The sequence below is a fragment of the Mytilus galloprovincialis genome, chromosome 6, assembly GCF_965363235.1.
Source record: "Mytilus galloprovincialis chromosome 6, xbMytGall1.hap1.1, whole genome shotgun sequence".
Classification (NCBI taxonomy): domain Eukaryota; kingdom Metazoa; phylum Mollusca; class Bivalvia; order Mytilida; family Mytilidae; genus Mytilus; species Mytilus galloprovincialis.
The window spans coordinates 61,723,337-61,795,425 of NC_134843.1; the positions used below are offsets into that span (position 1 = coordinate 61,723,337).

At 32.6% G+C, this 72,089-nt stretch overlaps 1 protein-coding gene across 1 annotated transcript; it reads left to right on the plus strand.

Moving 5' to 3' along the window:
* Nucleotides 1–9,264: 9,264 nt before the first annotated feature.
* Nucleotides 9,265–16,862, plus strand: LOC143080049 (tyrosinase-like protein 1). Its single transcript, XM_076255706.1, has 4 exons — nt 9,265–9,380; nt 11,630–12,034; nt 12,906–13,015; nt 15,073–16,862. The coding sequence occupies exons 1-4, from the start codon at nt 9,375–9,377 to the stop codon at nt 16,583–16,585; spliced, it is 2,034 nt and encodes a 677-aa protein (XP_076111821.1). The 5' UTR covers nt 9,265–9,374; the 3' UTR covers nt 16,586–16,862.
* Nucleotides 16,863–72,089: the final 55,227 nt, after the last annotated feature.

Below are 72,089 nucleotides of genomic sequence, written 5' to 3' on the forward strand. Positions count from 1 at the left end.
AACATTTTGTTTATTAATTAAATATCCAATACATAACAGCTGATTGACATGAACATCAGTAGTGTTTCTGTTTTAAGGTAATAAAAAAAACTATTCAATCCGATCCCGACATCTGCTTTTGGTTAACGCTATTGATATTTGAATTAATTAGGTTGCGGTTTTTTACATGAATAATCAAATTAAAAGGTTAATTTGTATGTTTGTGATAAAGAAGTTATTTATAAAAAAAATTCATAACTTACGATTGCATATCTGTACCTGTCTTTTTTATTGAATCATTTGATTGAATAGCTAAATTGTGATTTTACAAATATATGTGCTATTTACAACATTTGATTTGAGCTATCTGATATATTATATTGAAACAACTATCATAAATAGTTATCAGTGTACAGTCACACGGTAAACGTAACCACTATAATATATTTTTTTTATTTTAACATATCATTTCCTTTCTATAATTTAAACGCGATTAAATGGGAGAAATGTTCTTAAAATTTACTAGCAAAACATGAAACGATTACCATGGAATTAAAAAAAAAAAAAAAAAAAAAGGGGGGGGGGACACAATGCTCGAATTCAATATTCGCATATGTCCAAACTTCACAAATACGAACAACATAAAGGAGCTGATGAAATCAAAGAGGTATAAAAAGTATAGCTTAATTAAGTTAGACAAGGAATCCACGTGTATGCATGTGGAAGCTATATTCTACCTTTTTTTTTTTTAAGAATAATTCAGATAACAAACATGCCATGACTTCATGGAAAAAATACTGCGTATTAACTTATTCCAAACTGTGTTGTTATAATTTAACACCTGTTTTGATCACTATGCCTGTCATACATGTATAACGAAATTTGTTTGACAAGTGAGGTGCGCATATATTTACATTCCGAATGTTTGGAGAACTTTTATTTTAAAGTGCAAAAATAATAAGTCTACAAATAATAATATAGTAAATGTACTTAAATGCCTTAAATATGAATGACATAACAAATAAATTGTATGTCCTCTACGCAAATAAAATTACACATTTAAATATTTAAGTTTTGTCAAAATATTTGTGAATGCATAACAATAGCTTATAAATACAAATATATAGGTATTTCCTTGTTGTGTCATATAAAAATATCGTTGCTGGTACTTATTTATCCAATGAACCGGGATTAAAGAGGTGTTGGTTTGTATCATAAATGTTAGACAAACCTTACATTTTTTCTCATATTTTGTAAATATACTTTAATACGAATATGGAAATGATGCTAAAATTAATAAAAGTGAACAGATAACGACTTATTGTGACACCTTCCCTAATATTTATCCTGCAATTAGCCAACTATCGTACAAAAAACAGGTACATGTATCCAAATAAATTTTTGCTTTATTTGTACTTCAAAGTTGTACAAATAAGGATTTGTACTTGTACAAATAATGTCTCGTCTTACCCCTCCTCCACATTGAGCAAGCGCTAATATGAATATTTTTGTTTCCTAACCAGTTCATTTTGGGGTCCTCTCCGATGTCCGCGTTTCAAGTATGTCGATTTCTTAAAGAAATTAAAGACAATGATTGTGATTTTGATAATAAAGTACGTTTAAAGTGTGGGGAGAATTTTCAGGATAAACACAATATACATAGTATGTACATTGTCAGAAAATATAAAATTTAGTTGTGCTCGCTTTTCTTCCTGTTTCTAAAGCTCATAAAATAAATTTTATATTTTCTGACAACATACATATATTGTATATTTATTGACCGTGATTGCATCACTAAACAGTATAATATTATCTTCAAAATTGTTTACACAATTGTTGATAAAGGAATAAGGGAAATACGACCCTTGTATATGTATGACCCGAATTTGATACAAATGAATTTAAAAGTTACCATACATTATCATAAATTTGCCTTCACCATATACACATAGAACATATAGAAAATAAAATTAAATCTTATTTGACAAGTTAACATGACAACAAGCAATTCTAACGAAATATGTAGCTTATTTTTCTTTTAGTACATCAACTTTTAAGTAAATGATTCTATAAAACCAAATCTGCAATTTTGATAGATTTTTGTCAATTTCAAGTAGTTTTTTTTTTCAAAAACAAAGAAATAAAAGCAATGCAAGTACATCTGATATATCAGTTGGTAGTTTATTTTGTGTAATGTTTTAACCACCTGTAGTAATCAATCAGTGTTTTTGAAATTGAATAAATCTATCAAAAATGGTTTCATAGAGAAAACATTTATTTGACGGATATCAGAATTTAGATTTTATTTCTATCAGATTTGATTTAGGCTTTCAAACATCTTCCAATACGATACAGTAGCAGGGGCAGATAATAACGTTTTCAAAACTTTTCGTGTTGTTTTCGCGACGTTTATAGTAACCAGAACGTTAAAATTTCACGATGTTTCTAATAAAACGTTAACATATATCTCGACGTCATATTTTTGCGGAATATTCACTCGCGTCATAAATCCGGTTGCGTGAATTTAAAAAAAAATACCTGCTGAAAAAGCATCCATGTCGTTTCTAAAAGAGGGAGAAATCCAGCGAAGAGCAGTGAGATCAAAGAAAATACTGGAACAAAAATAAATAAAATACAACTTTGCCTGACGAAATTGAAGAAATTGTAAATGACATAGAAAAGAGTACTGACTGTATAACATGGAAAGACGAAAGAATAGTGGAGCTTTTAAGTCTGACAAAAACACTCAATAATTGTTAAAACTGTACGGCCCAGCGGAATCTGCTTAACGTAGAGAAAGAAAACTGTAACATGCTGAATAACATTGTAACAAATAAAACACATGCATTAAGGAACAAAAGGACCTGCTATTTTTGTGTTACATCAAAACAAAAGGTGCCCCGTAGCTTATTATGAGTATTGATAGCTACTTAATGTCCAGCGGCAAATGTTTAAGAAACCCTCATTGGTGGACAAGGTCGTATAACACCCCTAATCGTAAATAAAATAATAAATAAGGAGAGTGTCTCATCCTGTTTTGGACTTGAAATTGGTACACACAAAAATATTGCCGAGTTAAATTGATATTTTAAAAATATATAATACTATATGTGCATGTAGAAAAGCTGTCAACAAAAGTCCGTTAAAAAGATTTAAAAAAATATATTGGTGTCGTTTTTGGTTTTGAATTTAAGCAAAACATTACCAATAGATGCAGAATTGTCACACGTTAGTTTGTTTAATTGGTTGTATTTTTTTTTGTGTATATCAATCTGGATGTAATAGACCAAAACAAGAAAATGTCCGTTCACATGCTGTTAAAAGGGCTTATAATTCAATGGTTGTCGTTTGTTATTAACATCATATTAGTATTTCGTTCATTGGTTTGTACTTAAATCAGGCCGTAAGTTTCCCATTTGAGTTGTTTTGCATTTGTCAGCCTTTCATTGCTAACTATGCGGTATGGGTTTTACTCATCGTTGAAGGCCGTCCGATGTCCTATAGTCTTTTACTTATATGTCATTTGGTCTCTGGTTGAGATTTGCCTCATTGGTAATCATACCACGTCTTTTTTTTTGTATAAGCATATCCCTATTGTACTTCAACATATTGAGAGATAACAATTGGAGTATCGGTAAATGTATACTAAGTGCAGACAGACAGATCAGAAAGTGTACACACTTTAAATTAAATCTCGTCGCTGTCAAGCTGAAGAGCAAATATGAAAGCATGCAGTAGGGTTGTTTCTGAGAAAAGTAACAAACGTACATTTAGACGATCGGACAGAAAAACAAAGAAGTGTTTTCTATATAGCTCTACTTCTAGACAAACAAATATGCCAATATTCATACATATACGCCGTATAAAAGGTAATGTAACTGATCTATCGATAAAGACCTTGTTCAAAATTATTCTCTAATACCCGCTGCTATACTTCCGATGAAATGTTAAACTACAACTTCATTTTCGGTCGATTGAGGCAATAATGACACGAAATTGCACGAAACAGCTCTACTTGTAACTATAAAACAAGAAGTACTCCTTATAATTTAAATTTGAAAGATGATTATCTTTTGAATGTAAAAAGAAAAAAAGCTGACGATTCGGTATCGGTTTTGTCATTGTTGAAGGTTCTACGGTTGTCAATTAATGGTATCACCTCACTTAGTTTATAGTTGGTTCCCGTTTTGCCAAATCAATCAGGGCCTTTAAAATAATGTCTATACTCTTTCAGTACAGGAAGCAATTCAGCAATGTCGGGTGGAGACGCACCTTTATGCTTCTGTCAGATTTTTCTTTTTTGCCGTACATCTAAAAAGTAATCTGCTAGAATCCTTTTTTTTAGGCCAATTAAAATAATTGATAGATTTTCATCCCCGCCCGTCCCTCTGAAATCTTCCCGCCCCGTTTTTTTTTTTTTATATTTTTGAAAAAAATACGATTTCCGGATTTTGTTCATTTCCGTTACCGGTAACCGTCGATAATTTCGTTTCATTTAAAATTTCCTGTTTCAAATTTCGGTTTTCGTATTCTTTCTTAATGATAAAGTCGATATATTCTGCTGATCTATGATGACAACATCATTTATTGAGAAAAGAGATTGATTACGAGAAGGGCGTGAAATATTCGGGTTACGAGTAAAACGCTGTGTACATGTACAAGAACGCAAATCGCCGTATGTCACAAATGTTTGTGAGTAAAACCCCTTGGATTTTTTTTTATTTATACAATGACTGTGAATGAAACCAAAAGCGTAAGAATCGTGGAACACATTGGTACAAAAATCATGACTGGAATAAAGAAAAGCATGAACTTGTGAGATTGGTGACCGTAAATTGAGTTCAGAAAGTCGACAAACATACGCATTTTTCATTTATTAATACCTTATTAATTTATAGCAAGCCCTTAGATTAAGCCATGATTTCGTTTTTTTGTAGACAAACAGCAAACATCCTCTGTCCCAATACCCACGATACAGTCATTAAACAATTTTATGTTCTACATTGTAATTATATTTGCATATTAAGGACCAACCCTATTATTTCAACACTGTTCATTTTATTTTGTACTTATCATACTTGTGTTGCATACCAATGCATTTGCCTCATTTTAATAGGACAACAAAACATTGCTTAGAAAGCAAAATAAATTTGGTGTAGGTAGTCCAACTGAAGAGAGCATTTCTCCACGTTTCTTCTGTTTACTATAAAATAGGTTTCTAAAGCGGTAATTACATGTAGAACAGTGGTTGCCAATCAGAGATATATATTAACGACACCAGCATATGGAGTATATGTGTCTCAATTGATCTACGTTGCTCTAGAGCTAGCTCAAAGTACGTTGATTTTGTTACACGAGGAATACTGCTTTCTTAAAAAAAATGCTAAGACAGGGCTATGAATCAATCACATTAAGGTCATCACTCAAGAAATGTTATGGTCGCCATCATGAGCTGATTGGCCATAATGACAAAAGTGTGTCAGAAATTATATCTGATATTCTTCCTCAGTCATAATAACCTTACATCATTACCGAACTGAACAAGGAAATAACACGACGGGCGCCGTATACGGTGCAGGAAATGCTTGCCATTCCGGAGCACCTGATTTCACTCCCGGTTTTGGTGGAGTTCGTGTTGTTTCTTATTTATTATTTGTTACTGTTGATGTAAATGTCTTTTGGTTTTATGAGTCTCTGTTTACTCCTTGCTTTTCATTGTTATTGTCTTATACATAATACCTTATGCATGTATATATTTACATGATATAAGCTTATTATTACACTTGTATATATTAATAACATGTGACAAGAAGATTTCATATGAAATAAGATTTAAAAAATAAAATCCTCCCACCCGCCCCATTTTTTTCAAAAATTTGGATGAAAATCTACTAATTAATTTTAGTTGGCCATAATTCCTTTTTTTTATTATAAAAAGGTTCGTGTCCAAATTTCCTTTCGTAAATGTTTAGCGCAAATGTTTTGCCATCTTGGAAGAAACCATCTTATGAATTTTTATGATATTAAAGTATCAACGCTTTGGAAAACACCTGCATAATTATTCTTGGCAGCGCAAACGTGTACGGCGGGAACGATTATACGACGTTGTTGCGATTAAAACTTGATATAACGTAATTTAGCGCCATACTGACAGACGTCGCAAAAAATTAAGGTATATGGCTTTTATTGAAAAAACAAGCACATGGACCTCTATTTTTTTTCTTTTGCAATCAAATCAAGTACTGTTTCAAGAACACTCCGCCAAAATTTGAAGAAAAAAATCAACATCAAGAAGACGCAAAAATATGTTAAATTTCTTATTTCGCATATAGCAATCTAAATCCGGAAAATAATAACTTAGCTGAACCTTAAACTTGTTTTAGTATGTTGATGAAATGGATCAAGGGAACAATTTACCTAAAACCAGGTTAAGTTTTTGTTCAAAAGTATTGTCACTTTCTTTAAAAGTCCGTATTTAAGAAATTTCAGGGATTTCTTCCATATATGCAAATTTCGAACCAAATTATCCCAAAAAGTAAATCATGAAGGTGTTTTTTCTTTTTATATTTGAAAAGTACACATTGAAATTGACCTATCAAAATTTCAAGAAAAAATCAACGAGGGATCTCTACTGTATCGTATGCTCTTACAAAGAGCAAAGCCCATACCGCATAGTCAGCTATAAAAGGCCCCGATAACATAATGTAAAACAATTCAAACGAGAAAACTAACGGCCTTATCTATGTAAAAATACAGGCTCCTGACTTAGGACAGGCACATACATAAATAATGTGGCGGGCTTAAACATGTTAGCGGGATCCCAACCCTCCCCCTAACCTGGGACAGTGGTATAACAGTACCAAATAAGAACGAACTATAAAAATGAGTTGAAAAAGGAACTCATCAGATGGACAAAAATACAAGTGGACGTGGAATCTGTCATTAAGTGTTTACAATAGATACACAAAAAGTTCATAGTACTAATTTCAACAGTGGTTTGAATTTTAAATCTTCTTAAAATTGGTATCCACCATCATTCCAATATATACTAGCAATTTATATATTAATAATTGAGAGTATTCTTTTGTTCTATGGTTAATTTAACAAAAATAATCGTACATTCGTTTTTCATGTGGAGCTCTGCTAAATGTTCCATTAAAGGTGACTGACGAGCTGTTTTATCGGAGGAACAATATTAAATCTTAATAGTTACATACATACAATGTATACCATTTTTTTGTGAATAATGGGGCTATTATAATAAACTTCAAATTGACGAACAACCTACAAGACGATAGGTAAACAGATGCATGGTTTGCTTTGATATAATATATGTCCATATACTGCCCTAAAAATATGTTAATAGTTATTAACCGTTGAGGTCCAGCAGTTTGAAATAAGAACACAAAAAAAACACAAAAAACCAAAACATCGTTATAACATAGATTTTTCATTTCCTATCGTTAATTATCCGTTTTTAGATGGTGACGTTCCCTTGTCACCATCTTACGGTGTTTATATATCTCAACTTGTACGATTCGCTCGTGTATGTAACAATGTTTTCGATTTTAACGAGAGAAATTTATGTATTACTGAAAAATTATTACACCAAGGTTTTCGATATCACAAACTAGTCAAAACATTTACTAAATTTTATCATCGGTATAAAGACATCATTCGTAAATATAGCTCAACATGCAGACTTCTAATACGTTCAGGTATTTCACATCCAATTTTTTATGGTAATATTCTTTATAAAGCACAAAGGTGTCAGTATTCACCTCAGAAACTTACAAAACCTTTGAATAGACTTATTAAGAAGGGATATAATTACAATACGGTTGTCAAGTCATTAAAGATTGCATATTTTGGCGTTAATATTGAATCACTGATAAGGTCTTTGCATCGGAACTAAACACATTTATTCTAAAAACAGTTGTTGGCATGACACGGGTTATGTTCTTCTCATATATGTTATGATGGTATGATACTAAACCCCTAACGGGAAGGATTGTGCCTGATGTTCATATGATGAAATCATAATCTTTCAGTCAGTTTAATTGAAGTCTGGAGCTGGCATGTCAGTTAACTGCTAGTAGTCTGTTGTTATTTATGTATTATTGTCATTTTGTTTATTTTCTTTGGTTACATCTTCTGACATCAGACTCGGATTTCTCTTGAACTGAATTTTAATGTGCGTATTGTTATGCGTTTACTTTACTACATTGGTTAGAGGTATAGGGGGAGGGTTGAGATCTCACAAACATGTTTAACCCCGCCGCATTTTTGCGCCTGTCCCAAGTCAGGAGCCTCTGGCCTTTGTTAGTCTTGTATTATTTTAATTTTAGTTTCTTGTGTACAATTTGGAAATTAGTATGGCGTTCATTATCACTGGACTAGTATATATTTGTTTAGGGGCCAGCTGAAGGACGCCTCCGGGTGCGGGAATTTCTCGCTACATTGAAGACCTGTTGGTGACCCTCTGCTGTTGTTTTTTATTTGGTCGGGTTGTTGTCTCTTTGGCACATTCCCCATTTCCATTCTCAAATTTACATTGTTTTATATAAACCTTGAGATTTCAGTATAATTTGTTTAATATTATACATTGTACAGACTCGTATTATTCAATCCTGCCAAGGATTTAAGTTCCAAAGCACAATTTCAGTTACAGAAGTGATGACAATTTTTTTATAAACTCAGAACCAAGGTAACCATCATTATCAAGGCTTTATAAAACATTAAAACATAATAAAAATAAAGAAAGCTAAAGATTACTATGGAAATTTACACACCATCGCCCCCCCCCCCCCCCCCCAAAAAAAAAAGCTTTTGAAAATACAAAACAGAAACAGGCTTATTCAACTGATTTTTCATGTTGTTCGTTTACACCACTCTTTCATATTTAGGTAAGTTGTTAGAAAAACATGGAAATCAGATTTTTTTTTAGAGTTAAACCTGATACCTTATAAACTGTACTTTTGATTGACGTGTGATCATCAATACTATTGACATACCTTTTTAAATATTTGCATTATTGAAACTGCATTGTGTACGTGATTAAAAAAGTATACAGTACTTATTCTATCCTGATTAAAAAACAACATCAGGTGAATAACCAATTAATATTCTCAATTTAATTTGTTATTCATATATATCAGACAAAATATGTAAAACTTCAAAATTGTGTAATTGACAAACGAGAAAAACATTATTGTTAGATTATTAATTAGCAAGTCATCAATAAAATGACTAAATCGTTTTTTCAATTTCCCTTTCCTATCAAAGATCTATGAAAGGCGGTCGAATCAGTTGGGAAAAACAGTCCTAACCGAAAGTGTGTGCTCTGGAAAACGAATGTTTGTTTCTAATGTTAAAGGACTTATACAACTTTAACAATGGAAGTGAGTATTTCATATCTAAGCCGATGAATTCAATCATAAACTTTAATAACAGATAATAATTTATGTGTTAGGTATATATTGATGTATAATTATTTTCAAACTTGACAGAACATATGGATTTTTTTTATTTCTTTATTTTTTGAAACATCATCTAGAAACTATAGTATTATAGACATTTTATTTAAAGCATAGAAAGACGAAAAGAATGAAAAAACAACAATAAGTAATACAATTTAACGTTTAGGGTTGGATATGTTATTTTGATATCTACATACAGTATAACAGAACTTAAAAGATATAACATTTCAAAACACTATTATACATAAAAACGGAATGAGCAACACGAAACTCTCGAAAATCCGGAGGTGATCTAAGTTCATCCCTCATATTACACATTACATAGGGCAAGAATAACATTTGTGATATAATATGCAGTATCGAGTTCCTGCTAGTGAAATTTATTAAAAAAAAAAAAAAAAAAACACGAGTGTTTAATTTGTATTTGTATCCCCTCGGCTGAGTAGGTTGTGCACAACATGATTTCGGCATATCCACAATGTAAGATGGGTCATATTATTAATTATTAATAAAATAGTTTTAGACTTCCGAAGGAAAATAACGGAATTGACAATTAAAAGCATTTTAAATTTACAAAAGCAATCCCAAACTTAGCAAAATTTAACATTCAACGATCCTTCATTAAATTTCAGACATCTCTGAATATTTTTTTATTTATTCAAAGCCAGCTTTTTTTCAAATGAAATAATTATTAGCAGTCTGTCTAAGATAACTTCGTTGCATAAAATCGTTCCTTAAAGTTTATTCCAAATTTACTATCGAACATTTGAGGAACTGTCAAGATAGGGATTTCCGAAATTTTGGACTATAAAGAATATATCATGAAACAAAAGTATGTCTTAAAGTTGTTTAAAAACGTAACAGATTATTGGTCTAACAAATTTACCAAAGAGTAGCCAAAGACTTAGCTGTGCGGATACACTGGACTGCTTCATATTCATACTCGATCAAAGGAATAACAACTATAAAGCACTTCGCGGTATTATAGATCTTTTACAACAGCTTTGAATGAAGAAAAATATATTTAAAAATTCATTAAATAACAGTATCTATATTTTGATATTTGCTTTGAAGGCTTTTTATTTCGTCCATTAGATGCACAACTCAATGTTTTAATTTCAATTTGAGAATCTGAAATTTAAGAATTGAGACATTTCCTTTCCCAAAACAGAAATTCAGCTTCTAAATGTTTTATACATATATATCAGGTCTGGAGGTACATGTATATACCCAATCACAAATTAAAAGTGACCGGATAATTCATTTAGAAACCAAGATTTAAAGGATTTCGTACATTGTACTTTTTTTCATCTGACCTTGACATTTGACCTAATGACCTTAAAATCGATAGGCTGACTCTGTAAATAATTAAAAACAAATTGTTTGCGTTTTCATTAGTAACAGTGGTCTTAAACATGGTGATTCCAAATCAATAGGTGTCTTTCCGTCCTTAAATATCTCATCTGTGTAAATTAAGTTCCTATTCCTATTAAGTCAAACTAAATTAGCATCCATAAAGTATTCCTATTAAGTCAAACTAAATTAGCATCCATAAAGTATTTGTTTGAACCAACGGACAGACGCACATAGCGACAGCTTATATACTCAGAAACTTATTTTCGGAGAGCATTTACATGACATTTCCGCACTGTAGTGTCTGAATAGTATATTATTTACCGATCGTTTAGTATAAAATAAAATGGAATGATACATGAACATGGACTGATCAGAACTCCTTTGTGTCACTGGTGAGTCTTTTGTACACGAAACGCGCGTCTAGCGTTAATATGAAATTTCTATCCTGGTATATATGATGAGTTTATTTATTGACATACAGAAATATATGATTGCATATTTTGTACATGGAGTTACTTTGTTTATTGCGATATGTACTTTCTGGTTTTTATTCCAAGATCCCGCATTTAACCTTTTGAAATACTTCTCTTTTGGATCCGATTGCTTGAAAATATAGGATTACAAATAAAGAAAGACATAATAACTAACAATAAGTCAGAAACCACAACTTACATGAAAAAGTAAAATCGGAATAAAACTAAAGAATAAGATTTGGCAAAAACATTATCAAACATTCAAAATAACATTTCACCATCTTATAAGATTGTTTTTTTAACGCGGAATTAATTGAACTTCTTAATTAATTTTATTTTCAGATGAAGACAGCTGTCCTGAACATCCTTATATTGGTATTGTTCTCAATTCAAGTTTACTGTAAAATATATGAAATAAACACTCCTGATGCATTGAAAAATTGCTTTGATCAGAAAAGGTTAAATGGCAATTCGTCAGATCCCCATTGGGATAGTGCGCATGCTTACTGTATTCAGAAAAATAACTGGAATTTACTAAAAACAGCATGGGGAAACATTTCTATAGAAACAGAAAATTGGGTAGATGAATTATTACGTATGTCAGAATATGAAATGGAGGGTACAAGAACCAAACGACAAGCAAGTCGAAGACGTAGAAGGTTACGAATAAGGAAAGAATACAGAATATTATCAGACACAGAACGAAACAATTTCCACAGAGCTATAAACATGTTAAAACGAGATACGGTATGTATGACTACTAGTTAAAGGTTAAAAACAAATTCAGGTCCCAAAAGCCAAATTCTTAATAGCAAAATTGCAATCACTGCTTTCTTAAACTGGCCTCTTGCTCAACCTTGACCACAGTTCATTTGACATCCAATAGCCATGAAAAAAACAACTTTCCATATATAACAGTCTTATAAATGTATGTCAGACGTAAGTTCTTCTACATAAGACTCGTCAGTGACACTCGAATCAAAAACTTAAAATTCCACATAAAGAACGAAGATGAAGAGCCCTTAAGACAAAACTCTAAATTAGAAGAATGAAGTAATGTCTAATGATTCTTTTTTTATTTATTATGGTGAAGTGACAACTACTTCATGCATATTCCGAATATAAACAATAGCAATAAACCCAATACAGAAAAGGTACTTTCTGCAAATTCGGTCGGTCCGAATAAAGAGCAGGAGTTCACACTGCAACTGTCAAAACAGGGTACACGTATGCTGTATAAATACCGAGCGATAGTAGAAATATACAAAAATAAATTATATAAATAAGTTGTTCATAAGATTCAAGACTAAATATCCAGTTATTGAGTCACATGGATGTATCGTTCCAATGCTACATTTTGATTTTTTCTAGATAGGCAGAAATATACGAAAGAATGTGTCCATAAAACCCGGAAAAATAGTTATAGTATCGATCGCCTATTTATCTTTCATCCGAAAATCGTATATTGTACAAATTCTGGTGGTAAATTTTTAGGAAACATTTCTCGAGAAGCAAAACTTATCAACAAACAGAAAAAAATATATATAAAAATATAACGTTATATGGGTGACGTTCATGAGAGTACACATAGTAAAACTTTTCTGTACTTTCGTTTCAGTCTGTTAGACCAAATCGATATGATGCTCTTGGACTTCTTCATCAGCGACTGGTAGACGATATACACCACGGGGCAGCTTTTTTACCTTTTCATAGAGTTTTGCTTGTAGTGTAAGTATACGTTTATTAAAGGATTGCGTTACATGATTAATTAAAAAAAAAACTAGTAGGTTACTATGCGGTATGTAATTTTTTCATTGTTGAAGGTCGTATGATGACCTATTATTGATAATTTCTACGTCATTTAGTCCCTAGTTGAGAGTTATCACATTGGTAATTTTACCATATTTTCAACCGGAAAATGATTATTTTCCCTGCTGTCAGAGTAGACATACTTATCGTGATTATAAAAAACTTTAAGAATTATGTTTAAATCTTGTATCGAAATGATATTTCACAATGTTTTTTCCCCTACAATTTGAATTATAATTTATCATGTGATAATTTTATAATAGACATAATAACTTATTTGTGTACAGTATTGCAAAAAATTAACAATAAGGCCACACCAATTTGATTCCTTGTTCGACGGACCCGCCCGCACCTATTTTTTTCAAAACAAATTTTTTTTATTTTTTTTATATTCCCGCTTCCCGCATCCGGAAATGTAATCATGTCCATTTCCCGCACCGTTTTTTTTGTAAATATTATAAAAAGATATCAGCATTTGTTTTTAAAATCACAGTCTAACCTGTATATAACGATTTTAAACATAAAAGCACCCAACCACACTTTGTAAATATCTGTGAGAATATTTGTTTCAGCATGAAACCTATTTATGTAAAGCGGGAGTGCTGCGATATAAATTTATATCAGCGGGAATACCTTTAAAGAACAAAAAATTGGTTACTTTCCCCCTTACTTATATTCCCTATCAAAACATGTTCGTTGTTGGAATAAAGTACAAAGAACTTCTGAAGGATTTGCCTTCAACTGCAATTATATTGTATGCTGGCGAAACAAAACTATCCATAGGCGGTGCATGTTTATGCACCTGTCCTGATTGATTGAGGGGCCTGTCGTTCAGCAGTTATCGTTTGTTGATGTTGTGGTATTTTCCCGTTTGGATATACATGATATATAAATTAGATCATTGTGTTTTCCTGTTCTAATTGTGTACGCTAATAATTTTGGGGTCCTTTATAGCCTGCTGTTTGGTCTGTATCAAAGCCCTGTGTAAAAGGCTGTACTTTGACCTGTGTTAGTTATTGTCAGGTTGAAAACAACCCTCCCTCAGACAAGGGGTCATTTTACTGATGTAGAAATGAAAATAGAAATACCATGGATTTGTATAGTCCTTCTATACAAAACCTTTGAAAACTTAGAATTTTGTACTCAAAAAGAGGAGTCTAGTTACATCATATTTTAAACAACTTTTTCTAAAAAAGGGGTCCACTTATTTTGAATAATATTAAACTGTTAAAGTAAATGTGTTAACATGGTTCAAGTCAAGGAATATTACAAAATTCTTGGACATGTTTTGACCATTTAATACCAGATAGATATATAGTTCTTTGAGAAAATATGAGCCCTTTTGTACAAACAAATATATTTTAACTTATATTGATCCCTCATAAAACATGTAAAAGGGATATTTATAACATTAAGGGGTTGTCCCCAAACTGATTATGACTTGGATGAAGAATTGTCTCATTGTCAGTCACACATACATAGACCAGATTTAATTATTTCTTGGTGAACAGGGAAAACACTTCAGGAATTAAAGAAAATGTCAAAGTACAAGTCAGAAATCAAGCTTTAAAATTGTCAAAACCTACTATTTTATGTTTACAAAAAAAAATTATAATCGCTCGCCTTTACTTTTCAAGCTTCGCCTCAAAAATTTGCAAATTAAATATTTTTTTATTAAAATTTTCAAATCGCTCGCTCGCCCCAAATTTTGGAGTCCAAAAATCCGTAGAACAAGAAATTAAATTGGTGTGGCCTAAAATCAATAAATTATATAAAAGCTCATTTAAAACATATTTGACGTACTTACTGTCAAATTACTTTGATTTTAATTGTTCATCGTACGACTTTAAGTTTGTGATATGAATAGAAAATCACGTCTCAATATAATAATTGTATAAAACATTCAACCACATTTGAAAATTGTAACGGAAGTATAACTAGTGCAAGTATTATTTTTTTTTTTATTATTTCTTCAGGTGTGAAAATGCATTAAGGCAAAAAATCCCAGGAGTGACTATCCCTTATTGGGATTCACGATTGGACAAACCACTGCGTGATGCTACTAGATCTATAATGTGGTCTAATTCATTTATGGGGTCAGTTAGAGGACGGGTTAGGAATGGTCCTTTCCGAAATTGGAATACACCGGCAGGTCCCTTAGTAAGAAATGGTGGACAAATAGGGGATTTGTTTGATCACAGCACAATCAGAGCTATACTAACAAGAAGCCGTTTACATGAAATAGCAGAGCCAAATGCAGTTCCACCGTACGATTATGAGATAAGACATGGTGATGTTCATCAATGGGTTGGAGGTCTCATGGAACCTGCTGAAACAGCCGGTTTTGATCCTATATTTTATTTGCATCATAGTTTTGTTGATTATGTTTGGGAATTGTTTCGGAGAAACCAACAAAGGCGTGGTGTCAATCCTACAACTGATTACCCATCGGAATACGGCCCCGCCTCCCAAGGCCCTAGACGACCAATGCGATTGGGAAGACTTAGAAACATTCACGGAATGAGTAGTATGTATACCTCCAGAATTTATTCGTATGAGCCGGCTCCAACTTGTTCGTACACAAACACTAATTGTGGCTCTAAATACCTGCGTTGTATAACAAGGAGTGGCACACCAAGATGTGTATCTGTCGAAATAATTAGTAGGCGTCAATCAAGAAGAACTCGTCGACGAAGAAGACGAACAAGGAGGACTAACAGATCGAGATCTAGACGTGGGCGTCGTGGCAAGCGACAAGCATTAAACGAAACAGCCGTTGCGGAAGTAGACACATTTTCGGACGGTTATGTTGGACCGATTTATACTGACCAAATGATTAGCCCAGTCAACGATATTTGCCCCTCGACCAATCCGTACAATGTTATACAGAATATGTATCTGATGAACGGTTTGTCCGATACACGTGTTTGGGTATATGTACCTGTTAAAATTGTGTATAAGCGACAACCAGAACAAATGCAGTTCGACTCCTTTCCTGTGAAACGAGGACAGTTAGACGCATTTCAAGATATTTACGATCCTACTGGCTACAGCAGCTTGATAGATCTATTTCCAGTCAAAGCACAACCTCGAACATGTGGAGAAATGGACAGCATATTTACCAAAGTTGCAGTACATAGTGATGGGCTAAACTACCATGGAAGCTACAGAGAGTTTGCTTTGTTAGACGCACGTCAGCCATTTGATTCATCCATAATGTATGTTGCTGTGAAAAGCCCTCAAATGGGTCCAACAGACGTGGTTTTAACAGCATATGGTCCATGTGGAAATGTGTGTAAACCACATTGTAGAGATTTAATGGGTGGATACAAGCATTGCGATGGTTCAATAAAATTAACTAACCGAGGTCCAAAAGGTTACGGTGAAGACTATGGCGATGCTGTTAGAATGTTATGGAATGCACCAGGGCCAGACCATTTACCTACAATGAATGAGTCCGATATATTTTTGCATTTTGTATGTGATTAAACAACGGCTACACAAAATTTATATTAATTTATTACATAAATCGGGAAATAAATGTGTTATCAATAATAATTTGTTGAAAACGTACTCTTAAATGTACATTGTGTGTAAAGAAAAGAAATATTTCGAGGCCCCAAGGGCACTTTATTACTTTTTTACCAGTCTCCAGCAAATTATTGCATTTACAGACTCTTACTATATATACATTATTAAAAGTGTAAAAATGTTTAACAACTTACCGACAATCTTGTAGATGTGGACAATAAATTTCAACATTTCACCTATTTCCTCTTTTATCAGCAATATTTTCTATGTACACCAAAGTTAACTAAAATTTGGATGTATTTTTTACGCAGATTCAATTGCTTTACAAATGCATAGTTATTGTCAGTTCAAAAACTCTGAGAAAAATTCCAGACGGAAAGTCCATAATCAAATGATAAAACACATCAAACGAATGGACAACTGTCGTATTCCTGATTTGGTACAGGCATTTTCAAATGTAGAATATGGTAGATTGAACCTGATTTTATAGCGCTAAACCTCTCACTACAGGCGCATCAAATTTCATTATATTTACAACGATGCGTTAACAAAACAGACATACTAAGTAAAATTGTCAAAAAGGGGTACAGCAGTCAGACGGATCAAGTAACCGCTCGATTCCGTCTATCTGTCTTGACTTCTATGAAAGGGAATGGTTTTTATATTTAATCTGCATATTGTTGTACTCAAAACATATCTTAGCATGTTTTTATTAGAAATTTACAATTTTAAAAAGTCAAACGCAAATCATTCAACACATTGACAACATTAAAGATAACGATTTTCAATTTTCAGAATTGATTAGATAATACAAAGTTCTTGTTCAAAGTTGTAAAACTGTCAACAAGTTTGCTTTTTCAGTAGTCACAACAGTTGCTGCAAAACCAAATATCGTCTTGCTATCTCTCTCTCCCTGGAATAAAAAAAATTCTCTGAAACTGACATTATCAAGATGCTTGATTGGCAAAAATATTTGTTACGTTTGGAGGACGTGATTTTCAACAGACTGCCGGAATTTCAATGGGAACCAATTGTGCCCCTCTTCATGTCGACTTGTTTCTTTATTATTATCAGGCTGACTTCATACAGGATCTTCTTAGGAAGAAAGTTAGAAGTTAGCAATATCCTTTAACTTTACGTATACGTTCCGCTATATAGATGATGTGCTCTCACTAAAGAATGCAAAATTTAGTGACTATTTTGAACGAATCTATCCCATCGAGAGATAAAGGATACTATAGATACAGTTGTCTGCCTGATATTTTGACCTTCATCTAGCAATTGACAATGAGGGTCTGTTGAAAACAAAACAAAACTATACGACAAAAGAGATGATTATGAACTTCCATTTCTATGTAGCAACATTCCAGTAGCGCCTGCATATGGAGTATATATCTCAAAATTGATACGATGTTCCCGGGCTTGTATTCCTTTCATGTTTTCCTTGATAGAGGGTTGCTGCTCACATGGAAGCTATTAAACCAAGAGTTCCAAATGGTGAAGTTGAAACCATCCTTTCGTGAATTTTACGGACGCCATCATGAGCTGTTTGACCGTTATGTAATAACCGTTTTACAGATGATATCGGATATGTCGTTACTACAAAACCCTTCCCTTTTCACGAGTGTGACCTACCAAATTATACTATCTACCGGATTTGTAATAACATAAGCAACACGACGGGTGCCACATGTGGAGCAGGATATGCTTACCCTTCCGGAGCACCTGTACTAGTATTTGTCAGTCTTTTTATTTTTTAGCCATGGCGTTGTCAGTTTATTTTCGATCTATGAGTTTTACTCTCCCTCTGGTATCGTTCCTCCCTCTTGTCTATTTGTTAAAATATCTTTGGATAATTGATCTAAGTAAACTCTTGCAACAGATGTAGTTTACACAAATGCAGGTTAAGAAAGAAACAGAGCGATGATACATTTTATAGATATTTTCGTCCAAATTTTGAAACCTGATTGCTTGAATAGTACTACAGGTAACATATGATATATTTATAGCATATCTTGGTAAAATCAAAAACGTTACTCAGCGCTGCGAAAAGCAGTTGAGAGCTATTTTGAACATCATGTATATTTTAAATGTAGTAAACAATTGCATTAACGTAAATCATTACGCAACATTAATTACTTAGTAAATGAAATTTTAACGTATGACTAGGACAGAGTGTAAAAAAAATTACAAGTAATCTACACCCATCAAAAATGTCACAACTTGAAATAGAACCCAATCTGCGTACTTGTACATTATGCACAGACGTTACGAGCGATGTTCGTACCTCATTGGAAATTCGGTGTAGTTGGCAACATGCAAGTCAAAAATATATAATTGTGTGATGCATGTATCATATTCATTGCTATTGTGCGTATTTTAAAAAAATAACGATTTTTAAAATAAAAACGAAAAAAATAATTGTTGAAACTATGTTTTATGCTGCGTGCGACAAGTTTCATTAAAAAAAAAAACGGCGATTTTTTGGTTGTCCCGCGTAACATATTTCATTTAATGTAACCACTAAACTATGATTTTCGTCAAAACTATTTAATATTTTGAAAAACGTTTATTTCCATTATTAAACAGAATGGTTCCTTCAGTCTTTTATGCATTTTTTATAACGGTATGATGACGTCATAGAAAAAAACGCGTTCCATACTACATGTACAAGGGCAAATCTGTCCCGCGGGAAAAAAAATGGGATTCCAGATTTGAGAATCAAAAAACATTTATCTAAAATGAAAAAAAGTTGAGTATTTGTATTTACTACACCAATGTTAATTTGATTAATTTTATGAATTTAAAGACAAATATCCTGAAAAATGATATATGGTAATTTATGAGCGATTTTTCAAAGGTTTACAAGTTTGTCGCACCGCCGTTTTTTGACGTAAAAACAAACTCAACTCAAATTTACATCAATTGTTTGCTTATCACTGCTCTTATAATGTTACAATTTTATGATTTAAAAAGCACCGTCGATTTTGCGGAGTCTTACAAGAATGTCGCACTTGCTGAAAAACAACGTTTCAGTCGAATTTTCGGTTTGAACGTTACGAAATATTCGCGACGTTATGTTACGCTTACATGTACGAACATCGCACGTAACGTCACAGCTAAACAAACGCGCAGCTTTGGCGAGGGTTTTACTGTCTGTTGGAGAATGACCAATGATGATCATATTTCTATTCCCCAGTCTACTTTGGGGTATCAAACTTCGTGTTAATTAAACCTGATGAAAAAATTTGCAATGCTTTTTGGTCATTTATTGTTAACTTTAGTTATATCTCGTTTCTCTATTTTTAAAGAACAATATATACACGTAGAGAAGAATAGAAACAAAAATGTACCTAGAATGTTAACTACTGAAGGCAGTTTGTTGTATGAAAAGAATCACTGCAGCCTCGGATTTAATTAATATGTTAAGTTGGCAACCTTTTGTTTATTCTTTACATGTATAATCTTCTGTTAATGCCCCCACTTCATTTATATAACTTTTTAAATATAATTAGAATAAATTTATTCACAGCTTTTCCCTTAAAGCTGTCCTCGAATATTTCTGATATTACTTATTTATGTAATGTTGTGGATCTTTTACATGCTATTGATGGTGTTCCGTTCAATGCATCATGTCTTTTCTGATAATACATGTACCTCCCTCCTAATACATATAACAACTATATTCCTTTTGTACCTTAGACTTAAAAATGGTCAAGAAATTTGGGGTCTCCTTCAAAAATCGGCTTTCCTCCAACATCTGTTGCTTAACATATCTGTGAACTTTTGATATTCTTCCTCATTCGTAATAATATTCCATCATCACCGAACTGAACAAAGAAATAAGACAAGGGGTGCCGTATACGATGCAGAAAATGCTGACCCTTCCGGAACACCTGATTTCACTCACGGCTTTTAGTGGAGTTCGTGTTGTTTCTTATTTATTATATACATTTGTATATATATAATTAGTTATCAAATGTACCAGGATTATAATTTAGTACGCCAGACGCGCGTTTCGTCTACATAAGACTCTTCCGTGACGCTCATATCAAAATATTTATAAAGCCAAACAATTACAAAGTTGTAGAGCATTGAGGATCCAAAATTCCAAAAAGTTGTGCCAAATACGGCTAAGAAAATCTATGCCTGGAATAAGAAAATCCTTAGTTGTTCGAAAAATTTAAACTATTGTTAACAGGAAATTTATAAAATAAAATGACCACATATAACTGTTGATGTAAATGTCCTTTGGTTTTGATTGTTATTGTCTTTGTCTGATGATATTGCGAGGGAAGGTATTATATATCGACTGCAAATAGTCGGGACAGTTGATAAAATCTTATCGTGCGTGTCCTTAATTTTAAACAAAATAGTGGTGGCCCAAGTACTGAACCTTGGTGTATCCCCATCTCAATATCAAAACTTTCACCATCCAAACTACTGCTAGAATCTGATAAGATAGAAAGCTAACGATCCACTAATTTGACATTTCCTTGGTTGCTATAGTGTTCTAGTTTAAGCACGATGAGACTGTGACACATCAAGATATAACAAAACACTTAATTGAAGGTAAATCTAGATTTAGAATAACCACATGCTCAATCAGATGTTTCTTGGTTAAACTTGGTAGTATCTGAATGTTTGTTGACAGTTATTTGGTTTATTAGCCTACTCAAAAGGGTCAAGTGAGCTTTTCTTACCACTTTCCGTCCGTCGTTGCCGTAACTTTAAAAACAAAATCTCCTCTGAGACTACTAGGCCAAATAAAACCAAACTTGGCCTAAACCATCCTTAGAGTATCCAGTTTAAAACATATATCTGATAACCTCGCTCATCAACCAAGATGGCTGTCGTGTCTAAAAATATAACACGGATTTTGGGGGGGGGGGGGGGGGGGGGGTGTCCAGAATTTTTCTAGAATTCTTAAGAGCAAATTTGACACGCGGTAAAAATTTGAAAAATTAATGTTCATCAGGTCAAGATCGATTTGTCCTGATATTTTCAGACGTATCATACAACCCGTTGCTGGGTTGCTGCCCCTTCATGGATTATTTTATGGAAATTTGGCATTTTTTTTTATTATCATTAACATTAAATAATAGATAGACGACAGGAAACAGCTAAATTGTTCAGCAATGTAAGCGGTTTACATAAGTTTACATAACCAAAATTGTTACATAACGAGTAGTTGCCCGGTAAAGTAAATGTTGCACAATTTTCGTAATGTTTTTTGTCTCTTAAAATACTTGGCCTAATTAAATAAAATTTGGTCTCCATGATCTAAGAATATCTAGTTTAAAAAACTGTATTAAATGACCCCGCCCATCAACCAAGCTGGCCGCCATGGCTAAAAATAGAACACGGGAACGGCTCATATCTCTGAAACTAAAAGCATATAGAGCAAATCTGACTCAAGGGAACAGTTTGTCATCACGTCAAGATCTAGTTGACCTGAAATTTTCAGACAAATCAGACACATTGTTTTTTGGGTTGCTTCCCCTGAATAAGTAAATTTTGCAGTTTTGGGTTATTATCTTGAATATTATAATAGATTGAGATAACCTGTATAATAAAAAAAAATGTTCACAATTTTTCACAATTTTTGTTAAATTTTTGTAATCTTTTACAAAAATCTTAACCAGTTGATCTACATGGCTAAATAGATTTAAACTTGGCCAAAATTGTTAATAGGTTATCTTGATTGAGAAATATATCTGATGACATCAAACCAACATGGCTAACATCGCTTAAAATAGAACATAGGGGTTACTATAGAAGTCTATGGGAAAATTGTAAAAAATCAATTTGAAATGGTCAAATTTAAAACTAATTAAAATAATTAGAAGGGGTCTTCATAAGGGATAACTATTTTAAAACTACGATTGGGTGACGTGCTTTTAATTTAACTACTTGTCCAAATTAAACCAAATTGGTCTCAATCCCAATTGGGGTATCTGATGTCTATTATTTTAAGATTATTTTACTTGATATCCAAAATCACAATAGATAAAGGGTAGCGATTAGGGCTCTTTGGGACTTCCAGTTGTGATTAAGATTATAACAACGATAACTGCTGTATCCAACTTATTTTACCTTTTATGTCTATATTTTGTTATCAAACTATGAAATTTTAGGTATCTGTCATACACGTGCGAGGTTAAGCTAGCTGTAACACCAGTTTTAATCGACCATTTTCTGCTAAGGAAATGCCTATACAAAATCGAGAATATAAAAATTGTGTCCTTTTTTTTTAAATGTGTTTGGAGTTTTGATTTTACATTGGATAAATGACTCTCAGTTTTGAAATTTCGTTCATGTTCCTTTGAACTCGGCATTTAATAACATTACCTTTTATCTATGATGAGTTTATTTACAGCATTACCAGTGCAAGTCCTAAGATAACCTTTATGATAAGATCTGCTTTGATTGTCAATTGGCAAACTTTCTACTAGAGACCAAGTGACATAGAAGTTAACATATAGAGGTCATCGTATGACCTTCAAATAATGAGACAAACACATACTGCATATAAAAACGCATTGAAATGACAATAGTGAAATTCAAAGGCCCCATTTATGTACAAGACAAGTTATTCAGTTGTGACAGAACGACATCAGAATCGACTCTAAAATTCAGTTGAAATAACATTTACGGTACCAATTTTTCTGCACCAGATGCGCATTTCGACAATATATTGAAAAGGTTTATCTCATCAAATCGACACAAAGTACAGTTCTGAGAGTACTCGTACTAACCCGTTATCTGCTTCAATAGTTGATGCTGCATTAACCTTTAAGGTGCTTATTATGATATATATATGTTGTCTGTTTAAAATGCCATAGTTTGACATAATCTTTGTTTGGTTTGTACTCGTCATAGAATTCATGGTGGTTCACTGTTGGGTTTAGTAAACGATAACAATGAGTTAAAAAAACTACTGTGGATTCATTTATTTTCGTGGGTACCAATTTTCGTGGTTTGAGGAAAACTTGCATATTCGTTGATGTTTAATTTCGTGGTTTTGACAAAGTATGCATATATTCCTTTAGAAAATTTACAATTCGTTGAATATTTAAATTCGTGATTCCCAGTACCCACGAAATCCACAAAAAATGGTATCCAACAAATAATAATGAATTCACAGTATTCAAATATAGACATCATTTACACGAAAATTTTAAGAGAAATACAATGCAAAAAGAATTAGCATAATATCTTCAATAATAAAAAAGTAATATTCAAAACATTTTCAGAATTTAAAGTGTTTTCTGTCGACTATGACAGAACACAATCAACATGGAGTATGACATAGTTTTGACATGACAATTAATTCCAAAGGTCCTTCTAGTTGATTGTTTTGATAGAATATCTTATTTCTATTCACAGTACTTAATTCACACCATTTCACAGTTTTAAACGATGATTTCAATGTCCCCGCGTCGATAGTCCTCTATAAGTGTGTATGTGTAAATGGCCTGGTCTCCTCAAAACTTGACATTGAACCACTGTGAATAACCTGGCACCTGACAAAACACAATTCAGCATTTAAAAAGGCTATACTTTCAATTTCTCAAATGGCGAATAAAAGTGAACGGCTTTGCTCATTGTTGAAGGCCGTACGGTGACCTATAGTTGTTAGTGTCTGTGTCATTTGGTCTTTTGTGGATAGTTGTCTCATTGGCAATCATACCACACCTTCTTTTTTATATATAGAGTCCAATATGATCTGGAAAATATTTTTTATTATATAACACATTATTTTCAATTTCCAACATTTCCTCTTTTTCTAAAGAATCATTTAAATGTTAGCCTAAAACAAGAACGACATTGACAGCACATTGTTTCTTTTCATCTAGAATATCTAAGCATTTATCATATTTCCTTTTGTTAGACTTTTAAAATTAGGAAAAGTGTAATGGGACGACAAAAAGCTATCATTTATTGTTTGAAAACCAGGTCTTGACTTAGATTTATATAAAAGTTTTTTTGTGCTTTTTTTTCAATTGCATTAACTTAATTAAGACCTAGCTGTACTTTATCCGAAATTGAAGATTGCAACTGGACACATACAGATTTCCCTTGTCTTTTCATAGTCGATTATATCCTGTATTGTTACAACACATGACATTGTTTCAGGGAATATTTATATATAGGTAATCAAAGTCTGAACACATTTACTGTTCCGATTTTCATCATTTGTACATACATATCCAGTATAAATATTATGAAGTCTAAATTGTAAAAGCATTGGGAATCTATTGACCTGCACGCCTTTATTAATCCTATAATTTCCAGGGTTATTTGTTTGAGTCAATCTATCTTGGGAAAAAGCCTCTTCAAGCGTATCCCAAGCTTATGTAGCTTCTTGTATGATAGAAGTGTTTTCTAAAAGATCTTCAGTATAGTTTGACTCATACATGTAGTAGACAGAAATATTGCGCGTGAGAATTGTTTGAGTGCTATAAGTATTGTTGATACAAGTATGGCTTTGATCACACAAAGTGGATATACCATCAAGCTGTTAATAAAACCAAGACAACATACAGTACAACTGCATAAGGTCATCCTTAAAAAAAGTTTGGTTTGCTATCTATGAACTTTTAATTTTGGCGGATCTATTGTCATCGCTATTCTAACATCGTCATCCAACGTACTATCCTCACATAAACCGTAGCGTTAGCTACTGTTAATCATAAATGTATGCTGTGACTGTCTTATATACCGAATAGTAAAATAAAAAAAAATATACAGATCAAAGGAAAATTCAAAACAGATAGTTCTTTGTTAAATGTCAAAAATAAAAGCACATCAAGCGAATAGAACACAACTGTAATATTTTTCACTTGGTAAAGGAATTTCCTTATGTAGAAAATGGCCAATTAAACGCATTTGTATAGTTAGCTTAACCTCTCACTGCTATGACAGCCTCATTGATATCATATTAACAAAAATGCGTGTTCAAATCGAACAGACATTAGTGATTCATAAGTGTTTCTCGTTTTTAGTTCATATTATAACGTTGGTTTTCCTGATTGAATGATTCACACTAGTCATTTATGGGCACTGTATAGCTTGTTCCTCGGTGTGATTCAAGGCTCCGTGTTGAAAGCCGTGCTTTGACCGTTATATAATTGTTGACTTTGATGAAAAGTTGTCTCATTGGCACTCATACCGCATCTTCTTCATTCTATAATGGGTAACAAAAGAGGATAAAGGAATCAACACGTTTTATAATCTATTCACTTTAAAACAAACACATATCAAACAAGAAAAACACAATAGGACATGGAAAATTTATAGAAAGAGTTTGTTTGGAAAAATACAAATATTACAAATGTGCTTTACGAATGTGCAGTAATACAATGACGGGATTGATTAATACCGAGCCACGTCAAAATAATAATACCTAAAATGGATAAAAATTAAAAGTTTAAATATGGAGACGTCAATTAAAAGAAGATTGTACACACGGAAAGAAGATGCATGGTAAATGATCCGATAGTTATATTTACTAAAGGGCAGCCACAGATATTATTTATTTTTCAGTTGGCAACCTTTAGTTTATTCTTATATGTACAATTTTCTGTTACTTGAAATTGATATAATATGTGAACCTTTGTCTTAAGGTATTTTATCGTGTGCAAATAGTCGGACAGTAGAGTTAATCTAATCGGGCATGTTGTAAATGTAGAACAGAATAGTGAAATTCAGTAGGTGGTAGTTATTTTCAATTCTCCAGAAAGTGACTTTCTTTTGTGTCCGATTTCCTCTTGTTCATTGTTAAAAACAACCCCAATATTTCCTGATCCTAGCATATCGCATTTCAGCATATTCATCCAATTTTCTACATTAGCAGGAAACACTGCTTATAATATGGACAGCTTATTTGGTTGAAGTCTTTATAATTTCTGAATTTTCTTTAATTGGTTCCAATATTTAGCCACTTCATACTGGTTGAAGTTTAAATGATGTTAGAAATTTTTAGAATAAACATCGTTTAATGCATAGGTATTTTCGAAGTCTGTCTGCAGGGTCTGTGTCTTTTTATATAATTAATAAATTATGATTATGAATAGAGATCGGAAGAGGGAGGGTTGTCTGATACCATTGACGTAACGGTCCTTTTGTTCCGTTTCATCACAAATACACTCATTATCATTATTGATTGTCTTGTGCTACCTGTAACAAGACTAGCTTCTAAATATTGTACAAAATACTCAATAATTCAAAAATAAAATTTTGAATCATCACCAAAAAGTATACAGATCTTTAGATTAATATAACAAAGACATGTGTAAAGTTTAAAACAATAATCATAAATCGTTTTTGAGATATGGCGCGACATGTAAAAAAAACCTCCCCCTTTTTTACAAAATACTCAATAACTCAAAAATGAAATTTTGAATCATCACCCAAAAGGCTTCAGATCTTTAGATTAATATACCAAAGACATGTGTAAAGTTTTAAGCAATAATCATAAATCGTTTCTGAGATATGGCTCGACACGTAAAAAAACCCTCCCCCTTTTTTACAAAATATTCAATAACTCAAAAATGAAATTTTGAATCATCACCAAAAAGTATACAGATATTAAGATTAATATAACTAAGAAGTGTTTAACGTTTTAAGCCATAATCAAGAATCGTTTTTGAGATACGGTGCGACATGTGAAAAAATAACACCCCCTGTTTTAGTTACAAAGTGCCGTAACTCAAAAAGTATTAATTTTATTTTCACCAAAAAGTATACAGATAATTTGACCATCATTCTTATTTTCACCAAAAAGTATACAGATAATTTGACCATCATAAGAAACAACTGTATTAAGTTTCATGAAATTTGCATAAGTCGTTCTCAAGTTACTGTGCGACATGTTTACGCCGTACAGACAGACAGACAGACAGACGGACGGACACTGGACATTTGTATACCATAATACGTCCCGTCAAAATTTTGACGGGCGTATTAAACGGCTGACGTTGTCGTTATCTATTTTGATTGATACAATTCAGTCTCTAAAAGCTTTCAGCACTTGCTTGCAACAGATGTGAACTACAATTTATTTTGTCTCTATTTATCCATGATATACCATATCAAAACACAACTAAAGGTTACCATAGGTGTAAATGTTTTTTATAAAACACTTATCAATGTCCAAAAGAATTCAACTGTTACCTTGCTAAGCATCAGTTTTCTGGCAATCTGTGAGCAATGGATGAAATTCATTAAAGCATATGTGAGTGTTGGTGTAATTAGTGTGTCGCTGGGCATTCAAAAATTGACAACGGTGGACATCGAATAGTATTACACCCGCAGATTCTCCACTCTTTCGACAACTGTACCTGTTGCATCAAAATAAACAGAAGAAGCATTTTCTGAGGGGTCATGTTAAAAAGACCATCAATTAACTATCTGTAAATAGTAAAGCTAGAATAGGGATGAAGCCAATATGCTAAATATATTGTTAGTCACGTCTTCATAGTTCCAAACCTCCAAGTCCTGCATGCTTGCATCTTTTTCATAAAAGACGTCGTTCACTCCTTTTGCTGCTCCCTAAATTCTGTTGAGCCTTAGTTCAGATCGTAGGATATGGGTTCTCCTTTTGCTTGTTTTCATCGTTGTTTTTTTTGGTTTTTTTCCCCGGCAATTACATATTCAAATATGCCACATTACGTCCTTTTAAATTCTGTAAAGTATAGTTTTTTTTCTCTTCAATTATGTCATTATGTGCTTAACGGTTGGTACTTAAATGATATTGAACAGGAAGGCATATTTGCTCTCAATTAAATATATATCTGTCCGTGCAGGTTGTACTTTTGTAAAGGTTTTGAAGATTTGATTTGTAGTTCTCTTTAGACATATCACTATACAGTCCGAGCCGATGTTTGCATTTGGTAGACAAAGCTCTGTGAAAACTTTCATTAGTTCCGTCACTGAATTGATTGTAAATATAACCTGTAACTATTTCCCTTTCTTTTTCAACCGATTTTAACTCTTTATCACGGTGTAGAATAGTAACGGACTTGTTTTTATGGGCGTTTCCGTACTAATCGTGTTCCGCAACGGACTTGTACCGTTTTGTTTGCAGACAGTGTGTCTCAAAATGAGCCAAATAGACGAAAAGGCACTGATGATCTAAGGTTGCAAAATTTTTTAGAACCACTCATGGCGTTTTCAAAAAGCTCCACACTAAACATCACAACCTTCTGAACTCCGCTACTTATGAGGTGGTTTCCGTTCAAATACACAGTATATTAGAATGTGGACGTTTTGTGCTCCTTTATCATTATTTCACGCAAAATACATACAAGAACTACTTGTGTGCATTTAATGTTTTATATAATTTTATTTATTGTCAATAAATATTTACAATGTTTGTGGTAAAACAAATTTAAACAAACAATAAACAACAAAATAAAAAAAGTAAAAAATAATATCCGAAAGTTAATCCTATTGACACAAAACCATAAGTGATAGATTTATAATATTACAATATTCAAGTCAAAATAAGACCTCTGCCCTCAGTTCTTCTGACCTTTTAATCAAGAACCCAATAATTCTAACATGTCTAAAGGAAGTGAGGTTTAAATTATAAAATCATTTTTGATGAATAAAATGTTCCTCATCTAATTGTATATCATTATGTAAATTTTGTCTGATATTTTCGTTTACCTTGTAATGGAGAATAAAACGAAATTCATATTCAATGACTTTGCAGGTTTCACACTGTATTTGGTCTCGAGGAATTTTAATGTAACAACCTTTTCTATTTCAAGACCTTGGTCACTTAAATGAATGTTAGTAAACAATATTTCTGATAGAAAAATCATTAAACAACTATAATATATAGATGATGTTCTTTCAAAATTTGGTGACTTTGTGGAACGCATCTATCCTATCGAACTAGAGATAAAGGATACTACAGATACAGTTAAGTCGGCCACATATCTTGAATTACATCTAGACATTGACAATGAGGGTCGGAAAAACTTCACGACAAAAGAGATGATTTCAGCTTTCCAATTGTAAACTTTCCATTTCTAAGTAGCAACATTCCAGCAGCACCTGTATACGGGGTATACATCTCCCAATTGATACGATATTCCCGTACTTGCATTTCCTATCATGATTTTCTTGATGGAGGGTTGCTGCTCACAAGGAAGCTATTAAACCAAGAGTTCCAAAAGGTGAAGTGAAATAATCAACACGACTGGTGCCACATGTGGAGCAGGATCTGCTTACCCCTCCGGAGCACCTTAGACCACACCTAGTTTTTGGTGGGGTTCGTGTTATTTATTCTTTGGTTTTCTATGTTGTGTCATATGTACTATTGTTTGTCTTTTTCTTTTTTAGCCATGACGTTGTCAGTTTGTTTTCAATTTATGAGTTTGACTGTTCCTTTGGTATCTTTCGTCCCTCTTTTATAAGTAAAAATTTGCTTGAAGTGAAGGTTTTAAATTTTTATACAGAAAAAGTTTGCTACTTTCGTCATTCTTTTCTATTTTACTTTTATATAAATATTTATAATAGTCATTTATTTTATTTTTAATTTCTTATTTTAAATGACTTACATCCTTAATATTTTTACAATTGGCCACTTAGTCTTGGAGGCTATTGTCTGGTAATACATTTAAAACATATATGTATACCAAGAATATATACCTTGTAAATCAAGGGATCTTGAAAGTTCAAAGGCCTCTTTCAATAATGGGTTTCAATTATCGATATTTAGTCTGGCAAGGCTATATATTAAAGCTTTTTCAAAATTGCTTTGCAGCGGACTAATCGGGTTTCCCTAAAATGACGTGTTTTTTGGAACCGAACTGATTGGGTTTATTGAGCACCGGAAAAAGATCCCGTCCATCCTATGGCTAAACAAACCAAAACGATGATGTGTGTCTGTGTCTTCTACATAATATGTTGTCATGACATGGTATGTTTTCTCTATGTGCTCTGTTACTACTGAATATTCTGTCTTAACATGCCCAGTAAGGTGTATATCTATAATTTTATCTCAGTTCCTTAGATTTTCAAGGTCTGCAAATAATTTGATAGTAGCTTTAATATCATTTACTATTTCGTTAATAAAGGTTAGAAAGAGTAGCGGACCTTAAATTGAGCCATGCAGAACACCTGTTCGTGGGAAAGTAAAATTGAATATACATATTGGTAAATGCTCCTACGATCGAGAATTTTTGTAAGCAGAAATAACAAATGATGATGTACTGGTAAGGGATTTTCTCACTTAGAATATCTTTGATTTCTTTTTTAAGTAAAGAATATATGATGTTATATATAGAAAGAATGACATGCCTTTCTAATTATGGAGATACGCAGAACACGTGCTGTCGAATCAGCTTAAAACGCCAATGTAGATTTGTCTCATGAATCAACAAGACGGGGAAATCGGGCCTGAAGATTAGAGATGAGTATAACCCGTTCAAATAATGAACATGTTTACCGTTACATTGATATAGTGTGCAGAAATATTGGAACCCCAACCTACAGAAAAATCAAGGCCGTTTGTTTCCGCTAGTAGGGGACGCTCTCCTAATAGGTATGAAAACACAAATTGATAGCCCCGTTGTGTTTTATGTTAAATTCTGCAATTTCAAGCATTGATAACTTCATTGTTTTTAAGTTTATATAGAGTGGCAGTTATTTCATATCATAACTATATCTTATCCTGACTTGTGGTGAAAAATTCAACATACCTTTAATTGCATATTAGCAATGATTAGACTGTACTGGTTCAAGAAAGTTTGATAGTACAAAAAACAGGTATTTCTGATCTGAAAAACAGGGCAAATATGCCCTCGAATTAAAATTGCATACACTCCTTTATTATTCAAAAGAGACTTTCAACAAGGGTTTTACGGTGATCCCAATTTCCAATGCTTTCATTTGAAACCAAAACTACCCAAATATCCCACCTATTGACAAAGATTCAATTATTCGTAGGAACTATTTTATTTAAAATATGATCTACCATCTTGTATGTTCTTTCTGACCGGGCCTGAATTAGTGGTTCTATACCTAGGCCTATAACAGCACCAAGCTTGTTATATTGACATCTGTTTGACTTAATTTCCTTCTATGAACTATTTCTTGCATAGAAAAACACATATAGCTTTTGTCAAAACACTCTATCTCTGAATTCAAGCACATATTGGACTGGTAGTAACATATGTGTTGTACAAAGAAAACTCCACATGGATACAAATAGTGACAGATATGACCACTTTTGATTTTTTACGAGTTGTTGTTTTTTAATATCTACTCATATAACTGTTCTTACCTATATGTAATTTTTTTTATCAGAAATTCTTCCTTAAATAATAATTAAGCGGGTCAAACATTAAATATAATTGACAATTCTGTTTCCACTTTTTTTCTAAATGTTGAAAAAGGAGAGTGATTTGGTAAAAAAACCCACCATAATTTTATGTACAAACATGGATCAACAAGTCATTAGAGCAATTTATGCAGAAAAATACATTAGGCAAGGGGTCCAGGAAGATACCGAGAAACAAATTGCCTATGATAAAACATTTTAATGTATAACAATTTGTAATTATTTCTTATACATGGTTAATAACTTATATATTGTATATACAAGTTTCTCATACATATTCACCAAAAGCCAGAAACTAAACGATCATTTAAAAGTAAAACAGTGCTTTAGCTATAATAACTGTTCTTAATACATTTAGTATTCTTGTCTTGATAGTGTGGTCCTCTCTTGTGTATTTGTGTATTGTAAAACAATAAACAGTCTAATTCCCAATTTTGTACGAACTGTGTTAAATAAAGGCAACAGTAGTATACGGCTACTCAAAATTCAAAAATCGATTCAGAAAAATACAAATCCTGGATACAAAAATGAGGGAAACACATCAAATATAAGAGAACAACGACACAACACTAAACTGCAACCCACACAGAAACGAACTATAATATAACAATGGCCATTTTCCTGACTTGGTACAGGACATGGTGGGTTGACCATGGTTTTGTAGCTATCCAAACCTCCCGCTTGTGTGGCAATTTAAAAATAACATTACAATGACAACATTACATGACAGGACTACAATACAAATAAATGGGAGAATATACAGGACAGAGAAACACACATAATAGCTTTCATAAGGTACCAGGCTTATACTTTAAAACGCCAGACGCGCGTTTCGTCTACTTTAGACTCATCAGTAAAACTGTGTCAACTGCGGCTAAGACTATTTGCCTGGGATAAGTAAATCCTAAGTATTTAGAATAATTCATGTATAATGGTCCCTTTATAAGGTGTAATACCACCTTTGATTTTCCCCTATTAGTCTTTTTTTTGTGTTAAATTTGCACTTTTATAAAAAAAAATGTGGAGAATTTAATTTTGTTTCAAATAAAGAAATACTTGGTATGAATAATGTTTTATCCTGTCCAGTAGTATAAAAAAAAAATTCAAATATCATTTCATTGCATATTAGAAAATTATTATCATTGGAAGATAACCAATCAAATTTCTCCACTTATTTTATCTGTGTACAAGGTTTAGTCACCATGTAACCTCAAGATTACAAAATTTTCTATAGAAATCCAAAATAAAAATAATGGTGTTTTGAAATACCCAAGACATAAAAAATTATGTTTATGACCCACAAATGTTTTTATTGCAGTAAAATGTAGGATCAATTACCTACAGCTGTCAAATTCTAGGTAATATTTTTTTCGACCTACTTTCGTGTACAACCGGATGTGACGTATCATGATTTGGTGGTATTGCACCTTCCACGGACATCTTGTTGACCATATATGTTGTTCCTCTGGAATATCTTCATATTTTAACATTGTGTCATTCATATTGTGTAAAAAGTAAAATCACAAAAGTACTGAACTCAGAGGAAAATCAATTCGGAGAGTCCATAATCACATGGCAAAATCAAATAACAAAACGCATCGAAAACGAATTGACAAGAACTGTCATATTCCTGACTTGGTACAGGCATTTTCAAATGTAGAAAATGGTGGATTGAACCTGGTTTTATAGCTAGCTAAACCTCTCACTTGTATGACAGTTGCATCAAATTCCATTATATTGTCACCAATGCGTGAACAAAACAAACAGACACAATAGGTGAAAATGTCAAAAAAATAGGGGTACAGCAGTCAACATTGTGTTATTATCTTAATCACTATAAAAATAAGATCGACCAAACTTTTTTTTAGGTTTGTTTCTAATTTCCAAATGTTTCTTTTGAGCTCATCTGGTACGAAGGGCCAATTGAGCTTTTCACCACTTGGCGTCCGTCGTCGTCGTCGTTAACATTTTACAAAAGTCTTCTTCTCTGAAACTACTGGGCCAAATTTAACCAAACGTGGCTACAATCATCATTAGGGTATTCAGTGACCCAGCCAACCACGATGGCCTCCATGGCTTTACATAGAACACAGGGGGTAAAATGTAGATGATGGCTTGTATTTCTGAAACCAAAGAATTTCGAGCAATTCTGACATTGGGTAAAATTGTTTATCAGGTCAAGATCTATCTGCCCTGAAATTTTCAGATGAACCGGACCTATTACTAAATTAGAAACAGAAAAACCAAGTGTGTTTTCATACTTCAAACGCTCAATGGAGAAAACAACCATCTTATATATCGTGATGATATTGGTAACTGAAGTTAATAACTTGTCATTAATACATGTAACTGATTTTTTCTGAACTATAGACCCCTTTCGAGTTTGTCCGTCACTGGAAAAACTCGTCAGTTATGCGCGCCTTTAGGCAATCAGATACCAGATAGAGGAGATCGCCTGTATCCCTGCACTGTAAACGTTCAGTTGAAAAGGGTAAACTCATTAGGTGGATACAAATAACAATAAATTTTACACAAACAAAGTGAATGTGGGAGGGTACTTGTACATCCCAACAACAAACAGACACTTAATACAGATCCGAGAGTACTGAAAGCTGGTTCAAAGTCAATACAAACTAATAATAAAAAAAATCATGAATCTAAGAAAAGGTTATCAGTTATAACACATCCAATATCCTAAGGATGTAGTGTGAACACGTCACAAACAGTGGATTTTCTTAACAATGTAATAACATTGTGGGCATATAATTTTTCCATCCCGATGATTTCTAATATTTTGATGTATTTATAACATTTTGGTTTCAGAAAAATATTATGGTCCGAACTATTAAATCAAGGATAACGAGTGATGAAGCAGATATAACGCAACTCAGCAGTCACGAATATCCTTTTCTAAATGTTTATTACAGTTACGGACACCAGTCCACACTGTTTCTCATATGCTTGCGATGTTTTAAAATTTTGATTTTTTCCATTTAGCGATTGAACTATAAAAATAAGCTTTGTATTTCAGTTATTAGTTAGTAATACTTTAGATAAGACACGAAATACCGCAGAATAATCAGAATTATTATAGAATTGACAAAAGAAATATTGACTAGAAACATCGTCCGCTATCTTAGGTTATACATAACCACGCAGTTATTGATATCATATAAACCACTGTGGTTAATGGTAATTCAGTTTCAAAATAAGTAATACTTCAAATAAGACGCAAAATACCGAAGAATAATGAGGGTATTTTTATATGAATACATTATTAATCTTATAGTTGTTGCATAGTTCCGTATTTAGAATATTGATCAACTCCTGCACCTTATAGCTGATATGGCTTGTGTTAACTCAGCAACCTATCAGATTGCAGAGAATTTCGAAATTTGTATTGTCTGGAAATTTTGTTAGCCAATCAGATTTCGGTATTTAAATTTCGCAGTTATACAGGAGTCAGTGGTAAAGGTTAAATACGATGACTGTCTGAGTCACAGCATCTTCGTAGCAAATTATGCTTTTTCTCCTCATTCCCATTAAATAGTAACAATTATGGTCACATCATACATTTCTTGCACAATGACATTGTAAACGTTTGCGATTTATAAAGCTTGGTTCATCCACTGGGGCCTGAATACGAAAATGGGTTCCTTCGACGCAGAAAATTACATTTAAGAAGCCTGTTTTTTTTTAAAGAAATTATTGTGTGTTGCATTCAACTCTTCTTGCCTTTAAAGCCATTTTTATAAATTGGTCCCTCTTTGCAATTAATGGGTCTATAAATTTTGTGAACACTCGACACAGTAGATTTTTCATGGCCCATAGGGTCACCTATAACGTGGAGATGAAAGTCGCTTGTCCAAAAGAAACAAACTAAGAAAAATCATCCCCTCTTCCTCAACACTCTGTGCTCTGCAACTTGAAAAGTGCAAAGCTCTGATTCCTTTCACGGATTTGGCTATACTTTTTGGACCTTTTGGATTATAGCTCTTCATCTTTTATATAAGCTTTGGATTTCAAATATTTTGGCCACGAGCATCACTGAAGAGACATGTATTGTCGAAATGCGCATCTGGTGCAAGAAAATTGAAACCGTTAATTTTATTACTATCACTGGGTCGATGCCTCTGCTGGTCGACTATAAGTCCCCGAGGGTATCACCAGCCCAGTAACCAGTACTGCGGTACTGGCAAGAAAATACGGATTTGTTTATGTTATTAAAATTTGCTGTTACAAAATGATAGAAATTATTATAAATTAAGGAATGTATCTCCCTCATGCAAAGCTCTGATTCCTTTCACGGATTTGGCTATACTTTTTGGACCTTTTGGATTATAGCTCTTCATCTTTTATATAAGCTTTGGATTTCAAATATTTTGGCCACGAGCATCACTGAAGAGACATGTTTTGTCGAAATGCGCATCTGGTGCAGGAAAATTGATACCGTTAATTTTATTACTATCGCTGGGTCGATGCCTCTGCTGGTGGACTATAAGTCCCAAAGGGTATCACCAGCCCAGTAGCCAGTACTTCGGTACAGGCAAGAAAATACGGATTTTTTTATGTTATTAAAATTTGCTGTTACAAAATGATAGAAATTAATATAAATTAAGGAATGTATCTCCCTCATGCAAAGCTCTGATTCCTTTCACGGATTTGGCTATACTTTTTGGACCTTTTGGATTATAGCTCTTCATCTTTTATATAAGCTTTGGATTTCAAATATTTTGGCCACGAGCATCACTGAAGAGACATGCATTGTCGAAATGCGCATCTGGTGCAAGAAAATTGATACCGTTAATTTTATTACTATCACTGGGTCGATGCCTCTGCTGGTGGACTATAAGTCCCAAAGGGTATCACCAGCCCAGTAGCCTGTACTTCGGTACAGGCAAGAAAATACGGATTTTTTTATGTTATTAAAATTTGCTGTTACAAAATGATAGAAATTATTATAAATTAAGGAATGTATCTCCCTCATGCAAAGCTCTGATTCCTTTCACGGATTTGGCTATACTTTTTGGACCTTTTGGATTATAGCTCTTCATCTTTTATATAAGCTTTGGATTTCAAATATTTTGGCCACGAGCATCAATGAAGAGACATGTATTGTCGAAATGCGCATCTGGTGCAAGAAAATTGATACCGTTAATTTTATTACTATCACTGGGTCGATGCCTCTGCTGGTGGACTATAAGTCCCCGAGGGTATCACCAGCCCAGTAGCCAGTACTTCGGTATTGGCAAGAAAATACGGATTTTTTTATGTTATTAAAATTTGCTGTTACAAAATGATAGAAATTAATATAAATTAAGGAATGTATCTCCCTCATGCAAAGCTCTGATTCCTTTCACGGATTTGGCTATACTTTTTGGACCTTTTGGATTATAGCTCTTCATCTTTTATATAAGCTTTGGATTTCAAATATTTTGGCCACGAGCATCACTGAAGAGACATGTATTGTCGAAAGGCGCATCTGGTGCAAGAAAATTGATACCGTTAATTTTATTGAAACTGTGCTTTGTAGATCATCTCTGAGAAAGTCTGAAATATATTCAATGCTCTGACTTCCAAACCTTCATCTTTTATACAACTAATCATTTGAAAGGGTTTTGGCCCTTGTAATCTTTCTTTTCTAGAAAAAAGTGCTAAATGCCATTGGACAAAATACGCCATGTTGTTTTAAATTTAATAATGAGGTGATGCAAGGATTATATGCGATTTAGTTTATTACAATTTAATCAAGTGATAAGGCGCGTTTTTGACGTATTGAATTTTAAAACTGATGCCTTTTGTTATCTATTATTCATGTGTTTCTTTGCCTAATACGTTCTCCTATATATTTGTATTGTAGTCCTGTATTATTATGTTGTCATTGTAATGTTATATTTAACAATGCCATTCAAGTGCGAGGTTTGACATGCCACAAAACCAAATATAAAAATAAACCAAACATGCTTTCCAATGCTACTACATAAGGTACATGAAGAAATATAATTTAAATACTTTGGCAATTATTTTTCATCGGATTTTGTCTAATGCTTAGTCCGTTGCTGTGTGTGTTACATTTTAATGTTGTGTCGTTGTTCTCCACTAATATTTAATGCGTTTCCCTCAGTTTTAGTTTGTTACCCCGATTTTGTTTTTTGTCCATAGATTTATGAGTTTTGAATAGCGGTATACTACTGTTGCCTTTATTTACTGAAAATAGCCGATTTTTGCCATCGAAATTTAATTTCAAACACTGAATGGAAAAGCCTGGAAAAGATTATATCTCTTCTACGGTAATTATCCTGTGAGAAAATCATAGTTTCAAAGCCCTCGCATCAAGCGCATTTGAGCGCAAAGTAAAAGTATAGACCCCTCCAAAGTGCACTGCACTTCCGGTTAAAGACAGTGTGTGCTCCATTTTAAAACAAGAACACCAAAGTACACAGATGTTTCAAGTTTCAAGTTGATTGGACTTCAACTTCATCATAAACTACCTCCACCAAAAACTTTAACGTGAAGCTGGACAGCCGGATGAACGAATAACCAATGCATTCTTTGTGTTATATTTTCAGCCAAGTCCAGTGTTTGGTCGTAAGCAAAGAAGAAGAGAATCAGACTGTTTTAAAAAAGTTATAAAATGCATGTGTAAATCAATACATACTGAACTTTTCCCATATTAAATTAAAAAGCTGAACACATACCTATTGTATGCCTATCAGTCATGGCGAACTTAATTTTTGAAGCACTGGACCGAACGATAACTTGTATTTTGACTTGGTTTTATTTATAGAAAACAAAAAAAAAATCTATGATCAGTGGACCGTGGAAATAGAATAAAATCATTAGTCAGATCATATCATAGGGAACATGTTAACTAAGTTTCAAGTTTATTGGACTAAAACTTTTATAGTGAAGGTTTGCACACCATATTAGTTTGTCTGCACATTAATTCTTGTATAACAGTCACGGATCTAGTAGAAACAGGGTTAATAGTACATCATCATCATGCTACATTGAATATGGTGCATTTACATTAGAAGTTTTCCAGCGATATTGTATTTATTATTGCATGTTTTCTTACAGAATGCTGATAAATCTGTACAGACAGATACACAGGAACTTAAATATCAAAATGGCCCAGAATAGAATCGTACTTTCGACAAAGAAGCTTGTCTTTCAATATGCCAATCATTTGTACTTGAAAATATAATGGCGTCTGAAGACACGGTAGAATATGTAGATTCACAAACAGTTTTAACTAGAGGATCAATAAAATCTGAAGGCATTCTATTTGAACTTGGAGTGTTCACCAAGAACCAACTTTCATTAACTGGGGAATAAGAAGATGATTTATATTTTTTTCCAAATCCACTACTTGGTCACAAACTCTTAAAACTGTTCAATAAATGATATTAAATGGACAATTCAAGTTCATAAATACATTGAGGTTAATGACATGTTAGTCGTACTAATAAAATGTTTTAAAAAGATGTTATTGATTATCACAACCAGCATTGGAAACAGGAATGTGTTATATTTCTATCGCAATCAAATAATGATGCCGAAAAACCCAGTCAAAAGTCATATTATAAATCTATTGAAAAACTCTCCTCAAATTACAAAACTTTGAAGAAGTCTGCAAATCGCGATGAAGGAGCCTTAATTTTGAAGCTTTTTTGAAGTTTATGTAAATTTCCACAATATGAAAATCATAAACGTGTTTCGAAATTACTTCAAATGATTTGATTGATTTAAATGCTTCTTTCAAGAGAGAAAATGATAAAAATGTTTCTCTTACAGAGGAAACAATTGACTTTAAAGAAAAAAAAAATAAATGTCTTGATAAAACCAATTACAAAATGGAGTCCACACTTGATAATTGTAATCTAAATCTTAAAAGGACTGCAGGTAGAGAAAAGTATGCTTTGAGTAAAATAAAAAAAAAAATAAAAAATAAAAAATGAAAGAAAAAGTAAAAACTAGTAATTGTGGTGAAAATTGTGAAGATAATAAATTGAAAATTGCACCCAAGAAAGTCAGTTACAAGAAGAAATAAACAAAGTGGAGACCTTGAAGCAAGTGTCCACTATTTTACTATTTACAAGCTATATTAAATGATATGATATATATTAGCAATAATAAGAAGCATGTTATTGTTTTTAATAAAAAGTCATGGCAATATACTCCAGACAGAAATGAAGAAATGTGTTTATGAAGTGTTGTGAAACCATGTCAGTGTATCTAAGGTATCGTGTGTAATTAATTCTGTGCTAAATATGGTTGATATAACCCCAATTGAACTGCACTCTAGAACGTCTGTATTAGATATGATTATACAAAGACTGTACTTTGCTCATGCCGACTTAGCAGACGTTTTTTTCAAAAAAAAAGAAAATATTGTATTACTTGCAGATGAAATTTTAAAATTTGGTTCAAAGTTTATGTGATATGAGGCATGCGACTCCGATGGAAACTATTTGGGTACTTGGACTTCGAGATATCAAAACAGAATCGCCCAATGACACATTAAAGGTATTTAACCAAATATTGAACGATTGAGATGATGCAAGTCCATTTGACAACAAGAAAACTTCAAGGAATATTGTAAGTCATATTGTAGCTACAATGTCAGACCGAGCAGCAACTGAGGTAAAATTCAATGAGCTTCTTTGTCAATTCAGAAGGGAAATATTGCCTCTTACTTATAACAGATTAACCGATGAAGAAAAGCATTCTATTGAAACTCTATGCAATTTCGCTTGCTGCCTTAATCCTCTCGTCAATGTTGCTGAAACTGCTCAATCCTGTTTAAAAGAAATAGAAACTGGAATATTTGATGAAATACATGTACCCAGCAGCGATAAATATTAAAAACACAATTATCCGGAGTCAAAAAGATAAGTAAGAACCGCATCAAAAGCTTTCGTTGAAAATTAAGTGAGGAGAGGGACGAAAAAGGTGGATTTCAATGACCTTTCAAAACTTTTGTCAAAGAATTTTTAGATTTACACACACTGAGAGTTGTACCATTTCGATCATTTAGGGGTTCAAAATGCAAGGGCACTTTATTTTCTTCATTCTCAAATAAGAGATTTCCTATGTTCATACAGGTCCGGATATAGATTATTAAAATCGATTCTATTTGATCTGAATACTGTAGAGTTTGTAGCTGGGTTACAGGACACCCATGTTGAAAAAGGACCAATCTATGAAGCTTGACCGACAACTAACAGCTTTGATAATACAATGGTAATGATGTAGCAGGTATTAATTACTACCAGCAGTATGCAAATTGAGCCGAAGATTATTTCAAAATCATCTACCTGGGGTTAAACTTAGTAACTTTTAAAGTGATGAGGTAAAAATGAGTAGTAAAAAAGGAGCGGGGGGGGGGTCTGAACACGAAAACACATGAAATAAAAATTGCAAACACGTTGCACGGAAAACAAAAAATTGTGAAGAACGAAGCACGAGAAATGAATTTATCGTAAACATTAAGGAAAAAGTTTTATTAAAATACACAAGTTTCAGAAAGTATTATAACATATGGGTCATTTAAAAAAAATATCGAATTTTAAATTGAAAAAATTATTAGAATCTACTTCTTCAAACAACCCTCACAATACGCAAATCAAAACAAACAGTACTTAAAGAACAACATATTAAAAGATGCAATCTTATCAATGTCATAAAATAATATCTTGAAACATTTTTTGATAGGTGTTACAATATTTTGTCTCTCCTGTTACCATTTTCAAAAGAAATTTTGGATTATTAAGAAAAGGTTTAGATAACATGTTAAGCTTGTTTTATGTAGCAAATTAGATGGTTTTCAAGAGAAAAACTTCTATAGATATTCATTATGTGAAATAATAGATTATTTACCAATTTCCATGGTTGAACTGAAAAATTGGTTTTCAAGGGTTGTAAAAATTACCACCAGTAATGTAAGTTTTAGATATCAATTCATATTATTCGGCAATTTGTCTCTCTTTCAAATAAACCCAACATCAAGTAAAGCTCTCATAAGTTAGTTTACTTTTCTCTTTATTTTATTGGTAACAGGAACGTACGTTTATGATATATTACTATATAAAAGTCTATCCTCTTACTGATATCAGTATTGCACCTGTAAATGCTTTTTTGGGGAAGATTAAGACGTTATAACCTTAAGATGAGTTCAACCAACGAATTATTTCATTCGTTTTGCAACTATATGTTAAGATAAAAAATTTAACGACGTTTCTGCCTACAATTGTCTATCCTGTTACTGTAACCATAGCAACCATGGTAACAGGATAGACAAATTTCTTCATTTTTGAATGCTGTTGTGAAATAACTACTCCCTTTGGTGTAGTGATTATGGTTTTCTTTTGTATATTTGGTTTCCAACACGTTATTGCACTGTTTACAAGTATACTGTTGGTGTAATTAATCAAAATTGTTGGTAACAGCATAGACATGAAAAAAAGTACCCTCTACTTTTTTCACTAAATGTCCTGAAATTTCTTTTCTCTACACTGTCGTTCAAGAAACGTGGCGTTTTAAATATAAAGGTTACTTTGCACTTTTGAAATCAACACTGAATGATTCAATATTCATAGAGAGAACAATTTAACGTTTGATTTAAGTAGCGGTAACAGGATTGCATGAACGTCATGTACGCTGATTGAATTTAGTTTATAGATAACATATGCATGTTACATATAATGATGAAGAAGCTAAGATTTTTCGTTACTCTTTCGTTAGAGTAATTATTAATGTTCTTAAAAAGTCCCTTTTGCAGATATCAAGGCGATCAGAAAATCGGAAATAAAATCCTTTGAAATGTTTTTTTCTGACACTGCACGTGTTTTGTCATCTGTAAACGTCAGTTTAATAGAAATCGAATTTTTCTGTACAATCTATGGTAACGTACAAATTCAGCGGCAATGTCCCGGCCTTAAACGGTGGTTTCCTGTCGGACACTTTTTTTGTCTCATGCATTTCCCATTTTCATCCACACATTATCTCACCTCTATCTTGTATTGTGCTTAAGGGATATCTATTTCTAATCGATGAATTCGTGGTAGTTTGGTAAGTTTCATCTTACTTTCGTGGGCGGGATAATTTGATCTTCGATGTGTAAATTTAAAAGCTGACCACAGTGAATACCTTTTCAACCCTTCGAATACTATATTCCCTAGATTCTTGCATATTGGATCATGGTTTTGGCGTCATCCTTGAAGTGTCTTATTGCGTGTAGGTTTTCCACTGCAACTGTCAACAAGGTTTGCATTTGCAAGGGATAATTGGTGTCCAGAATATTGATCAAAGTTCTAAGGTTTTACAGTTCAGAGTAAATCACGGCGACTGAGACGATTCTACTAGACACTCTGCTTCTGATAAATACATTCGAGACTTTTCTTTATTTTTGAGATGTACACCAAATGTAGAGAAAGTGTTCCAGGAAGTTAATCATTCCATCTACATTACGAATAATTCGAGTCATTCCTGGATTAGCATCAGCTACTTCAAAAGAGTCGAAATTAGCAGTTATTCTCATTGGTTGAGAGAAAGAAGCAGATGTCGCTGAACCATCAACATGACCAATTTGTCCTGACCCCGCCAGATCCGTAATGTCTTGTCCGTCGTTCGCCTTGATCCGGTTATTCTTTTTATCTGTGAAAACAATACAACCCAGATACTGTGCTACATAAAATGAATTGACAGCGTCGCTGTGAGAAATTAACTTCTTTTTAACATTTCCAGCTAGATCATACAATTTTACTTCGGACATTGGAAGAGGAAGTGACACATACAGTGCGATGCGGTAATACACATCGAAATTGCTTCTTTGTAGTGTTCAGGATAAGGAACAAGATGATTGCATGCTCCTTCAACTACGACTCCATTATTTTTCAGCTCTACACTGTGGACGTTTTTTTCAAAATCACAAGCAATTATGAGCATATCATTTGACGCTTTTGTTATTGTACTTGGTTTGACCGTTTGGGTAAATACAACCTGTGTCTTGTCGTTATTATCCTGTTTGTATACGATCTCTTATTCGTTTAAATGTGACTCGAATCTCTTTTTCAGTACACTGACCGTCCAATCTGTAGGCTTCCCCGAAACTCTTTCTCATCTTATTTGTCTGCAAGCGAATTGTACCTTCGGGAAAAATAGATATTCTGTCGTTGTGACACATCCATATTCATGCCGTGTTTGTTAGTATCGCTTAGGCGGAATTTTTCGGGAACAACTTTGTGGACTGTTGCCTCTCGGCAAAAGAAACCTAGCTGACCTGTCGAGCTATAGTGTCACTTAAGAGGACAGGATAGCATCCTTGAAAAAAAACCAAAGTGAAGATAATTACAGAGTTGAAAGGGAAGGTGAGGACATTGTGCTTACAGCAAAATCCAAGTCATTCTCTGATTCTTTTAACGTTAGATGAACTGGCCACATTTTCAAAAAAAAAAAAAAAAAAAATGAGTTCTCGATGACGCGGACGTCAATGAAGAGATGCCTAGGCAGGCTAATAGCCACTAATCCAAACCAGATATTTTTAATTTGTGTCTCTCAGTTTAAGAAAGTTACTTAGGCTATTTCGGAATGTTTGAAAGAGAAACAGTCGGATATTTAGAATGATGGCAAAACTGCTCAGGGTGGTGCGAGTGCCCCAAAGCGCGAGGAATCTCCTTTGGGTAATGTGTACTCCATTTCAAAACCCGATCATGTATTTAATGTATGAACCAAATTATCTATCTCAGATTGGAGTTTCAGGAATACAAGGCCCATGGGGGCTAGGTCTTTTGGATTCCATCCTAGAGGCGATTGTCATTTTTGTGAAAGTACTGCGCATCAGATAAAGGACTGTGAAAAGATGAAAGTGTCAAAAGGAAAATGAATGATTAATTTGTTGATAATTATTTATCTTTGTAATAAAACAAAATAATGTAGAAGAAATATTTTCATAGTGTTTTTATTCTATATATTTGCTTTTTGGTTTTCAAGCCAACACGTTACTGTATGATAATTTGAAAATTTCTTTGTCTACAGTCCAATGGGCACTGATACCCTAGTGGTTTGCCACGCGGGTTGTGGGCGAAGGAATTCTTCCTTTGAGTGTGACTTATGCTCTGGTTTTGAATTGAAATCTTAGCAGTTTCTTTGTTAGATGCAGGGGTTTACGGAAACAACTATTGGTGATTTTTGTACAAATCCCTGAGTGGGAGTTAGAAAGTGGATTTTATCCTTTGAATGTTACAGTAAGGGAGAAACCAGCATGGCTAACACCTAAACATGTTTTAATGGCAGAGTTCCTTCACTTACAAAACGCAGTCCACGTGCGGAAGAGGTATATCATGATAATGTTTTGTTTGATATAAACTTTACATTTACGTGACACTGAAAAATATGTCTCTGGTAAGTTACATGATTGTGTATAAGAATGGAGGCTTGTTCTTGATGAAAATGCACATCAAGACGTGGTGAACTGGCTTAAAGATTAAGTTGAGGTAGCAGAGTTTTTTCGACGTTATAAGGGAAACTTGAAGTGACTCTGAAATACCCCCGATAAAGTATTCCCAGAATGCAATTTTTTGTAAATTATACTCTGCTTTTATATCTAAAGAATTGTGCGAGAGAATTTCAACTTGGTGTGTCGAACTTTTGGGAAGGGTAGGTTAATGTCAACCCCCTAAAGTTATTATGCCACTAAGAGGAGAACAAATTAAACAACGGCTATGCCATGACGAAAGGTATCTTAATTTATGGGTCAAAGATTTACCTTTTCATTTGGAGAATTTAAAAGATGTTCATAAGTTGGTTCAAGAGAATGATTTGATAATAACATATGACGAAAAGTCAGGCTATGACCATGTCAACTTGCAAAAATCATCCCACACATATTTCGGTATTCGGGGTTTTATATGACATATACTACTCTACCTTTTGGATGGAAAGCGCCGCCGTTTATCTTCCAATCGATAGTAATTTGTGTTACTTCTTATTAAGGACAACTTGACGTCATAAATAATTTGTATATCGACGATAGGTTTGCTGTTACAGTTGAAAGCAAGAATAGCAATGATGCTATATGCTTTTAAAAGTAAGTAAAATAACATATATGATGTTGCAGTTGCCGACAAGGCTGTGTTATTAACTGTCCCTTAGTAAATGTTCATTAATACCTGGCACTTGTAAGAAATTTCTTGTTTTTTAAGTTGACTCTGTTAAACAGGCTTATATACTTCCTAATGATAGGAAGTTAAAATTTATTGATTTGAGGAAATCTATAATATCAGTTGATGAGGTTGACTTGAGGACATTGCAATGATTTTGCGGTAAATGCATTTCGTTAGTGTAAACATATTTTATTAATTAAATTCAGTAATGTACACAAATAGGCATTTACATAATAATACAACAACAACAACAATTTTTATTTGTCAATCAAGACGCCCCGCGCGAGGAGCAGTACAATTACAGTTTAAATTAAAGTGTACAAATAATTGTGGTGATTTTTTTCATTGAAATTACAATACATGACAATAAAACTTAAACTTGTGATTTAACAAATATTCTGGGGTTAAATTAAGATATTTAAATAATGAATAAATGCTTCCCAACCAATTGTCTTTATATGTTTTAGATAAAATTTTGGACTCTTCAAATGCTTCTTTAATGAGGGAGTTATTTTGTTCTGTGAGTCTGAGCCAAAATTTAGTCATATTAAGAATAACCTAAAGAGATAGGGGGTAGCGCCCCAACCCTCCAATCACTGCTAGGTTAGTTGATATTCTTGGTACTTGTAGAGAATATTTACAAAATTTAACATGTAATTTTTCGATAACTAGATCTTTGCACATTTGGAAAAAATATAACAAATGGCTTCAGTATGTGGTCAAAAAGATGTCACAGTGTTTTAATATTAGGTTTAAAATGGGTGAAATATCTTTTTAATTTAAAAAAGGCTTTTAATGCTTTATTATAAAGATTAAACTTAGCATCTGTAAATCTGCCAGATACAGTGAATAAATATCATGCCATGATAATTATATTTTTTCTCATAATTAATAAGCTGACCATTAAATGTGAATTTTGCCTTTGATATTCTTCCTGTGTTATTAAAAATTAATACTTTTGTTTTTTTCATGTTAATTTCTAGTCCCCATTTATTACAATAATCCATTAAATTATCTAAACAATTTTGTAATCCAGATGAAGTTTCAGAAATCATGATGAGGTCATCTGCATAGATTAAACAGTTAAGGGTACTGTTGTTTAGTAAAACTGGGCAACAGCTAGAATCAAAAATTTCAGATAAATCATTTATGAAAAGTTTAAACAATGTAGAGCTCAAATGATCCCCTTGACGAACACCAATATCTGATGGGAAATTTTCAGTTAGTGTGTTACTATTAGTTTTTACACACAGAGATGGGTTTTTATACATATCTTTAATTACATTATAAAATAAATCGCTCAATCCGGGTTTCCTCAATATAAAAAATAATGCTAAATACCAAACCTTGTCAAAGGCCTTTTTAAAATCAACAAAACAGGTATAGAGGCGTTTATGTCCACGCTTAGTGTATTTATCAATTAGATTTTAAGTACAAACGTGTGGTCACTAGTTCTTTTTCCTTTACAAAATCCTCTCTGCTCTGGACCAACTATATTTCTTTTAGTTTTACACTTTTCTAATCTGTTATTAAGTATCTTTAAAAAGAGTTTTCCTACACAACTACCTATCGTGATACCCCCTAAAATTTGAGGGGTCATCTTTAGATCCGCTTTTGTGTAATGGGACACTAAATCCTTTGGCCCATATTTCAGGAAATTTTCCTGAAGTTAATACTTTATTAAATATCTTTACAAAACATTTAAGCAGATATGATTGGCTGCACTTCAGCATCTCATTTGAAATAATTAATAGGATCCAGAAACAAGCTGTTAGCTTATGTTAATCCATTTCCTAATAGGAACCTTTCATATTGTAATACTCAAGGAGTAAAATGTAAAAAAAAATATAACAATGTTACACTAGATGGAAAGAAGGAAAAAAAAAATATAATAACATGAATAAGGTTGTGACACACAAGAAAGAAGAAAAAAAATATACATCGGAAATTCAATTATAAAGTGTATGTTTCTGAACGGACACAATTATTTAAGATATTAGTATTACTTGTTGAACAAAATGTGTGCTATCATGTGACAAATCTTTTGCTACTGAGTATAAATGTTTGAACTGTCTTGAGAATATTTCGATGTTTTGTTCGTAGCTGAAATCCGTTGAACCGTGTAGCAAGATTTCTTCCGACAAAAAATGTATTATATTGATATTATAAAAATGCTGTTCACGCATAATGTTAAAACGGGGGCAGTGCAACAAGTAGTGCGCTGTGGTTTCTATAGCACCACACAAACAAAGTGGCGAAGCCACTATATTTTTAACATAAAGATGATGATTTAAAGAACTGCATTGCATACGAAGTCTTGAGTGATAAATTTGGCCTAATCGCTTACCAATGTAAAAATAATTTGGAGGTTTAATAACCCGAGACTGGACACAATTCCTGAATGCCCCCACCGAAGTACTGGTCTTAGCATTCTCAGGGAGGAAATTCCATGAACGTACAGTTGCCGGTAAAAGATAATTTGAATACAGAGCTGTTCTTGTTCGAACAGGGGGATTAGGGACGAGTTTCTCGTATTATGATTATGTATGGTTGCATTGGATTCTGGAACTAAGGTTGATAAATATTCCGGAGTAATATGATTTTTCATCTTGTGTAAAAATAAATTAATCTGTGGGCCTCCCTTCGATCTTTTAAGTCTTTTTCATTTTTAGCCATGGCGTTGTAAGTTTGTTTTAGATTTATGAGTTTGACTGTCCCTTTGGTATCTTTCGTCCCTCTTTTAAGCTTTTCCCAACCCGTTTCGAGATGCAATCTCTCTAGGGACACCAACCTAGTACCACCAGTTACGATCCTGGCAGCCTCTGTTTGTACTTTTTCAATCTTATCAATCAAAAGATGTATGTTGTTGTCCCAGATGACATCAGCATATTCTAATAATGGTCTTATATATGTTAGGTATATTGTCTCGAGTGTTCGTCTGTCAAGGATGAAATTAAATTTTCGTAGAACATTCAGTCGTTTGTATGCCTTTTCGGCTATTACATCAATATGTTTATGCCAAGTGCCATCGTTTGAAATATGTAATCCAAGGTGTTTATGTGTTGATACCTCAGTTACAGTTACGTTGTCCATGTTAAGTTTTGGATGATCAGGTTTGTGAAGTTTCCGTGAAATTGTCATGGTCTCGGTTTTCTGAGGGTTAAAGGTCACTAGCCAATCTGAAGACCATCTATGGATTTTTGCGAGATCACTATTCAAATTGTTTGCTGATTCTCTGGGGTCATCTACTATCAAATATAAACTTGTATCATCAGCAAACAACTTAATAATAGACTGTATATCAGATATGATATCGTTGATAAATATAAAAAATAAAAGAGGACCCAGAATCCACCCCTGGGGTACTCCAGCCCTTATATTGGCCCACTCGGATGATACACTATTAATTACAACCCTTTGCTTTCTATCAGAATGAGATCGGCCTATAGTTTCTATAGTCACTTGGAGAGTCCTTCTTAAATACAGGGGTAACATTAGCACATTTCCAGTCGGAAGGAAATTTGCCAACTGATAAAGATAGGTTAAATAACCTGCACAAAGGGTATTTCATAATTCCATATGCTTCCTTTAGAAGTCGTGGGCTTATACGATCTGGTCCCGATGCTTTTGATACATCCAAAATCTTCAGAATGTCTACTACCTCGTTCTCAGATATTATCATATCCCCGAGTCCGTCTGTTCGTGTGTCAGGTATGTCTGGAAGGTGTGTATTAGAGCCATCGAGATTTGATTGACCACACAAATAATCATTAAATATTTTTGCCTTTTTTGTATCTTCACAGATCAGATCATCGTCTATCTGTAAAGGGGGAATGTTGCGACTGTCGCTGGAGTCACATTTCATCAAAGATTTAATAAGACTGTAATATTGTTTGCCACCATGAGTTTTAGATATAATTTTGGTTGATAATTTTGAAAAATAATCAGTTTTAGAGTTTAAAACTAGTTTATTACACTTATTCCTAACTAATCGAAATTTTGTCCAGTCCGGAGCAAAATTTGATTTTTTGGCTCTTTTATGGATACGATTTTTACGAATCATCCTTTTGATATCAGCGGTAAGCCATGGTGGTTTATCTTCTCTGCCTGTAATAATTCGGTTAGGAATGTTTTTATCTGCCTTGTCAATAAGTTCGTCCGTTATAGCACGTGCTATGACTTCGACGTCATTGGAAATAAATAAAGCATCCCAATCAACAAGTGATAGCTGGTGTCTATATGAGTCATAATCACCTCTATCATACATGTATTCTTTACGCTTAAAAACTTGATGTAACTTGCATGGCTGGGTAAGGATACCTATAACAGGTAAATGATATCGTATTTGATCAAGTAACGGGGCCCCGACATCAGAAAATAGGAGATTAACTGGGTCATTTACTAAAATAAGGTCAAGAAGTGACGAACTGTGTTCTGTAATATAAGTTGGGTCGGAAATAACTTGATGTAGACTGAATTGTGCTTTAATCATGCTAATTCTATCATTAGTGGTGTTCCTTAACTGGTTGGTGTTAAAATCGCCTGTGACTATGATATCTAAATTACATGATAATGCAAGGTCGATAGACTGTCCTATGTTGTCCCATACCTGTGGGCTACTGTCAGGTGGGACGTAAAAGGTCCCATAAAGATATGTTTTGGTCTTGAATCTAACTTCGAGCCATATACTCTCAATACCACAGACTACTAAGTCTCGCCTTTCATGTAAGAAATATTTAGCCATGTGTCAACATTTGAAATATGTCCCTTCATGTTTGAACTAAGCGGATGCCCCTTAAAGATTAATTCATACCACGGATTCAATGTTAAGTGAGCAATCATTGTTACTGGTAGAGTCTTTGTATAGTCCTCATTCAGTTGACCTAATGTCTTTGGATTATAATGTCATGAAGTCAGCTGCAGGTCCATTAAAACATTTTACCCAATGACCTATATGTTCCGCAGGGGTAAATTTATTCTCACAGAACCTGAGGAATTAGCAACAATTGTATGTTTACCCTTCTTTTGTACTTGTATTTCCAGTTTTGATAGAACAGGGCATTTCTTGTACAATTATTGTCCCTGAAATTCGACCTTTACCGATATGGTGACCAGTTTTGAAATTCTACTCCATGGAATCGGAATGTCTCAGTATGAAGGGTGACAAAGGTGTAATCAAGACACCCTCCGAACGTGGCTTTATTCTAGATAAAGTCTGGTTACGATGGCCATTGTTTGCATTGAGGGTGTTACTTTTATGTAGCTAAAATTTCTACTGTTATATATAATATATAGTAAATATTCCAATGGTATGTTGTAGCTTGCTGACATTCTTGTAGATTGGCAAGCTAAGCAATACATCATCGGATAGCAGATTTAGATGAAAGGACGACTTCTTCCGAATATAAAAGAAAGAACAGTTTGTTTGAAATTTTTCTTCGTTTTCTTGAAAAAAAACCTAACAAACCTTCACTAGCTACAAGTGGACCAAATGATGTAAGAACATTTTTGGTTTTGAAGGATAAGTTTAGAAAAACTACTATCTACGATGTAAACTGTCAATATTTAGGAAAAGAGGGTATGTTTCAGTGTTCTTGTCATAACCGACAAGCTTTGGCAACAGAAGAAGGTATTAACCAATGATAAATATATATAAAATTAAAATTGAATTTCTAGCTGATACCGTAAGACAAACTAGGACACTGACTGAGATGGATATTTTTTATAACAAAACCTACTTTAAAATTGAATTTATGACAAAATTCAAATAATGAATTTACATAAGATGACAAAAATTCGGGTGACAAATGTGTAAATTCAAGAACGTCAATATAAACTTGATTCAAAGTTATATATTCTAATTATTTGGTTTTTCACAGGGCAAGACACAAACAAGATGATTTATAAATGGATCTGTTGAATGACTTGTGAACAGTAATATCACGTCCAGGGCGAAACTGGTGGAAAACCAAATGATATAACTGTATTTTTTCTTGATTTGAGCACGACTATCAATTTTAGAGGATTTAAAAATAGCCTGACAAAAAAAAAAAAAAAAAAAATTCAATATAAAGTTGGGAAATGTGATTCGAAAGCCAAAAAGACAATTATCATAAAGACTACAAATGTCGCTGTATTCTATTTGTTTGTGCTTATCAGCTCTACCAATACTGTAATTTATTTTATGGAAAAACAAGTAAAGTACTTTGAAAGGTCATTGATTTGACTTTGGCGTTTTGTCATAAGATAAGATAACTATGTACAGCTTGTCTATACAAAGACGTCAAAACAGTTGATTTATTCAATTTGTGTAACATTTTTATGAATAATAACATTGATTTTTATTATTTTTTTAATTTATCATATTTTATTGAAGTCTGTACATTTGTTAGTTTAAAAACACCCAATACCATTGATTTAATCAAATAACATTGATAATTAATTAATATCTAAAATGTCCTTCGGGGATTTAAACTTCACTAGTAGTGGCATTGCTACTCACAAGAAAGCTATTTCACCAAGAGTTTCAAATGGTGAAGTTAAAATCATCCCTTCGTAAATTTTAAAGACGCCATCACGAGTTGGTTGACTGTTATGAAAAAACGGTTTCACGGATTATATCGGATATATTCATTATGTCGTAATTACTATCCAATTCCCTGTTCATCACGAAAGTGAACTATCGAATTAGACTATTAACCGTGTTTGTTAATGTGATGTATAAGTGTTTTTACTATCTTTTTTTAATATAAATAAGACCGAGTTTTGAATAGTTTAACTAGAATTTTCTTTGACCTTTTATAGCTTGATGTGCGTGTGTGTGGTGGTCCAAGATAGTTCTTTGACCTTTAATGGTTTACTTTAAAAATAAAAATTGTGACTTTGATGGAGAATTGTCTCATTGGCATTCATACCACATCTTCTTATATTTATTCATATTGTGAAATTAATCAAAGTGAGTTTGATGATTTAACAGTAAACGTCAACTGTAATTTAGTTTCCTGTTTATTTTTGCTTGGGGTTTATGCTTACTTTTTGAAATTGCTGAATTTTATATGCTCGAAAATCAGACGAGCGTTATCAGTAAGATAGACTCTCATCTAAGCATAGCTTAGAATGGGAATAACGGGAGTCATTATTGTAATGGAACCACAAACCGGAGATAAAATCCAAATTTTAGGGTATTGTTTTGTTATTCACGTGTGAAGTTGTCGCATAAAGAAACTTTAAAATATGAGCCTCATGTGTAGCTGGCACTTGTGTCTTTGAGTACGTCAGTAATTTGACTTCTTTGTAAGATTTTAATGTAATTCTACTGCGCATGTACATTTTACTTGTGCAACTAGGGTCTGATATGTTGAAATATGGCTTGGAGAATATATATCCGGCTTATATTTGAAATGGTAATTTGTAAAAGAATAAAGATCAAATATTCAACCAAAACCAAAGTAAATCGGATTTATGTAGGAATATTAGGCAACAGAAAAATGAGACTCAATGAAATTTGGTATCCGAAATTAGCAGCGGTGATGAAGACGTCATTTCTGCCAGATTACCCCTTTCAACTTTTGAAGATTCATCGTTAAAATCAATCTAATTATCCAAGTTATTAAAGAGAGGGGCGAAAGATACCATAGGAACAGTCAAACTTATAGATCGAAAATGAACTGATAAAGCCATGGCTAAAAAGGAGAAAGACAAATAATACTAAACTCAAGACTATTACAAACCCGGTTAATAGTATTAATTCGGTTGGTCACTCTCGTGATGAAAAGGGAAGTGGATTGTTTTTACGACATAAGGAACACATTACATCTGTAAAACGGTTATTTCATAACAGTCAACCAACTCGTGATGGTGTCTGTAAAAGAGGGACGAAAGATACCAAAGGGACAGTCAAATTACGAAGGGAAAATACAACTTCAACATTTAGAACTCTTGGTTAAATTGCTTCCTTGTGAGTAGCAATGCCACTGCTGGTGGATTTTTATTCCCCGAGGGTATCACCAGGCCAGTAGTCTGACATTAATTATCATTAATATGGTCATATTTATAAATTAGCATCTTACAAAACTTTTTAGTTTTTGAAATACTAAGGATTTTCTATTCCAGGAAAAGATTACCTTAGCTGTATTATGAAAAACTTTTAGGAATTGTTGGTCCTCAATGCTCTTTACCTACGTACTTTATTTTGCCTTTAAAAAAATATTCAAGCGTCACTAAAGAGTCTTTTGTAGACGAAACGTGCGTCTGGCGTAAATATAAAATTTTAATACTGTTTTTTTTTATAATTGTAAATTGCTTCTCATGCTTTATGTATCTTGTGTTTATCAATTATATTTATATTAATAAAATATTGGGTCCACTATTGCGGAGCTATCGGCTATTTATGCAGTGTTTAGGATTCATTGAGATGCCTAGAAATAGTGATTAGTAAAGTTGATTCTTATATTTACTCAATTTAAACTTAATTAAAACCAGGAAATATATTGTACTTTTCAAACAAATTTTAGATATTAAGCAAATTAGTAATCAATGTTATTATTCATAAATATGTCGCACAAAATGAATAAATCGACTGTTTAGACGTCTACAAGACCAGCTGTACACATCTATCGTATCCTATGACAAAACGCAAATCAAATCAATGGCCTTTCAAAGTACTTTACTTGTTTTTCCATAACGTACTTTACAGTATTCGTAGAGCTGATAAGTAAAAAAAAAAAAAAAAATACAGCGACAGTTGTACTCTGTATGATAATTGTTCATTGGCTTTTGAATCACATTTCCTAACTTAATATTATTTTTTGTTTGTCAGGCTTACTTCAAAATCATCTGAAATTAATAGTCGTGCCCAAATCAAGAAAAAATACAGTAATATCATTTGGTTTTCCACCAGTATTGCCTTTGACGTGGTCCTTTGGTTCACAACTAATTCAGCAGATCCTGTTATAAATCATCTTGATTGTGTCTTGCCTTGATAAAAAACAAAAAATTAGTATATAAAACTTTGAATCAAATTTAAATAGATGTTCTGGATTTAAAGCCATTTTGTCATCCGAATTTTTGTGAATTTTATATGTAAAATCATTAATTGAAATTTGTCAGAACTTAAACATTAGAATAGGTTTTGTTATTTAAAACATCCAGCTCAGCGAGTGTAATTATGTTACATCAAAGGTTTCGAAATGAAGTATTGTTCAATTTTTTTTTCTACTGTCGAAAACAGATATTTTGCAGATAATAAACTATTTATTATTAAACGTCAATTTGACATCATGGAATTATTCTTTCGGTGCAGTAAAAAGACTTGTAAAATAAATATAGTTTTAGGGTTTGAAATATTTAACTCAATTATTTTGACCTTAAGATCAACGGTAAAAAAGGTTCAAATTGATATAAACTTATATCTCATGGCTATACACCTTATGCCAAATATCACAAGTCAATGTCAAAAAATGAAACGTCGGATTTGACATGTGTATGACAATAAAATTCAGAAAAGGAAGATGAATCAAATCAGAGGAATTTGACAAATCTATTGATGTATACCAATAAAGGTTTAAAACTTTGAAATATAGTATAATGATTTTTGGCATATCACTTTTGATTTGAATAAAAAATGAAGGCCGTTCTCTTGTGCTTGTTGTACCTTGTCCTTTAATAACATTAATTAGTCGCCATCACAAGTACATGTAATCGCAAAAATTCAAATAGCAAAATCAATAAAGGTTATATGTCCCTTTCCACTTATTAACTTCTACAACACCACAATCGATATTTTGTACTTTTTAGAAAATTTTGCGAAAAGAAAATTAATAATCAACGTTACTACTCTCAAATGTGTTACAGAACATCTGATCATTAAAACAATCTCAGTTGTATATATTATTTCGTATGTTAATTTCGTGACAAATTCAGATCAATTTATTGACACTTAAAAGTATTTTACTGGTACTTGTATGGTACACTGCATGTACTTTAAGGTATCGTTCGTGCAGTATTTTAAATATTCAAATCATGGACCGCTGTTTTATGCGGGGTAGTTGCCTTAATAGGAGATCTTTGTTTTTGTGTTAAAGTATTGTTTTTTTGCAGGATGAATCTGAAATCATCTTTCAAAAGTACCTATGGTAACTGATATAACCTACTTAATGTATTTTTTGTTAATTTGTTCTCGTCCTAAACAAACGAAAGAATTGCCACTGGACGTCAAGCAACCAATAATCAATCAATCAAAAGAACCGATGGTAATTAATCTAATGTTTGCTTTCTTAAGGCCAAAAATATGGACGAATACGAACGACACAAATTGTTATGTTTATCCTTAGAACAAAACTAGTCTATAGATATTTCAAACCTTTCAAAATCCTTTTAAAATTTTCCTGATTCAAAGATTAAGTAGTTGTGTATATCAAATCTATATTTCCATTGAGGAAATATATTCAATGTTCGCTTAACATAATAAAATGAAATCTTAATATAAAATAATTAACAAATAAAACCGGCATGGTTATAAAATGATCTAAACCGTAATTAGTGCCGTTTATGATATCTTCCAAATGATTAAAACAACTTTGGTCAAATTTCGTGTATATCGATACACATTCTTATATCATGTATATATAAACAGAACCAGCAAAAAATTAAATTTAAAATGTTATGGAAACGTTTAGAAAGTTCCTTTATATGTTTTATGCACATTTGATGTCATCCCAAACCGCAATATATGTTCAGATGTACGAGTGGTCAACTTAGGAAAGGAAGACATCAGTTATAAAAGAAAATTTTTAACACACACGTAAAAGGGGGAGATCAGATCCATACACTCACATATGATCGAATATGGTCATATCCTAATATAACATGTATAATGAGGAATACAAAGATTAATGTGCATGAATCTAATCATAATATTATTCAATAAATCATACATTTACAAACCGCCTACTAAATCACAAAATCTGCAAGCAATGCATTTAAAATATCAACGTGGTAATCGCAATATGTTCCTCAAACTGCTGTGTACATGACTATGAAACAGAATGATCTTCTCAGTCAATGACAAGTTCCCACAGGAGCAGATTTATCAACTGAGGAAAATTTTAAGACCAGGTAAGTTAAAAGTATTACAATAGAATTTATCAAAATACTAAAGGCGCGGTATAAACAGTTCTAAGCGGTATGAATTAAACTATTATAGAATATAAATTATATATTAAAAGTATATTTGATTTATACATATTAGTCTTTAAAGACTGACGTTTTTTTATGAATGACTGTCAGTGTTCTAACACATTGTACATTATTTTAGAAAAAAAAACCATTCATACTTCAAGTATGTTTTTAAAGCTGTTCATGTACATGCAATAGTAAACTTATGGTAGTTCACATGATTGTAACATGAATTTTCCATTTTCTTTTGATGCTTTGATGAAATAATTTGTTTAAAAAGTGTGTTGAGGGAAAATTATGGTATAATATCTGCACTTTGATTGTAACACGAATTTTCTTTTTTTCTTTTGATGTTTTGATGAAATAATTTGCTTAAAAAGTGTGTTGATGGAAAATCATGGTAAGTTGATGTTGTCCCATACTTTTCTTATCACATATGCAACTCAACTAGAATATAAAGGAGAGAAGGCGGAGCTTAGCTATGGTACAACATATTCATTTTTATGTTATTCCAAGGTTAAAGCCCAGCCCCATTTTGGGAAAGATATCGGCCTCTGAAATATTTTAACGATCATGAATATTTATTCGTTTTCATTTCAAAACAAAAATCAATAAATCATTTTTAAACAAAGCACATATCACTTTTTAATCAAGAAACAGTATTTCAAGTTAAATAGGATTTTTTTACGAGTACCTTCAGTTTGAAATAAAGGAAAAGTTTCCTCTTTCAGTTCTGAACATTATCAATACAATTTTTTTCCTTCGCAAAATACTTATTAATTTCATTTAAAATGTTGGGGGGATGCAAACTCCAGTTAAAGCAATACATTAATAAATCTGTAGAGCAAATTTTACATAAGATAGGTTTATTTTATTTACAAAATAATCACAAATTCTTATGTTGATGACGTGGTTCATTCATAGTTACAAAGACTGAGTATGTAGTTATAAGCTGAATATGAGCATACGCCTGCGATTGGATCCCAATTAACCGAATTCTGTCAGACCTTAGGGAACTGTGAAACTCAACACTGCTTTAGGTTACACGTTTCAAAAATTGTTATAAAGTACTCAAGATACTTAATTCAAATACAGTCCTATGTTTAATTTGTCACATAAAATGTGATTCTCATTGAAATATTGTCTGCGAATAAAATATCAAATAGTATAGTGCCTTGTTTGTTGTCACATCCATTTGGACAATATAACTATATAAAATAATGTCCATGTCACCATTTCACTGTGAGATTCTGTTCTTGCCAGTTTGGTCACTGTTAAAAATTGTCATTTAAATAATTCAATATATTTATGTCGTCCACCTGGATTCCTCTACCACGCAAATGAAGCTTTTCTGTGTATATGTATAACCATAAATTGCTTCATAACTTAATTAAGGATTTTTTTGTCATCATCAATCAAATAAAAAAAAAGATACTATAATATCAAAAGTTTAACCTACTACCACCCTGCTTTACGAGATTCATTTATTGACAATCTATGAAATATTGCTTCAATACACAACCTTTGATTACCTACCTTCAACTAGACATTTCATATTATTCATTTCTGATGTTTTGTTGTTGATACTATTTTTACTGAATAAGATATATGTAAGTATGTAAAACATATACCTGTATGGTATTTTGCATCACGGTGAAATACATAATGAATTCATGCATGTCAAAGTCGTTTGTATTATTAAATAATTGTTTTGCAGATACGGTTACCAACTGTCAATTGCAATGAATATGGCTCATATTTTGAACTTCATCTTGGTTGTGTTCATGTGTGGTACAAGGATTGTTAATGGTCAGATTGAAATTGGCGTACCGATCCCCCAACCGATTCCAGTAGCAGGAGGTATGCTTATCACGATTTTAAGTAACAAAAACGTCCCTGTTTGTATTGATAGAATGTCACATGCGATAGCGTTGAAAAAATAGGATGATGAATCAGACTACATGAAGATAAAATTATCATGTTTGGGCGTCCAAATCAGTCGCATGACCTCCATTAGGAATGCTGAATCATTTTAAAGCAGGGGAAGTTAAGTCCATAAAAAACGTTTTCACCAATACGACCAAATGAGACCCAAAAACATACCACAATTCTTTAAAATAAAATTTCTAAAATTATCAGCGTTCAATTAATTAACGAATTTAGTTCAGGTATAAAACAGCTGACTGCAGAATAAATTTTGCAAGAAATTAAGCAATGAATGTTCATCATACATTTCCTATAAACAGTGTATGTTTATGTTTATATTACACATTTTTTAAATTCCTTTATTTTATTTTTTACAGCGGGATTAACAGCGACATTACCAAGTGGTCCGAATTCTTATGCCGAAGATGCAATAATCCAATACAGCCGAATTCTTTGTCCGAATACTAATTATAATGGTGGAAAATATAAAGCTACTGTGGCTGGTAATTACTTGGTGTCTGTTACCATGATGTCAGGCACTGTAACCGCTCACACTACTCTAAGGAAGAATGGACTTATTTATGTGTGGCTATATACTGGTAACCAATATGATATGGCAACCCAAACTGTCTACATGCAACTGGCAGTGAATGAGGAGATTTGGGTACAGATGACCAACAAAGCATCGATTCTCTTTGATGTTTATAACACCTTCACTGTAGTTAAGTTACCTTGATTCAGATGTAACATGAAGTTTTTAAAGATGTTGCATTCCGACCAAAAAAAAAAAGATTAGTGAATGCTTTTAAATAAAGTTTACCATTTTGTTATCATTATACTTTTTTAAATGAGTAACAAACTTACATATGCAATTGATTTGTTTGGTGAACGTGTTTTTCAACAGACTGTCGACATTTCAATGATAATCAATCGTGTCCTCTTTTTGCCGATTTGTTTCTTTATTATTATGAGGTTGACTTCATGCAGGAACTTTTAAGGAGGAAAAATAAGAAATTATAAATATTCTCTAATCTTACTGCACGTGCACTTTTAAGTAAATGGGCGTTTACTACAGATTTCACAAGTGTATTTTTGTGCACTTGAAAGTAAACGCGCGTTTACTTTTTGCGTTAACTGATTGTTTAAATTAAGAAATAAATTTCGTGTTCATGTACATTTATTTATTAAAACGACTTTTATCTTTAGTTTATATTTTACGTGAAAGTGTTTCATACCAGAACAAATCAAAAACACCTTTAATTCGAAATAGTATCTTTTATTATTTACAAAAAATCAGTTCTAATATGAATTCTCTGAGTAGCGGATTGTTAATATTTTGTTTTTTAAAGTTACATATACAATTATCGAGGATAGAAAGGTTATCCAACACATCGGGAAAATATTTTTATATGTTGGGAATAAACATCATGGTTTACGTTGCTTCGTTCCCCATTTTTCACAGTCTTTTCCTAAATATAACATTTGCATTTCATGCATGGATTTTTCAGCGTAATTCACATTGTTTGCCTCGGATTTACGATTTGAAGATTCGATTTTGCCAAATATTTAAACGAAAATTGTACAGTGTATATATATGTGGATATAAATAAAGGAAAGTGTATGTGTAAAGATTTATATCTTACCTCCTATAGATTTATTGAGATATGATTGGTTAAAGGACTTCACGTGGGTCTGACTATATATATTTCGTATAGGGTGCGCTAAAAAGTACATGATTAGTTACAATTTAGGGTTAGCAACCATATCGGGTTAGTAAGGAGTTACTACCCTTTCAAAACAAAAAAGATGCCACAACCCTTTATAGGAGGAGGAGGAATCTGAAAGGATTCAACAGACAAAGAAATTGATGATGAAAGGTTGAAATAAGTTCATAAAACATAATTGAAGCTAACAAGATGTTAGTGTTGGCATAATGGAGTGACTTCCCTTTAAAAAAAAAAAAAGGAAATCTGAAAAGATTCAACAGACGAATAAATTTGATACATGGAATGAACGATTAAAATAAATTCATCAATCAAATTGAAATCTAAAAAGTTGTTACTGTTGGCATTTGTTATCTGTATATACAAATGGAATATTATCTTATTACTAAGTATTGAAGACTTGATCACTTTGATGGGCCGCTGGTCAAAATACCACATTTGAAGACAGTCGGTAAGATAAGTTCGTTATACCTAACACGATATATATACGGGTCAGTAATTCCTTATGGGGATTCGAGCTTCGCTATCACCCCATATGGAATTTACTGACCCCGTATATATCGTATTAGGTCACTAACACACCATGTAACTAATAGTACCAGCTCGTCAATTTTTACAGACTTATCCATTACGATTATAAATGATATCTCGGACGTACGAAAATATACTCGACTTGAACATGAATAATATATTTGACCCTGGACGCTAGGCTACAGACAATATCAATCAACCTACATTATATATTAACAGTATGCTCTTCCAAGAAGAGAACTTCTCATACTTTTCATTATAAAGTATATGAATCAGTCATATGAATGTTGGTTGAAGCCGTTGAATAGTTTTGTTTAAAATACAAACCATCACGAACTACTGACTTTCGTGACGGTTGATTATTATGGATACAGAGAGGAAATGATGACACACTAAAATTTTGTATTCATCGTGTTTCGGTATTGCTGTCATTTTTATTATACAATCCGTCCTGGCATAGAAATATTATTGATTTACAATGAGGTCATATATCTTTACATGATAAAGTGAAAATATGGTCAGTTTTGATTGATGCGGACAAATAATTTTGTTATACCAGTCAGTCTGAGATATCAAAACTACTTAAATTTGTTTACGATTCAATACTATGAATAAAAAGAGGACATGCTGGAACTCTAAATCGATGCAAACAAATTTTGTAGTCATTTTTTTCCAATATTGCTGCCATTTGTATCATACAGTTCACCCTGACATCAAAACATAACTACGATGTAGTTTACTATGCGGCTATATAGATTTACATGATAAAGTGCAAATATAGTCAGTTTTGGTTGATGCGGTCAAATAATTTTGTTTTACATGTACAATTCAGTTTGAGATAAAAAAAAAAAAAAATGAAAAACAACGTTTACGATTCAATATTTTGAATAAAAAGAGGTTATGCTGGTACTCTAAATTGATGCAGATGTTTTTTTGCAGTCATTGTGTTACATTATTGCTGTCATTTGTTTTATATATTCCCTCCTGGAAAAAAAGAGATTACTGATTTACTATACGGCTATATAGATTTACATAATATAGAGCCACTATGGTCAGTTTTGGTTGATTCGGTCAAATAACTTCGTTATACGAGTCAGTCTGAGATAGCAAAACTACTGAAATTTGTTTAAGATTCATTATTTTGAATAAAAAGAGGACATGCTGGCACTCTAAATTGATTTCCCATGGATTTACGTAAATTTTCAGAAAACATTTCACTACACTCGTTAATTTAGTATACTTCAACAACACTTTAGTTAAAATAATAGAATGCCCGCTCAAAATTAAGACAGAGAAAGTTAGAACAGTTGCTATTTAAGGATTGGATGACTGTACTCTTTTACCATCAAATAACATGGAAACCAAATGAAATATGTATTAAAAGTGATGTTTTCTGCATTTTAATTCATATTGATGATATTTCAGTTAGAATGCACATATTTAAGACATGCACGAGAAATAGTTAAATTATTCAAAAAGAAGTATGCAAATTGATAGAGGATTTTAGGTATAGATGTATGAACTGCAATCAAAGATCTGCAAATTAGAAGTTTTTAACAGGTCATTGAAAGACGCCACATCCGAATGTGGTATGATTTTTAAGATAAATGAATAGAACCGATTGAGAATTGGAATCATAGATTTTTTGATAAGGGTCGAAAAGAAGAATGAAAACGTATACCTGGAAAGGGTGATAAAAAAAGAGAAAAATTAGATGAAGGTATCTTCAAGATTGTTCAAGTTAGTACTTAATTGTTTAAAATTCTAGTTCTACCCTAAAACATGTTTTTAGAACTAATTGGATGCTATATTCGTTATTGTCATTTGGACTAACCATGTGTCAATCAAGGCACACCTACATATAGAGGAAAGTAGTTCCATCAATTAGATTCCTCCACCAGTATATTCACAGTTCAACTTATGGTTCAAAATATTGTGTTTATAACGTTATGTTATTTAATATACATGTTTACACACTGTTTACACTGTAAAAATAAGTTGATGCAATCAGTAAAAATTTTAATAGACTTTAAAACTACTAAAAGAGGGAGATCCATGTGGAACCCCCCCCCCCCCATATATATATATATATATATATATATATATATATATATATATATATATATATATATATTTATATATAAGTACGTCTGAGTCAGTGACAACTCTACAACAGATTTATCCATCGGATCACCAGCAATGATGGTGATCCATGGCTGTGTACATTATGTATATACAACTCGTCTAAACATCAACCCAACAATGTTAGATCTGTAAATTTGCATTTGCATATATACAAGTCTAAATTGAAAACTACGTTCAAACCTGTGATTGCGTTGGATAAAAACTGCAATTTTTATACGTGTGCATGTAATACAAATTTCGTTGTAGAAGGGTCTAAATACAGCACAAACAACATTTTCCAAAAGACAAAAAAAAGTGAAAAAGTATATTTAAACAAAACGCATTTGACTAACAGGTCGAACAACTGATGTTCTTTAACCCTGCTGACTGCCATTGGCGATTGCCAAATAAAATTGATCACAAGATGTAACAAAATGGATCTTAATATAACTTTCAATACTAAACAGAAAACAATTAACTAGTGGGCAATATGTTATGCCACAAACATAAGGTGTCAATAATTTTTGTACACCAAATCCGGATTTCGACAATTAATGTCTCTCAGTGATGTTAGGGATCGAAACGGTATTTGGAAGGCCATATATAATTTACCCTCATTTTTAGATAGACTCTTGAATTTTAAGAGTCAATAGGATGAACGGATCATATAAACCGGAGGGAAAATATGATACAAGCCCAAACGAAAAAATATAAACAAGTCTAAATTGAAAACTACGTTCAAACCTATGATTGCGTTGGATAAAAACCGCAATTTTTATACGTGTGCATGTAAAACAAATTTCGTTGTAGAAGGGTCTAAATACAGCACAAACAACATTTTCAAAAAGACCAAAAAGTGAAAAAGTATAGTTAAACAAGACGCATTTGACTAACAGGTCGAACAACTGATGTTCTTTAACCCTGCTGACTGCCATTGGCGATTGCCAAAAAAAATTGATCACAAGATGTAAACAAAATGGATCTTAATATAAATTTGATACTATACAGAAAACAATTAACTTGTGGCCACGATGTTATGCCACAAACATAAGGTGTCAATATTTTTTTTGTACACCAGATCAGGATTTCGACAATAAATGTCTCTAGTGATGTTAGGGATCGAAACGGTACTTGGAAGGCCATATAAAAAGTACCCTCATTTTTAGAAAAAGTACATTCATTTTTAGATAGACTCTAGAATTTTAAGAGTCAAAATAGGATGAACGGATCATTTAAACCGGAGTGAAAATATGATACAAGCACAAACGAAAAAATATAAACGAGTCTAAATTGAAAACTACTTTCAAACCTATGATTGCGTTAGATAAAAACCGCAATTTTTATACGTGTGCATGTAAAACAAATTTCGTTGTAGAAGGGTCTAATTACAGCACAAACAACATTTTCCAAAAGACCAAAAAAGTGAAAAAGTAAATTTAAACAAGACGCATTTGACTAACAGGTCGAACAACTGATGTTCTTTAACCCTGCTGACTGCCATTGGCGATTGCCAAATAAAATTGATCACACGATGTAACAAAATGGATCTTAATATAAATTTAATACTAAACAGAAAACAATTAACCTGTGGCGACGATGATATGCCACAAACATAAGGTGTCAATATTTTTTTGTACACCAGATCCATATTTCGACAATAAATGTCTCTTCAGTAATGTTAGGGATCGAAACGGTATTTGGAAGGCCATATAAAAAGAACCCTCATTTTTAGATAGACTCTTGAATTTTAAGAGTCAATATAGGATGAACGGATCATATAAACCGGAGGGAAAATATGATACAAGCACAAACGAAAAAATATAAACGAGTCTAAATTGAAAACTACGTTCAAACCTATGATTGCGTTAGATAAAAACCGCAATTTTTATACGTGTGCATGTAAAACAAATTTCGTTGTAGAAGGGTCTAATTACAGCACAAACAACATTTTCCAAAAGACCAAAAAAGTGAAAAAGTAAATTTAAACAAGACGCATTTGATTAATAGGTCGAACAACTGATGTTCTTTAACCCTGCTGACTGCCATTGGCGATTGCCAAATAAAATTGATCACAAGATGTAACAAAATGGATCTTAATATAAATTTAATACTAAACAGAAAACAATTAACTTGTGGCCACGATGTTATGCCACAAATATAAGGTGTTAATATTTATATACAACTCGTCTAAACATCAACCCAACAATGATCTGTAAATTTGCTTTCGCAAATGTTTTGTTCTTCCCTCGCCGGGATTCGAACCCATGCTACCGAGATATAATATATATATATATATATATATATATATATATATATATTATATATATATATATATATATATATATATGTTATAACTAAAATGAATTCACAATTCTTCATTTTCTGCTTGCTTTTGAATCAAGTTTCGTCAACACACCATAGCGCTTGGAATGAAGTTCATATACCAGTTGGTGACACAGCAGTACCAAGTGATAAGCCACTCGGTCTTCAATATTCTTGCACATCTTCTTTGACAGGTAATAATAACGGTTAATAATCAATGTTATTAAGTCAATAGGAGATAGCAGGCTTTCTCTTGGTAAAACCAAACTACCTTCGTGTAGTATTTTGCCGATACATTTTTTTCTTATTTGTGATGTTGTTTCACACAGTAAGATAAAATGTTCAATGGTTTCAGTAGCTTTATTACAGAGTCTACACATCGGATTTGTTGCATAGTTTTGAATATTCCGCTTTATTAGATTGCAGTATGTAGATTCAAGTGACTAATTTAGAGCAAATCATTATTGAACAATTTCTTTATCTCAGTTTGCACTTGTTGTTTTAAGTAAGGATGAATTCAGCCAATATCATATTTACCTTAAAGATATCTTAGTGTTGAGTGCCCCTTTATTTTGGTCTCTATGGCACCCTCCCAGTACTTTGTAAATCTTTTTGATTGTAAACCTTTTCTATTCAATTTTTGTTAATGACTTTTCAAGATACTGTTCTAACTCTACGATGTCATATTTGCCACATATCTTTTTCAGATCAATAAACCAGCTATTGCTTGAGTAAGTTTTAATTTGAAGTTGACGTTCCGCTATTCTCCACTCTAAGGACGATCTTTCAGATCTGGTTATATTCTCAAATAGTGTAAGAATTTTGATATGGATCTCTGCTTCAGGTAGGAGCAATCCTGATAATAAATATACAGCTGGGTCAGCCACATTTAGGTTGAGAGATAAAATCTGTTAAATCCACCTTGTATGTTGTTTATGGATAAGATCTAAATTTTTCATGGTATCAAGACATCTAAGGGCGTAGGTCAAAACTGGTAAGATATATGAACTTAGTAGAGTTCAAAGGGATTGTTGGATATCAAAGCAACATTGTCTGCACAGGTCGGCGCACAACAGTTTATATTTCCAATTTTGGCTCTAAGTCCTGAGTTGCTCAGAATTTGTAGAAGAGGGTTGATATAAACTGTGTAGGGATCAGCGCTAATCATGCTAAAGGCTTCGCCTTGTCTTACACCTTATTCAATATTGAATAAGCGATTTGACATTATATTGCCCCATTTTACACATGCAGGATGTTGCATTTTCATATACATTGCTGATCAGTAGAATAGATTGATGTGAGAAACCAATTTGGAAAAGACGTCGTATTAGGTTTTTATGAACTACAACATCAATAGCAGATTTTAAATCCAATTATGCAACATAGGTTGATATCTTTATTTTCTCATTCAAATTCTTCAATGCACAGTTTACATAGCAATGAAGTGGATTTTGCTCACGGGGGGGGGGGGGGGGTCTCAACATGGGATTTTGGGTACAGATGTGCAGCTGGGATTTTAAAAACACCCCCATTCATATATTGAATAATTGTGAAATCCCTACCTATACATATATTTCACAGCGAAATCATAACCCATTCATATATTTATCAGCTCAAATAGTACCTATATGCATATACTGATATATCACAATCGGTCAATTACTACCTATTGATATATTTCCTCGGTAAAATTGCACCCCATTGATATATTTGACGGATCAAAAAAGGGACCCATTCCAGCGGCACATATGTATATACCTTTATATAGGAAGAGACCCCCCCCCGTGATTTTGCTGTGAAGCCTGTTTGGCAGTGGGTTTTCATGTTTGATCTTATTGTTTTTCTCTTCCTTTGATTATAATCTCTATGATCTTCGAGTACGTTTGTGTTGCATTGACCTGACGGTAATGTTTAGCATTCTTCATGTCACCTTTGTTTTTGAATACAGGGAAAAGGTTCCAATTTTGAGTAAGTTTGGTATATAGCAGTGTTCAAAACTGGTATTCATTAGAAGTTGAAGATACTCTAGAAGTGTTTCGCTGGCGTGAATGAAATTGTAAGCAGTAATAGTCTATGGCTTTATTTGTATTTAATTTTTTGACAGCATTTTTCAATTCTTGGATTGACATTTTTTCATGTGAATTATTTTCCTTAGGTATCTTTAATTTTAGTTATGTTTCATCTTCTTCTACTTCTAAACGATTCTGATAGTCAGATATTTTCGCAAAATCTCTAAAAGGCTTTTTCCATCCTTCCAATACACGTTCAGATGTTTGATATGTTTTATTTTCTACTATAAGTTCTTCAATAAATCTACCCATCACCTCACTACTGTTTTCTAGTTAGTTTATAAAATAAGGCAGTGTCACTGGATTTAACATCCAAGATTTGTTGTCGAGTACTAATCTTTTCTAGCGCTTGCTCGATCTCTTTTCTACATAGTTTCCTAGCTTAAGATAGAAGTTACCAGGTTCTTTTAGTCGACTATGTTGTTTCCATACAAAGAAGGCAGCTTTGATCCTTTTCACAGCTGGTTAAATTTCATCATTCATTAATGGTAGTTTCTTCTTTTTGCTTGCCCTTTCGTTTTCTTGGAGCGATGTTTGAGATTGTATGTGATAATATTTGGTTCAGTTCACCAAACACTCTATAGTCAGCCTTGTCCACCATATTCCAGTTAACATTTGAGTTGTTCTTTCAACTTCTTATAGGATATATCACATTTCAATGACAACATCAGTGGAATATGGTCAGAGACGTTGCTATATATTTCCTGTTTTTCACCAGTGACAACATTTCCCTTATAATGGTGTTGAAATAAATGTAATCTATTGCAGACATGGCTTGGCCACCTCGGTGTATAAAAGTAATTCCACATTCAACTGTGATATGGCTGTTTTTCGTTGAGAAATGGTTGAACTATATATATTTTGATTAAAGTATCCACCTATTATTAATTGATGAGAGTTTTTAAAGGTTTCAAAAATTTCATGAAGGTGGTCTAAACATTCATTGAGTTCAGTAAAGTGGTTGTTAGAGCACCTTCATGATAGGTAAACATGTATAAATATACTAGTAGTTTTGGGATTTCCTTAAATTTTCATACATTGAATTCTCACATTTCCTAGTTGCAGCGGAGTAATTATATCGTCAAACTTAATGGCCACCTTCGTAACCTCGAGACATATGATTTGGTGGAATGGGATTATACATATCAACCGCTTTACCAGATCCATTGAAATGTTTATGTAGTTCTTGTCGTAGATGTATTTGACAATCAAAAACCAATGTTCTTTGATAAGCATTATATAAATCTTATTCATGTTATTCTCGATCTCTTGAATAAGAGGCACAGTAGTTAAAATATGTTTACAATTAAAATCTAAAACTCTCAAGATAGCCTTCTCTTTTACTGTATTACATCTGTTCCTAACATTAAAAGACTGACATAACATAAACACAAATTATAAAGAATAATGAAGCTTATTCACTTTAGATTTGAACACTTGATGTGTATTAATGTACGAGTAAAAATTTGACGATACGAGTAAAAAAAAACCAAGAGTTACGCACGTTCAACAAAACATCGTTACCTCCGACTTTTGTCACGGGACTAATGTCTTGACCTTAATAGCCATTCAATCGTTTGCCGAAAATTGTTTGCTGTGCAACTGATAATTTTGCCTAGAGTAGCTATTCTCCCATATAAAGCGAATAAAATTTGCAAGCATTAAATATAAACACAAACAATTTGTAAACAGTCAAAAAGAGTTGTTTAGTTGATTTTAATAAAGATGTTGACAAAGTTGCTAGATGCGGACCGCGAAGGAGACTTAACAAATAAACATCTCAATACACAGTTATTCGAGTATTGCTATTTGCTTATAATAGTAACAGAATATCAGGAGACAACATTATATTCTACGACGACACAAAAGGACCTTTATTTCTATTATAGATTATCAGACTAATATGTTAATGTACAAACTTGGCACGGACGTCTTATTATTCACTCTCGTAAGGATATTTGTTATCCCGTATAAGAAAAGTATAAAATGGCATGTTATACAAAATGGAGACATTCTAGTTATAAATCCCGAGTTTTCCCTGTTAACCTTAATTTATCTGTCTTTGTCAATATATTCACCTATAATGGAATTTAACTGCTTGATTCCTTCATGCATGCTTTATGGCCCGTGGCAGTTATTTCAAACAGAGCTATGTCGAATATAAATTTCCAACAAAGAAGCTAGGTTTGGTAGGTGGTACAATCGTAATGAATGGCAAAGAGAGACTACCCCTTCAAAAAACAAAGAATGTTGTTTAGGGGATTACATTTCGGCTTTTATGCAGTATAAATACAGACACCAATAGAATATGAGAGTGCAAAACAGAAAATAGAAACACATAATAATTACTTCAGCTTAAGAAAGTTAAGCCGTGTTGTCATTGTGGATTAATCTTTACCGATAAGGTACTTCAGTGTTAGAAGCATCTAGTCTGGTTTAATGTGCACAATCGAGAAATGAAAAATTACCACACAGTCTTCATCAAATGCCTTCAAGTACAAGATCATAGATTAAAGCGGAACGAACATATTATTTGTTATGTTTTTTGACTGTTTTGACGCTTATATTTTGCATTAACATGTACATTTATGTATATATTATAAATGTAGACTAGCGTTCTTCTTTATTTTTGAAAATGTTATCGATTGGGTATTCCGCGATATATATAAAATACATGTACACCATAATATGTGCATTGACGGTATGGTTCAACCCATAAATCACTCACTACATGAGTGTAGAATAGAGTGTTGCATACCTGAACGATTAAATCATCTTTTTTTTTTTTAATTTACTACATATAAAAAAAAACAACAGCTAAAGTATTTCCTTCTGATACATTTTGCGAAAGAGGTCCTGTGAAGACATTTTTTAATATATTTTTATAATTATTATATCGGTAACAAATATGTAGAAGATTTAATAATGAATATTTGGATGCGCATGTACAAGTTGCAATTGAAATTGAAACACACTGTACATACTATACATGTTTTATGAACACATGTTTTAGAACGTTAAAGATGTATTCAACAGAGAGGTTATGTATTTTTTTTTTTTGGTCCTTATTTTTCTTTCAGAAACAAACATCAAATGATTGAACTAAATGTACGACTTACGATTATCAAAGAATAGTATGAATGTTTTAGACAAACTAAGTATTTGCTCTTGATAAGTACATGTATTATAGGTAGATATATAAGAATTTAAAGAGAAAATAGAATATGTAAACATTGTAATATAAATGAGGTTGATGATGAAACCTACTTTTTCATAAAAATGTAAAATTAATAAATCTTCACATAATCAGCTTTAAAAAGATATAAATAATATATGTCCAGAATACTTTAAATTGTCTGAAACAGATATATTACAATTGCCTTGATCTTCATTTGATATTATGCAGCTTACTGGTCCTGTTCCGTTCATTAAAAGGTGATTTGCACTGAGAGGAGTGGACACAACACCTGCATAATATTACTGTTTTTACATTTTATATAATGATGTTTATAATGATATAATTTTTGCATTGTTCATATATTTGTACTGTATTGTTTATATATGCCTTCAATCCCCAGGCGTATAGATGTGCAGTTCATTAATAAATAAATATATTATTATGTTAAATAGGTTGGAGATATATTTATTGCCTATATTGATCATCTGGTGCATATAAATTGGTTCTTTAAATGTTGTTAAGGCAGCTTGTTTATTCAGCCACCACACGTATTATATACACCCATGGGGTCCTTAGCCCTATTAGGCGTATGGTATTTACACCTAGAAATTATCATCAATCTGAAATGACAGTTTTCCATAATATTGGAGGGGGCAATCAACGATTTCATCATATGTTTGTTGAAAATCCTGATAAATTAAAGGTATCAAATTTCATTAGACAACGTCTTGGTGTATGAATTAATACGTGTACTTACCACGTATTACTTATTTGCCTTGTGAAAACGATACTTCCCCACAGGAAAATTAGCGGATATTTTTTTTGTATATATATATCGGATATGTTTACTAAATTGTTTTACATTTTAAGTACGCCTTATTATATTTATG

Bases quoted from the DNA above. Each gene is read 5' to 3' on its own strand.
- LOC143080049 (XM_076255706.1), top strand. The intron at 12,035-12,905 runs GTATGTATGACT...CTTTCGTTTCAG, and splicing joins ACATGTTAAAACGAGATACG to TCTGTTAGACCAAATCGATA. The intron at 13,016-15,072 runs GTAAGTATACGT...TTATTTCTTCAG, and splicing joins CATAGAGTTTTGCTTGTAGT to GTGTGAAAATGCATTAAGGC.